We start from the raw sequence: 72,089 nt of genomic DNA, 5'->3' as shown, positions 1-72,089 counted from the left end.
ACTGTACATATAGGTGTTTCATGCTTGCTGTGGTCGATTGATTTTGGCAGTTCATGGAGACTGTACTCGCAATTTTTCTACTTCGGCAGCTCACGATCATCTATGGCTTCTGCACAGATAACTCATCTTTGTGGAAATATAACCAATTCTGATTTACTCCCTTCCCAACAGGAAGAAGTAAGAGAATTCAGTGAGTTGGTTTTCAGGCCAACTTGCATCTATTAGAAGATCTGAAGCCATCCCTCGGCGTGTCACTGCGCTTTCACGTGTAGCTCTTGTATGATATCCCTAGAAGGCATTGAATGCATCTTGACATCGTCTTTGTTGATGAACATGCCTACTAAAAAATTATTAATATAATGTCCTTGTGTTTTATACTGATCTTCTATCGAAACAATATGTATGGAGAGGTAAGTGTGATGAATGAAAAAAATATTCAGGGAAAACTCAAGGAGGGCAATGTTTTCCTCATCAACGAGTCCTTTGTGAAATTAGCAAAGAACATGTATAAGGCTGTGGAAGCAAGTTCCATGAAAATAAATCCATGGTCGAAGGTTTAGGCGCAGCGTTATGTCCCTATCAATTATCCTGATTATGCATGTTCACCTACCAATTTTATACCTCTACCCTCTATGGTTGGAAACATAGATAGGCAAGGAAAATCTACTTTAGTGCACGCACGATTATTCCTTTGTTCCCTCCACTTTGCTACTTTATTATCTTTCTGGTCCATTATCATGCTCATGTTTCAATGTGCAGAGGTCAGAATAGTTTTGGTGATTTCAGAGCTCTTTTAAGGTTTGACTGCCTGCTCGAGCCCAGAATTCTGACAAAAGTAACCACCAGATAACAGATACTGAGTACGCTTTCTCATCTAAATTACGAGACCATCTATTATCTTCTAACTTTCATAAGAGTCACTAGACTATCTATTATCCTCTGAACTCTCACTATAACAGCTGAATCGCGTGTACTTAGTGTTTATAATCACGTCTTAGATTACCAACTATAGAGTCATTATCCTCTGAATTCTCACTATATTAGCTAAATCGCATGTAACTTAGTGTATATAATCATGTCTCAGATTACCGACTACAGAGTCATTATCATAATTGTCGGCGACAAGTTATAACTAAAAGTAACTATATTTGTGATCTCTGAACTTTTCCAATGACAGGTGAACACTAGCTAGCACCAACAGAATTGAGATTATGTTGATCTCTCGTGCACATGGTCACATACTTAGTACACCAGTATAAACGTCTCTCAAATTATAAAGTACTTTATTTCTTCACTGACCAACATATGTCAAAAATTTATGGGCAAAAAACGCCACTGCCAGCCAGCCAACAGACACCGGAAGATCCAAATTGCACTTGCCAATAATGCTTCCAGTAGCACAAACAAGAAAAATGCAAAAAGGTAAATAGCCACATTATTATACTAAACTCCCTGTTCAAGATTCTATTTTTTAACGTACATATATATTAACACCTATCTTCACGATTTATAGTTCTGCAACTGACACAATCACCCTGAGCAAAGATTGGCTCATCTACTTTGGGAGCTATTAAATAAATGGAGATGTTATGATTGTGACCACCCTTTTTGGATGTTTTACTTATGTCGTCTGCCTCCGACAACTATCACCAGGTTACGTGATAAGACTTTGTGTTTGCCAATTCTGGCTTATTTGTACTGTGTCTTCAGAGAACGATTGCTCCTGTCTGAACTGAATTATCCAAGACTTGCATGTCTACAATCACCCTTATTTATCCTCTAAAGTGATGTTTATGTTATTTGCTACATTATGATCCTGTGTCTCTATTTCTATTACTGTGGTAAATCTGGATAGTTGCCCTATTATTAGCCTCTCTCTGTTTTTTACGGGTGAGCAGCTGCTACATCTTTCATCATAAAGGTCTCTTGTATTATACTTTTGAACTATGCGCATCCTGCATTTTCCTCTTCTCTATTTTCATGTTTGACATGCTACAAAAATAATACCACCAAATAGTATTTTAATGGGAATGCTTTCTTGAATTTATCACAAGCTCATGTGGATAGTTATATAGGTGTATATTTCACATATATTATCCCATGCAGATTGGTAATTTCCTACTCAAACTCATTTTATTTCATAAAGAATATCATGTTGAAGTGACTTCAGTAGTTGGCTGTAAAGATGAATGCTGGGTATGAAGCTCACTTGGTGCTTGGTATATATTAAGTTTCTTTTCTTCTACTTAGATGAATGCTGGAATGTAATTCACTATGTGCGCACCCCTCACTGATTTTTTGCTGGAAACTTATTTCGGTTGCACCAAAATTTGCAATGCCTTCTTTCGGTTCTAGAAAAATCTGTAAAACTGTACCATACAACCTTCCAAATAGACGGACGCGGCAATGCGCGTCTTCAATGATCTAGTAATCTATTATTGACACTATAGGGGATGTTGATTCCTGTCAACTACCATATCCTAAAGGCTAAAATAGGTACATAATCATCTTCTCTATTTTGCACAGTGCACTACCAACCCCTATATGATGATGCATAGTAAACTACTGATACGAGTTTTATGTAAACCAGTGGCTTAAATTTGATTTTCATATTGTTTGAAATTGTGTCAATAATGATTTTTTTAAGAATATTGTTTGGTGATGTTGTCGGATGTGTGTATGAAAGATTCTTTTTTCTTCCCGTTGCAGCGCACTGACATGTTTTGCTAGTGTATAAAAAAGGCCAAACAAACCCGGAATAATTCCAAAATTTAACAGGGCACTTATATAGTTCTATGTTGCCTATGTAAAGAAAATCAGGGGGAAGCAGTGTATATCGTTTCGCACACAAAGGTGACATGTCCTCCCTCGGAACCATGAGGCTTGTTGAGAGAATCTCCGGTTTGCAAGAAGCTTATATCAAAACTTGTCTCAATTCGGCCAAGAATTATACATATGAAAACAGGGTTTAGATTACCCCGTACATATCGCTACCTAGACCAATGTATTGTGATTTGAATTCAACATAAAATGGATACAGATATTTGAATTGGAGATCATATGGTACATGTAGTTCATAGTGAAATATGATTACTGCTATGTGCATGTTTTCTGTTATCAAGATAATATTTAAATGATGGTATAACTTGACAACAATCGTATTCATTAGTCCATATGGTAGACGACAATATATATGTTCATAGGGTGGAGTAAAATGTTCATATAAAATGGAAGATCAAAATGTATGACTACATCCATTATAAACCGCAAGGTCACCTAACGATATACTCGAATTCAACATAATATGGATTCAAAAATAGAAATTCGAGATCCTGGCATTTGTAATCATATAAAAAGGGACATGACTCTTTCTTGTGGCGGGAACTGATTTGTTTTTTGTTGTTGTTAAGGGAAGTGCGAATTAATTTGGTACTATAAGGGGTAATCTTGTTCTCCCATTTTTTTACATTTTATTGTAGTTTTTTCAATGGCATTTATAGCAATATGGTAAAAGGGACATGACTCTCTTGTGTCTTGTATGAATTGTTTTTTTGTACACGTTAAGTTTGTTCTGCCGAACATGCATGGAATCCGTGCCTTATTATCCTGAAATTTTCAAGCTTGGCTGCTACAGGCGCACAAAAACCACAACGGCGATTTATCAAGTTTGATGTTTTAACCTTCAACAAGGACCATCCTCAACTAAAGTAGGAGAAACAGACACCGCCAACCACCTTTATGCAAAACTAGTTGCATGTCTGTCGGTGGAACCAGTCTCATGAACGTGGTCATGTAAGGTTGGTCCGGGTCGCTTCATCCAACAATACCGCCGAATCAAAATAAGACATTGGTGTTAAGCAGTATGACAATCACCGCCCACAACTCTCTGTGTTCTACTCATGCATATCATCTGCGCATAGACCTGATTTTGATACCACTGTTGGGGAACATAGCATGAGATTTTTTTAAAATTCCTATGCTCACGCAAGATCTATCTAGAAGATGTATATCAACGAGGGAGAGAGTGTGTCTACGTACCCTCGTAGACCGTAAGCGGAAGCATTTCACAACGCGGTTGATGTAGTTGAACTTTCTTCACGATCCACCGATCGAGTACCGAACGTATGACACCTCCGAGTTCTGCACACGTTCAACTCGGTAACGTCCCTCGCCTTCTTGATCCAGCAAGATGTCAAGGTAGTAGATGAGTTTCGTCAGCACGACGGTGTGGTGACGGTGAAGTGATCTCCGCAGGGCTTCGCCTAAGCACTGACCATAGGCATAAACTGTGGAGAGGGGCGCCACACACGACTAAGATAATGTCTGGGGTGTGCTAGGCGCCTCCCCTCCCACATATATACAGGTGGGGGGGAGCATCCAGGGGGCTCCCCAAGTAGGATCCGAATCTTACTTGGGGTTTCCCCAAGTGGCGCCCCCTGCCTTTTTTCACCGGAGAAGAAAGGGAAGGGGGCAGAGAGAAGGAGGGGGGCGAACCCCCTTTCTTCCTTCTCCCACTTGGCCTCCTGCCATAGGGGGGTGCCACCCCTTGTGGGCTGGTGTGCTCCCCTCTCATGGCCCATGTGGCCCATATATTCCCCCCGAGGGTTCCGATAACCCCTCTGGTACTCCGATAAATACCAGATACACTCCAGAACACTTTCGATGTCTGAATACCATCGTCCTTATATCAACCTTTACCTTTCGACCATTTCAAGGCTCCTCGTCATGTCCGTGATCTCATTCGGGACTCCGAATAACATCCAGTCACCAAATCACATAACTCATATAATATTATATTATATCGTTATCGAACATTAAGCTGCGGACCCTACGGGTTTGAGAACTATGTAGACATGACCGAGACACATCTCTGGTCAATAACCAATACCGGAACCTGGATGCTCATATTGGCTCCCACATATTCTACGAAGATTTCTACCGGCCGAACCATTATGACAATATACGTTATTCCCTTTGTCCATCGGTATGTTACTTGCCCGAGATTTGATCGTCGGTATCTTCATACCTAGTTCAATCTCGTTACCGGCAAGTCTCTTTACTCGCTTCGTAATACATCATCTTGCAACTAACTCATTAGTCACTTTGCTGGCAAGGCTTCTTATGATGTGTATTACCGAGAGGGACCAGAGATACCTCTCCGATACTCAGAGTGACAAATACTAATCTCGATCTATGTCAATCCAACAAACACCTTCGGAGATGCTTGTAGAGCATCTTTATAATCACCCGGTTACGTTGTGACGTTTGATAGCACACAAGGCATTCCTTCGGTATCCAGGAGTTGCATAATCTCATAGTCGAAGGAATATGTATTTGACATGAAGAAAACAATAAAATTGAATGATCAATATGCTAAGCTAACAGATGGGTCTTGTCCATCACATCATTCTCGTAATGATGTGATCCCATTCATCAAATGACAACACTTGTCTATGGTTAGGAAACTTAACCATCTTTGATTAACAAGCTAGTCTAGTAGAGGCTTACTAGGGATACGGTGTTTTGTCTATCCACATGTATCAAGTTTTCGGTTAATACAATTCTAGTATGAATAATAAACATTTATCATGAAATAAGGAAATATAAAATAATAACTTTATTATTGCCTCTAGGGCACATTTCCTTCAGGAGTGCCATTGGAGGGGGTGCGACCCCGAGGATGTAGTAAACCATGGAGTACCTGTCGGGCGGGTGTGGAGGAGGGTGGAGCTGTAGCGCGGCAGAATTCTACCGGCATATTTTTTTCATCTACTGTGTTGATGTCTCCAGACCACCATGGTCTATTGAGTTGATGTGTGCGGGTCATGGCCCTTAGTTGCGTCGGCACTAAAAGGAATAAGAGATCGACGGAGGAGGATACAGTGTTGGCGGCGGCGGAGGTGTGCCTTAGGTTTCACGACAGGGCTAGCACCGTTGCTACCCTTTTCAACAGATCAAATTCGGTTGCACATCTTAGTGGTCTTTGTGTGGCAACCATGTCCAGTTAATAGAGTGCACCGAATTTTCCACCAGAATAGCTGCCCCTTAGGATAATCACCCAGTTAGCAAGACATTAAAATCAGACGGTCAGGATGACCCAAATTCTATCTGACAGCCAAAATCTCCAAATGTGTGAGAGGGTTGGGATTAGGTGTCATTATATTGTCCTAAATGTCTTCTTCTCCCTCTTTAGAATCTTCAATACAATGATCTTTTCTGAGATCAATCCAATGTAATTCTTATGGTGTGTTTGTTGGGAACAGATGATTTGTGGATTTATGATCAGATTGTTCATTGAATATTTGAAAGTTTCTTTGTTGTATGATTGAGTAGATATGTATGCTTTCCAAGTTGTTTGTCTTCTCTGGCTAAGATAGATGTATAATTCTTTAGAGGGAGTGGTGCATAGTAGTGGGTTCCACCGCATAGTTATCTGTATCCCAGTGATAGAATGGGGAGAAGGAACATGATGTGTTGTTGGTACTAAGGATAAAACGACAGAGTTTGATCTTATTGCTAGGTTTCTTTCTGTCTACATCATGTCATCTTGCGTATTGCATTACTCTGTTTTTCATTAAACTTAATACCTTGAGATGCATGCTAGATAGCGGTTTCAGGGTGGAGTAATAGTTGTAGATGCAGCTGGATTACAATCTACTTATCACGGACGTGATGCCTATACAAGATTATGTCATGGATGATGAGTTATGAATGTTGCTTTTCTGTCAACTGCCTGACAACAATTTGTTTATCATGCCATTAAATGCTTCCGAGAGAGTTGCCACTAATGAACCTATGGCCCCGGGGTCCATTCTCCATTAAATATCAATACTTGTGTTCCTCAATTGCCCTTTTATTTACTCTTACTATTTTGTCATTTTGCTATATCACTTCTATCATTGTTTGCTTTTTACCTTGCAACTAACAAGACGAGGGGATTGACAACCCCCTTGCCAAGTTGGGTGCAACCATTTATTTTGTTTGTGTGCATGTGCTGCTTATCTTGTTAGCTGGAGACTCCTACTGGTTTAATTAAACCCTGGTCTTAACTGAGGGAAATACTTTATGCTGCTATGCTACATCACCCTTTCTCTTTGGGGAGATCCAACAACTCCTACGGGGGTGACAGGCCCCAGACCCCCCCCCCCCCCCCCCGCGCGGTCCACCCATCATGGACCTTCCAGCCAGGTCGCCCAGGTGCGTGCCGTCCGAGCAAATCGGATGACGCGGAGCCACCCTGAGAGGTTCCCGACGCAAGCCACCTGACAACTGATGACCAGGAGGCTCTCTTCGCCCGCGAGTAGCCCAGGAAGGCGACTAATCCAATATCCTTTACAGGACTAATATAATTTGTTATCATCTCCTGCCTTGTCTCTAGGAGAGGCTTCTTACCCTCCAAGCCTTGTACTCTATATAAACCCATCGAGAGGTTCAATACAACACGCACCGCATTATGCCAATTATCTCTCCTCTCTAATACTCTTACACAAACACTGTATGAACATAATCATTTGCAAATAGTTGAGAAAAAAATTCATCAAATAGTTTGCTTAGTTTTTGGGATGCAGTTGGTTTGTGCGCTAATGGCGCAACAGGTCATCTTGTTGTTATAAAGAACAATGATAACCACCCTTATGAAACTTGTAATTATGAAGAGAAATACTCCCCCACTAACATACATCTACGCTAACCAAACCCCAACCGCTCATAATGTATACTAAAACCTAATTAGAGGTTAATTTGAGAGAGATCATGTCATACCTTTGATGGGCACGTCGCGGACTTTGAGTTGCTATCATGTATGCTCACCGAAAGTCGCCTACCCTGACGAGCACTCACATTGCCTTGGCTCGCACCACACTCGCCATAGCCAACACCATGCTTACGCCCTGCTTCCACCCATAATAACCTCCTCCATTCGTTGGCGCCGCCCTTGGCAAAGCTTCGCCATCACTGTGTTGGGGAACATAGTCATTTCAAAAATTTCCTCCGTACACGCAAGATCATGGTGATGGCATAGCAACGAGAGGGGAGAGTGTTGTCCACGTACCCTTGTAGACCGTAAGCGGAAGCGTTATGACAACGCGGTTGATGTAGTCGTACGTCTTCACGATCCGACCGATCCAAGTACCGAACGTACGGCACCTCCGAGTTCAGCACACGTTCAGCTCGATGACGTTCCCCGGGCTCCGATCCAGCTAAGCGTCGGGGATGAGTTCCGTTAGCACGACGGCGTGGTGACGATGATGATGTTCTACCGGCGCAGGGCTTCGCCTAAACTCTGCGACGATATGACCGAGGTGGAATATGGTGGAGGGGGGCACCGCACACGGCTAAGGAACGATCCGTAGATCAACTTGTGTTGTCCTAGAGGTGCCCCCCTGCCCCCGTATATAAAGGAGCAAGGGGGGGGGCGGCCGGCCTAGGAGGGGGCGCGCCAAGGGGAGTCCTACTCCCACCGGGAGTAGGACTCCCTCCTTCCTTGTTGGAGTAGGAGAAGGGGAAAGAGGGGGAGAGGAAGAAGGAAAAGGGGGCTGCGCCCCTTGTCCAATTCGGACCAGAGGGGGGGCGCAGGCCTCCTTCCTTTTGGCCTCTCTCTTCTATTCCCGTATGGCCCAATAAGGCCCATATACTCCCCGGCGAATTCCCGTAACTCTCCTGTACTCTGAAAAATACCCGAATCACTCGGAACCTTTCCGAACTCCGAATATAGTCGTCTAGTATATCGATCTTTACGTCTCGACCATTTTGAGACTCCTCGTCATGTCCCCGATCTCATCCGGGACTCCGAACTCCTTCGGTACATCAAAACTCATAAACTCATAATATAACTGTCATCGAAACCTTAAGCGTGCGGACCCTACGGGTTCGAGAACTATGTAAACATGACCTAGAACTATTCTTGGTCAATAACCAATAGCGGAACCTGGATGCCCATATTGGCTCCTCCATATTCTACGAAGATCTTTATCGGTGAAACCGCATAACAACATACTTTGTTCCCTTTGTCATCGGTATGTTACTTGCCCGAGATTCGATCGTCGGTATCCAATACCTAGTTCAATCTCGTTACCGGCAAGTCTCTTTACTCGTTACATAATGCATCATCCCACAACTAACTCATTACTCACATTGCTTGCAAGGCTTATAGTGATGTGCATTACCGAGAGGGCCCAGAGATACCTCTCCGACAATCGGAGTGACAAAACCTAATCTCGAAATACGCCAACCCAACATGTACCTTTGGAGACACCTGTAGTACTCCTTTATAATCACCCAGTTACGTTGTGACGTTTGGTAGCACCCAAAGTGTTCCTCTTGTAAACGGGAGTTGCATAATCTCATAGTTACAGGAACAGTATAAGTCATGAAGAAAGCAATAGCAACATATTAAACGATCAAGTGCTAGGCTGACGGAATGGGTCATGTCAATCACATCATTCTCCTAATGATGTGATCCCATTAATCAAATGACAACACATGTCTATGGTTAGGAAACATAACCATCTATGATTAATGAGCTAGTCAAGTAGAGGCATACTAGTGACTATATGTTTGTCTATGTATGCACACATGTATTATGTTTCCGGTTAATACAATTCTAGCATGAATAATAAACATTTATCATGATATAAGGAAATAAATAATAACTTTATTATTGCCTCTAGGGCATATTTCCTTCACACTGCACCAACCATCGTTGACGCCGCCCATGCTAAGCTTGCCACCGCTACACCAACCATCGCCGGAGCCGCCCCTGCCAAGCTCCGTCAATGGCCATCCGAAGCGTGCAACTCATCCACGTGGTTAGGGATCCTCCACCTCTATCCCATGGCCATACTGGGGTGGTGGATGTCAACAGAAGGGTGGATCTCCGGAACTTGTTGCCTCTCCGGTTAGGAGTCACGAAAGACGGACGAGTAAACGAAACATAAAGAAAGAGAGATATGAGAGAATGACCCGAGGAAGAAGAAAGGCCCACGGGTTGTCCTGTGAATTTTCGTGGACAACGACAATGAAAGCTTCTTTGTTGTTGGCGACAGTGACATTAATAAATGTCGGTTGGTGGGGAGTTGTGGGAGCGGGAGCAGACAACTCGCGATCACTTTTTGTAGTTGGCATCAATGAAAAGACCTTTTCAGGTAGGCGACCACGAAAACCCCCTTTTCATGGGTGGGGGCAACACGTACTTCTTTTCGTTCTCGGCAACACCGAAAACTGCCTTTTCGTTGCTTACTTCAACGACATGGTACTAGATTTGATGTTTCTGAGACAATAATTATAGTTTGAGGATTTCATATCCCCCCCCCCAATGGCCATATGGGCAAACCACTTGCCCGAGGTTCTTGGAGGCACATTCATTGATCCTGCTATCAAATGTATACCATATATCGTCAAACAACAATCGTTGCTATTTTTTCTACTCTCACAATGAGTCGCGTCATTAAGATTACGTGAACCATTGAATTTTGAATTTGCAGCTTGGCCTATTAAAACCATCCGAGATCGGTACGTGTCTCTCTACCATCATACCATCAATATGCATTCATGCATTTCAAGAGTGTTTTAAATCCCATCACATTTAGTCATCACATTTCTTTCTGATGATATCATATTTAACCTATTATTATGTTAAAAAATGCGTTGCTGCATTTTCACATTTTAAATTTTAGAATTATTTATATTATGTACGTACATAATTGTATTAAAAAACAATTCTCCAAATCCACCACAATGCTCGAGGCACCGTCTAGTTTTTGCAGCAGCAAACACCATGCATTCTATTCCCTCGAGCCCGAACTCTTGCCCTGCGCGAACATGAGCCCCGTCGAAATAGGGGGATTTGATAATTTGCTACTTTATTACTTTACACTTTGATAATTTGCAACTGCTTACATTGACTTTGATATTTTACCACATCTTACTTTGGACTTTGATATTTTGCCCTTGCCCACAAGAAAAGATGAGATTGTCCCTGCTCCACCCCATTAACCACGCACAACATCCCCTCCCCATTCCCCAACTCTCTCTCGCCCGTACTTCCAGAGGGACATGGGTGACGACGGTGGATACTCCCGGCAACGCAGGGGTCGTCACAGCAGGACGGGCAAGCAAGCAAGCTGCAACATCACCACCAACAACTAGCAAGGCTAATTAGCACATCAAGAAAGCAGCAGTAGCACGGGCCGCACGAGTGCACGAGCACGAACAAGGGGGATAGTGAATCCATCACCTGGTTGTTGCCATCGCTGTCGTTCGACACGCCCTGGCTCTCGCCCGTACATCGTCGACGCAAACGGGGGAGAGAGAGAAGCATGTCCCGCATACTTCGCCGGCGCGAACGGGGGAGGGGGGGAGAAGCATGTCCCGCGTACGCCTGGAGCTCGAGCAACGATTCCTTGGACGCGACATGCGCATCGGCGAGGAGCAAAAATCGGGAGCGACGGCTAGGCGGCTCGACTTGCCACCCGTGGAGGAGCACCGCGACGTCACGCGAGCCTGCATGTCTTCGGGGTTGGCATCGCTGTTGCTCGTGGCGAGGAACGAGGAGCACGGGGTGGTGACAGGGAGGAGCAAGGGGCAGTGCCAGAGAGCTGCAAGTGCGGCGGCGGGGAGCAGCAAGGGCCAGCGCCAAGGAGCAGCAAGGGCGGCTTCAAGGAGTGCCTAGTCGGCTGGTTCATCGGGCACATTGGGGAATTTCACGTGAATGGCTCGGTCTTCAGTCGAACATGTACAAAGGGACATGCTTCTGGAGACAGACAATAGGATGGCTGTTCTAACCTCCCTCCCCTCTCCCTCCCCTCACGCCGGCCGCCGATCGACGGTGACATGCGCTGATGCAGTCACGCCGGAGACGATGGTTGTGGGGCACGTTCGTGTACGGCTCGGTGCGTCCCATGTACCGCAGCAGACCGCGGACCCAGGGCTTCTCGGGCCTGCGCCCGACACACACGCCATGGCGGGACCGGGAGGTGGGGCGAACCCGGGCCAGGTGGGGCCGACAGCTACAGGGCACGCAGTTAGGGTTGTGGAGGGGATAAATCCCACACCGCCGCCTCCACACCCACCTCAGTCCATTCCAGATCTCGATCTACTCCTTCTCCACTTCTGGGAGGCGCCTAGGGTTTCGGTGCCTAGGGTTTCCCCGTCGTTTGGCTGGTGGGAGGGGAAGGCGGGGGGCGACCGTGAAGGAAATATGCCCTAGAGGCAATAATAAAGTTATTATTTATTTCCTTATATCATGATAAATGTTTATTATTCATGCTAGAATTGTATTAACCGGAAACATAATACATGTGTGAATACATAGACAAACATAGTGCCACTAGTATGCCTCTACTTGACTAGCTCGTTTATCAAAGATGGTTATGTTTCCTAGCCATGGACAAAAGAGTTGTCATTTGATTAACGGGATCACATCATTGGGAGAATGATGTGATTGACTTGACCCATTCCGTTAGCTTAGCACTTGATCGTTTAGTATGTTGCTATTGCTTTCTTCATGACTTATACATGTTCCTGTAACTATGAGATTATGCAACTCCCGTTTACCGGAGGAACACTTTGGGTGCTACCAAACGTCACAACGTAACTGGGTGATTATAAAGGAGTACTACAGGTGTCTCCAAAGGTACATGTTGGGTTGGCGTATTTCGAGATTAGGTTTTGTCACTCTGATTGTCGGAGAGGTATCTCTGGGCCCTCTCGGTAATGCACATCACTATAAGCCTTGCAAGCAATGTGAGTAATGAGTTAGTTGCGGGATGATGCATTATGTAACGAGAAAAGAGACTTGCCGGTAACGAGATTGAACTAGGTATTGGATACCGACGATCGAATCTCGGGCAAGTAACATACCGATGACAAAGGGAACAACGTATGTTGTTATGCGGTTTGACCGATAAAGATCTTCGTAGAATATGTAGGAGCCAATATGAGCATCCAGGTTCCGCTATTGGTTATTGACCAAGAATAGTTCTAGGTCATGTCTACATAGTTCTCGAACCCGTAGGGTCCGCACGCTTAAGGTTTCGATGACAGTTTTGTTATGAGTTTATAAGTTTTGATGTACCGAAGGAGTTCGGAGTCCCGGATGAGATCAGGGACATGACGAGGAGTCTCGAAATGGTCGAGACGTAAAGATCGATATATTGGACGACTATATTCGGAGTTCGGAAAGGTTCCGAGTGATTCGGGTATTTTTCGGAGTACCGGAGAGTTACAGGAATTCGCCGGGGAGTATATGGGCCTTATTGGGCCATACGGGAATAGAGGAGAGAGGCCGAAAGGAAGGAGGCCCGCAGCCCCCCTCTGGTCCGAATTGGACAAAGGGTGCGGCCCCCCTTTCCTTCCTCCTCTCCTCCTCTTTCCCCCCTTCTCGTACTCCAACAAGGAAGGAGGGAGTCCTACTCCCGGTGGGAGTAGGACTCCCCTTGGCGCGCCCCTCCTAGGCCGGCCACCCCCTCCCCCCTTGCTCCTTTATATACGGGGGCAGGGGGCACCTCTAGGCACAACAACACAAGTTGATCTATGGATCGTTCCTTAGCCGTGTGCGGTGCCCCCCTCCACCATATTCCACCTCGGTCATATTGTCGCGGAGTTTAGGCGAAGCCCTGCGCCGGTAGAGCATCATCATCGTCACCACGCCGTCGTGCTGACGGAACTCATCCCCAACACTTTGCTGGATCGGAGTCCGGGGATTGTCATCGAGCTGAACGTGTGCTGAACTCGGAGGTGCCGTACGTTCGGTACTTGGATCGGTCGGATCGTGAAGACGTACGACTACATCAACCGCATTGTCATAACGCTTCCGCTTACGGTCTACGAGGGTACGTGGACAACACTCTCTCCTCTCATTGCTATGCCATCACCATGATCTTGCGTGTACGTAGGAATTTTTTTGAAATTACTACGTTCCCCAACAGTGGCATCCGAGCCTAGGTTTTATGCGTTGATGTTATATGCACGAGTAGAACACAAGTGAGTTGTGGGCGATACAAGTCATACTGCTTACCAGCATGTCATACTTTGGTTCGGCGATATTGTGAGATGAAGCGGCCCGGACCGACATTACGCGTACGCTTACGCGAGACTGGTTTCACCGTTATGAGCACTCGTGCTTAAAGGTGGCTGGCGGGTGTCTGTCTCTCTCACTTTAGCTGAATTGAGTGTGGCTACGCCCGGTCCTTGCGAAGGTTAAAACAGCACCAACTTGACGAACTATCGTTGTGGTTTTTATGCGTAGGTAAGAACGGTTCTTGCTAAAGCCCGTAGCAGCCACGTAAAATTTGCAACAACAAAGTAGAGGACGTCTAACTTGTTTTTGCAGGGCATGTTGTGATGTGATATGGTCAAGACGTGATGCTATATTTTATTGTATGAGATGATCATGTTTTGTAACCGAAGTTATCGGCAACTGGCAGGAGCCATATGGTTGTCGCTTTATTGTATGAAATGCAAACGCCCTGTAATTGCTTACTTTATCTCTAAGCGGTAGCGATAGTCGTAGAAGCAATAGATGGCGTAACGACAACGATGCTACGATGGAGATCAAGGTGTCGCGCCGGTGACGATGGTGATCATGACGGTGCTTCGAAGATGGAGATCACAAGCACAAGATGATGATGGCCATATCATATCACTTATATTGATTGCATGTGATGTTTATCCTTTATGCATCTTATCTTGCTTTGATTGACGGTAGCATTTTAAGATGATCTCTCACTAATAATCAAGAAGTGTTCTCCCTAAGTATGCACCGTTGCGAAAGTTCTTCGTGCTGAGACACCACGTGATGATCGGGTGTGATAGGCTCTACATTCAAATACAACGGGTGCAAAACAGTTGCACACGCGGAATACTCAGGTCATACTTGATGAGCCTAGCATATACAGATATGGCCTCGGAACACGGAGACCGAAAGGTCGAACGTGAATCATATAGTAGATATGATCAACATAGTGATGTTCACCATTGAAACTACTCCATCTCACGTGACGATCGGAGATGGTGTAGTTGATATGGATCACGTAATCACTTAGAGGATTAGAGGGATGTCTATCTAAGTGGGAGTTCTTAAGTAATATGATTAATTGAACTTAAATTTATCATGAACTTAGTCCTGGTAGTTTTTTGCAAATTATGTTGTAGATCAATAGCTTGCGTTATTGCTTTCATATGTTTGTTTTGATATGTTCCTAGAGAAAATTATGTTGAAAGATGTTAGTAGCAATGATGCGGATTGGATCCGTGATATGAGGTTTATCCTCATTGCTGCACAGAAGAATTATGTCCTTAATGCACCGCTAGGTGACAGACCTATTGCAGGAGCAGATGCAGACGTTATGAATGTTTGAGTAGCTCAATATGATGACTACTTGATAGTTTAGCGCATCATGCTTAACAGCTTAGAATCGAGACTTCAAAGACGTTTTGAACGTCATGGACCATATGAGATGTTCCAGGAGTTGAAGTTAATATTTCAAGCAAATACCCGAGTTGAGAGATATGAAGTCCCCAACAAGTTCTATGGCTAAAAGATGGAGGAGAATCTCTCAACTAGTGAGCATGTGCTCAGATTGTCTGGGTATTACAATCGCTTGAATCAAGTGGGAGTTAATCTTCCAGATAAGATAGTGATTGACAGAATTCTCTAGTCACCATCACTAAGTTACTAGAACTTTGTGATGAATTATAGTATGCAAGGGATGACGAAAACGATTCCCGAGCTCTTCGTGATGTTGAAATCAACGAAGGTAGAAATCAAGAAAGAGCATCAAGTGTTGATGGTTGACAAGATCACTAGTTTCAAGAAAAAGGGCAAAGGGAAAGAAAGGGGAACTTCAAGTAGAATGACAAGCAAGTTGTCACTCCCATGAAGAAGCCCAAAGCTGAACCAAAGCCTGAAACTGAGTGCTTACACTGCAAAGGAAATGGTCACTGGAAACAGAAATACCCTGAATATTTGGTGGATAAGAAGGATGGCAAAGTGAACAAGGGTATATTTGATATACAGGTTATTGATGTGTGCCTTACTAGTGTTTATAGTAGCCCCTGAGTATTTGATACTTGTTCGGTTGCTAAAAATTAGTGATTCGAAACAGGAGTTACAGAATAAACAGAGACTAGTTGAAGGGGAAGTGACGATGAGTGTTGGAAGTAGTTCCCAGATTGATATGATCATCATCGCACACTCCCTATACTTTCGGGATTAGTGTTAAACCTAAATAAATGTTATTTGGCGTTTGCGTTGAGCATGAATATGATTTGATCATGTTTATTGCAATACGGTTATTTATTTAAAGTCAGAGAATAATTGTTGTTCTGTTTACATGAATAAGACCTTCGATGGTCATACACCCAATGAACATAGTTTGTTGGATCTCGATCGTAGTGATACACATGTTCATAATATTGATGCCAAAAGATGAAAAGTTAATAATGATAGTGCAACTTGTTTGTGGCACTGCCGTTTGGGTCATATCGGTGTAAAGCGCATGAAGAAACTCCATAAAGATGGATTTTTGGAATCACTTGGTTATGAATCATTTGATGCTTGCGAACCGTGCCTGTTGGGCAAGATGACTAAAACTCCGTTCTCCGGAACAATGGAACGAGCTACTGACTTATTGGAAACAATACATACCGATGTATACGGTCCAATGAGTGTTGATGCTCGTGGCAAGTATCGTTATTTTCTAACCTTTACAGATGATTTGAGCAGATATGGGTATATCTACTTGATGAAACATAAGTCTGAAATAGTTGAAAAGTTCAAAGAATTTCAGAGTAAAGTGGAAAAATCATCGTAACAAGAAAAATAAAGTTTCCACGATCTGATCATGGAGACAAATATTTGAGTTACGAGTTTGGTCTTCAATTAAAACAATGTGGAATAGTTTCACAGCTCACGCCACCTGGAACACCACAACGTTATGGTGTGTCCGAAAGTCGTAACCGCACTTTATTGGATATGGTGCGATCTATGATGTCTCTTATTGATTTACCATTATCGTTTTGGGGTTATGCATTAGAGACAGCTGCATTCACGTTAAAAGGGCACCATCTAAATCCGTTGAGACGACGCCTTATGAACTGTGGTTTGGCAAGAAACCAAAGTTATCGTTTCTTAAAAGTTTGGGGCTGCGATGCTTATGTGAAAAAGTTTCAACCTGATAAGCTCGAACCCAAATCGGAGAAGTGCGTCTTCATAGAATACCCAAAGGAAATTGTTGGGTACACCTTCTATCACAGATTCGAAGGCAAAACATTCGTTGCTAACAATGGATCCTTTCTAGAGAAGGAGTTTCTCTCGAAAGAAGTGAGTGGGAGGAAAGTAGAGCTTGATAAGGTAATTTGTACCTTCTCCCGAATTGGAAAGTAGTTCATCACAGAAATCAGTTCCAGTGATTCCTACACCAATTAGTGAGGAAGCTAATGATGATGATCATGAAACTTCAGATCAAGTTACTACCAAACTTTGTAGATCTTCCAGATTAAGATCCGCACCAGAGTGGTACAGTATTCTTATTCTGGAAGTCATGTTACTAGACCATGATGAACCTACGAACTATGAGGAAGCGATGATGAGCCCAGATTTCACGAAATGGCTTGAGGCCATAAAATCTGAGATATGATCCATGTATGAGAACAAAGTATGGACTTTGATTGACTTGCTCGATGATCAGCAAGCCATGTTAAATAAATGGATCTTCAAGAGGAAGACGGACATTGATAGTAGTGTTACTATCTACTAAGCTCGACTTGTTGCGAAATGTTTTCAACAAGTTCAAGGTGTTGAATACGATGAGATTTTCTCACTCGTATCGAAGCTTAAGTCTATCTGAATCATGTTAGCAATTGCCACATTTTATGAAATCTGGCAAATGGATGTCAAAACTGCATTCCTTAATGGATTTATTAAAGAAGAGTTGTATATGATGCAACCAGAAAGTTTTTGTCAATCCTAAAGATGCTAACAAAGTGTGCAAGGTCCAACAATCCATCAATGGACTGGTGCAAGCATCTCGGAGTTGGAATATACGCTTTGATGAGTTGATCAAAGCATATGGTTTTATACAAACTTTTCAAGAAGCCTGTATTTACAAGAAAGTGAGTGGGAGCTCTGTAGCATTTCTAATATTATATGTGGATGACATATTGTTAATTGGAAATGATATGGAAATTCTGGATAGCATGAAAGGATACTTGAATAAGAGTTTTTCAAAGCAAGACCTCGGTGAAGCTGCTAGCACATTGAGCATCAAGATCTATATAGATAGATCAAGACGCTTGATAAGATTTTTCAATGAGTACATACCTTGATAAATTTTTGAAATAGTTCAAAATGGAACAGTCAAAGAAGGAGTTCTTGCCTGTGTTACAAGGTGTGAAGTTGAGTAAGACTCAAGACCCGATCATTGCAGAAAATAGAAAGAGAATGAAAAGTCATTCTCTATGCCTCAGTCACAGGTTCTATAAAGTATGCTATGCTATGAACCAGACCTATTGTATACCTTGCTCTGTGTTTGGCAAAGGAATACAATTTTGATCTAATAAGTAGATCACTGGACATGAGTCAACAATATCCTTAGTGAGGACTAAGGAGATGTTTCTCGATTATGGAGGTGATAAAAGAGCCCATCGTAAAAGTTACAACGATGCAAGCTTTTACACCAATCCAGATGACTCTAAGTCTCAATCTGGATACATATTGAAAGTGGGAGCAATTAGCTAGAGTAGCTCCGTGCAGAGCATTGTGGACATAGAATATTTGCGAAATACATACGGCTCTGAATATGACAGACCCGTTGACTAAGCTTCTCTCACGAGCAAAACATGATCATACTCTAGTAAACCCTTTGGGTGTTGATCACATGATGATGTGAACTATGGGTATTAATCACATGCAGATGTGAATATTGGTGTTAAATCACATGATGATGTGAACTAGATTATTGACTCTAGTGCAAGTGAGAGACTGAAGGAAATATGCCCTAGAGGCAATAATAAAGTTATTATTTATTTCCTTATATCATGATAAATGTTTATTATTCATGCTAGAATTGTATTAACCGGAAACATAATACATGTGTGAATACATAGACAAACATAGTGTCACTAGTATGCCTCTACTTGACTAGCTCGTTTATCAAAGATGGTTATGTTTCCTAGCCATGGACAAAAGAGTTGTCATTTGATTAACGAGATCACATCATTGGGAGAATGATGTGATTGACTTGACCCATTCCGTTAGCTTAGCACTTGATCGTTTAGTATGTTGCTATTGCTTTCTTCACGACTTATACATGTTCCTGTAACTATGAGATTATGCAACTCCCGTTTACCGGAGGAACACTTTGGGTGCTACCAAACGTCACAACGTAACTGGGTGATTATAAAGGAGTACTACAGGTGTCTCCAAAGGTACATGTTGGGTTGGCGTATTTCGAGATTAGGTTTTGTCACTCCGATTGTCGGAGAGGTATCTTTGGGCCCTCTCGGTAATGCACATCACTATAAGCCTTGCAAGCAATGTGACTAATGAGTTAGTTGCGGGATGATGCATTATGTAACGAGAAAAGAGACTTGCCGGTAACGAGATTGAACTAGGTATTGGATACCGACGATCGAATCTCGGGCAAGTAACATACCGATGACAAAGGGAACAACGTATGTTGTTATGCGGTTTGACCGATAAAGATCTTCGTAGAATATGTAGGAGCCAATATGAGCATCCAGGTTCCGCTATTGGTTATTGACCAAGAATAGTTCTAGGTCATGTCTACATAGTTCTCGAACCCGTAGGGTCCGCACGCTTAAGGTTTCGATGACAGTTTTGTTATGAGTTTATGAGTTTTGATGTACCGAAGGAGTTCGGAGTCCCGGATGAGATCAGGGACATGACGAGGAGTCTCGAAATGGTCGAGACGTAAAGATCAATATATTGGACGACTATATTCGGAATTCGGAAAGGTTCCGAGTGATTCGGGTATTTTTCGGAGTACCGGAGAGTTACGGGAATTCGCCGGGGAGTATATGGGCCTTATTGGGCCATACGGGAATAGAGGAGAGAGGCCGAAAGGAAGGAGGCGCGCAACCCCCCTCTGGTCCGAATTGGACAAGGGGTGCGACCCCCCTTTCCTTCCTCCTCTCCCCCTCTTTCCCCCCTTCTCGTACTCCAACAAGGAAGGAGGGAGTCCTACTCCCGGTGGGAGTAGGACTCCCCTTGGCGCGCCCCTCCTAGGCCGCCCGGCCCCTCCCCCCTTGCTCCTTTATATACGGGGGCAGGGGGGCACCTCTAGGCACAACAACACAAGTTGATCTACGGATCGTTCCTTAGCCGTGTGCGGTGCCCCCCTCCACCATATTCCACCTTGGTCATATCGTCGCGGAGTTTAGGCGAAGCCCTGTGCCGGTAGAGCATCATCATCGTCACCACGCCGTCGTGCCGACGGAACTCATCCCCGACACTTTGCTGGATTGGAGTCCGGGGATCGTCATCGAGCTGAACGTGTGCTGAACTCGGAGGTGCCGTACGTTCGGTACTTGGATCGGTCGGATCGTGAAGACGTATGACTACATCAACCGCGTTGTCATAACGCTTCCGCTTACGGTCTACGAGGGTACGTGGACAACACTCTCTCCTCTCGTTGCTATGCCTTCACCATGATCTTGCGTGTACGTAGGAATTTTTTTGAAATTACTACGTTCCCCAACAGACCGCAGATCCTTCGCCCAGGTCGCCGCATCTCGACCAAGATCCATGGCGGATTGGGGCGCGGAGAATCACGGACACCGGCTCGATGGCTTCGGAGCGGGCCGGGCCGGACGCGGTGCTGGTCGCTTCGGTCGGGGAGTCGGGCGTGGGGCGGCGGTGGCGGCCGCAACATGGTATGGACGCGCGACATCGAGGAGGGCGGCCAGGTCTCCACCAACATGGAGCAGGGCGCGCGGGCGACAGATCGTGCAAGGTGGGAGGCGGCGGCCATGGAGACGCAGAGCGACGGCCGCCGGACTGAGAGATGGGGGGACATCAACCAAGGAAAGGCGGCCACGGGAGATCCAGGACAGCGCGACCCTCATCCCCAACAAGATGCACGTCTGCAACAAGATCGTCGTCAAGAAACTCCAGGAAGAAGGAATGCTGCCCCACTAGTGGGCGACGCTGAGGTTTGCTTTAGCTGCAAAGAATCAGGGCATGTTCCTATGTGCTGTCCTCGGGCTGTGTGTGGTAGATGCGGTACTAGCGGTCATCTTGCTCCGATCTGCAATACTGTTCTTCCTTGGGAATGTGTGGCCCCTATGTGTGGATTCCAAGCCAAAGGGAATGGGTTTTTCTATATTCATGATGCTAGCACACCTAAACAGAACACTGATAGGAACAGATTCATTGTGATCACTGTTGTTGAGGGGCAGGCTAGTGGTAGACAGTTGGAGGAATTTTTCAATGCTTACATTAACACAAACTGGAAATGTTCGGCCAGATCGATTGGGCTCAATACTTTTGTTATGAGATTTCCCTCGCCCAGGGATGTGGACAAAGCATGTTTCGCTGAAACCATGAATATAAAAAGTTGTGGAGCTGTGGTAAGTCTTAAGAAGTGGTCTGAATCTGTTGGTGCCAAGGGCGTACTTAACATTGCTTGGGTCAATGTTAGCAACATCCCTTTGGACAAAAGGCATGAAATGAACATTGCATATGTTGGATCTTTGGTGGGTGTGACCTTGGAAATTGATAAATCCACTGTGCACAGACCTGAATCGGTCAGAATTAAGTTGGGTTGCAGAGATGCTGAAAATATCCCAGGAAAAGCTGAGGGAGTGCTAGGTGATCACTTCTATGATTTCTTCTACTCTGTTGACAAGATTCTGGTTAAAAATCCTCCAAAAGAAAGTGTTACTATGGCCCAGGAATCTGACAAAGGTGTGTCGCCAAAAAGAGCTAGGATTAATGAAAATATTCGAAATGCTGGGCAGGGGGACTCCTATTCTACTATGGGGAACCTCTCTGTCCCACCAAACTCTGTTGGAAATGGAGGCAATATGACTACTGTAAATGAAAGAGTGGAAGAAGAGGAAGAGGATGGGGTGAAACAAAAAGAGAGTGAGGAAAATTTCTCTGAGGAAGAAAGTGATGAGGTGGATAATGAACTTCTTATTGATACCCTTGCTGCTGAGAACATGAAGGAGCAGGCGGAAGGAGTGGAATCACATGGGGGCCAGTACTATGATAATATTGTGGTTAATTCCCTGCAAATTATACCCAGTGTTCCATTGATAAGGAAGTCTCTATCCTATCTGGATGCTGTGCTTGGACAACCTGTGGTTACTGAAGTTTCTTTTGATGAGGTGACATGCCAGCAAGCCCCTGCGTTATACTCTGTACAATCTCCTGCTGATTCAGGGGAAGAAAATATGGAGGTTATTCCTACCCCACCTGTGATGAATGAGACCCAAACCAGAATGAGCCAGAGGACAGCTGGCGGCAATCTTGAGCATATGGGGGTTCGAGCAGAGAAAATGACCAGGAAGAGAAACCTCCAAGGTAATGAAAAAAACCCAAACTCCAACTCCTTTGAGATTCTTACAAATCTAGAGATTGTTGATACTGCTGCTAAAATGGGAGTGGATATCCCTGACAGCAATTTTATTGTTGTTGATGTGATTAGGGAATTGGAAAAATCTAGAGCTAATTTAGCTGAGAAAACTGAAACTAATGCCCAACAACAGGAAAAAGTGTTGTTTATAACTAATGGTGCTGGAGATGTATCTCCTTTAAATACTGAATGGTTGAAAGATGGGGAGATTGAGGAGGATGATTTTACTATGGTTAGATCTAGACGGAAAGAAAAAAAGAAAGTCAATGTAGTCATATCTAAACCTGTGACTAGAAGTCAAAAGAATAAAGTGTGTTCTGATGCTGGTTCGACCATGGCTCCTGGTAAACCTAGCAACAAGAACCACTCCCCCAAATACAAGAAAAAATGATTAATTTGTTTTGGAACTATAGAGGTGTGGGGAAGAGAGGTATGGCAACCTGTATTCTAGACTTGATTAGAGATCACGGTTTGGACTTTGTTGGTATTTAGGAAACTATGAAAAAGGATTTTTCCTCTAAATTCTTGAGGAAAATTGATCCTGGGGAATGTTTTGAGTGGAAATGGACTCCCTCAGTGGGCAAATCTGGGGGGATTTTATGTGGTACTAAGAAAGACACTTTTGATGTTAAAAACTGTGAGGTAGGTAAATACATCATGAAAATAGAGGTGTGGGATAAGAGTAAGAAGCTGAACTATTGTGTTCTAGTGGTCTATGGATCTGCTCATGAGGAGCATAAGGTGGAATTCCTGACTGAATTGTCTGACATGTGCGGTAATATTACTTACCCTTACATTGTGGGTGGGGATTTCAATATTTTAAGATACGCCGGGGAGAAGAATAAGAGAACCAGAACTAGCCATGCTTCTGATTTGTTTAATTACATCATCAATACCTTCTGTCTTAGGGAGGTAGATATGAATGGAGGCTTATATACGTGGTCGAATAAGCAGCAAAACCCTACCCTAGAAAAGTTGGACCGAGTACTTATGTCCAGTTCTTGGGAGAGGCAGTTTCCTTTAACGTTTGTTAGAAAGCTAGTCAAAGAGATTTCGGATCACAGCCCCTTGATCCTGAATACTGATGACTTTTTGCCTAATCCAGTCCGTAAGAGAGACTTCAAATTCGATCTTAACTGGCTCAAAAACCCGGAATTTATAACCTTAGTTGCTAAGGTGTGGTTGAAACCGGTCAATTCTAAAAATCCCATTGATGTACTAAACATTAAGTTGAAGAGATTCAAAAAATTCTTTAAAGGATGGGGTGCAAATCTTTTTGGCAAGTCAAGAAAGAGGAGAAAGGACCTCAGGGAGGAGTTAGAGCATCTGGAAAAATTGGAAGAAACGGATGTGTTGTCTCCTGACTTATATGAGAGGAAAGTTGAGATTTCGGCAGAATTATATAATCTGTTGGTGGAGGAGGAGGTGGCTTGGATGCAAAAAGCACACGAAAATTGGCTCTTGAAAGGGGATAGATATACTGACTACTTTCACAGAATTGTGAATGGGAGGAGGCGGAGAAATACTATTTTTTCTCTTAGTTGTGGAGATGTGATTATTGAAGGGAATAATAATCTCTTGGAACATGCCACAAAATTCTATAAGGACCTTTTTGGGCCAGCAGTTGGAAACTTATGTAAAATGAAGGAAGATATGTGGGGATCACAAGAGAAATTGTCAGACATTGACAACTTTATCCTTACTAGACCCTTTTCTGAAACAGAAGTCAAGAATGCGCTATTCTCTATGAAACCAAATAAAGCTCCTGGTCCAGATAATATTCCTATTGAGTTTTTCCAACATTGTTGGGAGATAGTGAAAAATGAGGTGATGATGCTATTTGACTGGTTCCATGATAACAAACTGGATGTGCAACGTCTCAATTATGGGATCATAACTCTACTGCCTAAGGTTGTGGGGGCAAACAAGATCCAGCAATTTAGGCCTATATGCTTGCTTAGATGCATATACAAGCTGATCACCAAAGTACTGACTATTCGGCTGGAACCTTTTGTGGATATTCTTTTCAGTAGACATCAGAATGCTTTCATTAAGAAGCGTGACATCATGGATGGGATCATGTCCCTGCATGAAATCTTGCACCACACTTACAATAGGAAGAAAACTGGTATTGTGTTGAAACTTGACTTCGAAAAGGCTTACGATAAAGTCAACTGGGACTTCCTATTAGATTGCCACAGAATGAGAGAATTCCACCCGAAATCGGTCGAGTGGGTCAGTAAAATTTTAGTGGGGGGTACAGTTAGTGTGAAGTTGAATGACGAGGTGGGCCCATACTTTCAAAGCTCGAAAGGGGTGCGCCAAGGGGACCCTTTCTCACCGTTTCTTTTCAATTTAGCTGCTGATTGTTTGACAAAGATGATTCTTAAAGCCCAACAAAATGGCTTGTTCAAAGGTCTGGCCTCGGACTTAATTCCAAATGGGGTAGCTATTCTCCAGCACGCGGATGACACAATCTTATGCTTCGAGGATGATATCAGGAATGCTTTGAACATTAAGTTGCTTTTATACCTCTTTGAGGTCATGTCAGGTTTAAAAATTAACTTCCTGAAGAGCGAGATCTTCTCTGTCCGTGCGGACGATGAGACTGCATAAGTATGCTGAGATGTTTAACTGCCAGATAGGTGATTTCCCTATGAAATACCTAGGCATGCATGTCAGTTATGCTGGTTTGAAATGTGGTGATTGGAGTTTTGTGAAGGACAAATTCACCGTGCATGGTGAAAACTGGATTAGTGAAGTACTATCTATGGGAGGGAGGCTTATTAAAGTAAATGCGGTACTGTCCCATATACCGACGTTTTACATGTCCATGTTCCTTTTAAACAAGACTACTCTAGAAAGGTGGGATAAGCCGAGAAGGAAATTCTTCTGGCATAGGAAGGGAAAGAAAAGAGGATATCATATGGTCAAATGGGACCGCGTTTGTCGGTCTAAAAAGAAAGGAGGCCTAGGGGTTAAGGACCTGAGAAAACAAAATATAAGCTTGCTGGTGAAATGGTGGTGGAAGTTAGATAAAAATAAGGGCCTCTGGCAGGATATAATTAAGGCTAAGTACCTCAAAAAAACCTCAGTGGCCATGGTGGAGGCAAGGAACAATGATTCCCCGTGTTGGAAATCCCTCTTGAAAGTGAAAAATTTATATATGAAGGGCAGAGGTGTCAAACTGAATAAAGGGGATGTGGCCAGACTATGGTTCGATGAACTGAAAGGAAGGATACCATTTAAAGAAAAGTTTCCACTACTTTTTGAGATATGTGTTGAACAAAACTGTTCTGTTGATAGAATAAAATATCTAAATCATATCACCTCCTTTAGGAGGAGGATGTCTCTTGAGATGAGGAATCAATGGGATGAAATGAACAGGGAGGTTTTGGCTCTCAAACAAAATGATTTACCTGATGAAATTTACTGGAAGTTTGATAGTTCTGGTATATATTCAACCAAATCAATGTACAGATGGTTGGAAAACGATATTGCTGGTTCCAATTTCAAATGGATTTGGGATGCTAAACTCCCTTTGAAAATTCAAATCTTCTTATGGCAAGTGGGGCAAAATGCCATTTTGACTAGAGATAATATGAAAAAAAGAGCTTGGCCCGGAAACCCCTGTTGCTCCTTTTGCAACCAGTTGGAAACAACCTCGCACTTGTTGTTCCTGTGTCCGGTGTCTAGAGTAATCTGGAGAACCGTAGGGGCTCTTCTTGGGACGGATTGCTGTCCTAATTCCATCTGGCAGTATTACACCTGGATGTACAGCTTCCTACCTGGTTTTGAAAAAAATTTATACTGTGGGCTTGGCAGCGATATGCTGGGCCATATGGCTAGCCCGGAACAGAGCTACCTTTGAACGCAAATGGATTAATTCTCCTTTCGAGATCATGTTCACAGCTTGCGCCTTTCTTATATATTGGGCAGGTCTTCAGAAACCTGGGGTGGAAGAGATGGTGAAGAAGGGAGCGGAGATGCTGAAAGCGAATACTACTCAGATGCTGCTGCTGTGTGGACCTCCTCCGGCGCCAAACATGGACGGACGCAACTGAAGCTGAAGATGGGTGGCATGTTGGGCTCGGTATCGTCTGCGGAGGACGTACTGCTGGGTCTTTGCTGGCGAAGGGTGTTGTAGTTTATTTTGGTGATTGGTGGTACTTTGGCCTTGTCCTGGTGATGTGCGGCTGTAATGTGTACGATACTTCTCTAGTTCCATGTAGGCAGTTTCGGGTGATAGCAGGTTTTCGCCCCATGATCTGTTGTTCCTGATGACAGGCGCAGATAGTGGGTTTCCTGTTATTGCCCGGAACTCGCTTTTCTTCTTTCCCTAGCCCTTCTAGTTTCAGTTTCATGAGACAATGTATTTCCGTTATGAAAAGTAATGGAAAGGGGAAAAGCCCGGTTCGAAAATGTACAAAGGGCAATATGGTCACTAGTTTTGGGTATATATCAAACATATACCATCAAATACATTTGAAAGGATTGTTTTTACGGGGGAAAGGGCAAACAATCATAGTCCAAAGTAAGATGTGGCAAAATATCAAACATATACCATCAAATACATTTGAAAGGATTGTTTTTACGGGGGAAAGGGCAAACAATCAAAGTCCAAAGTAAGATGTGGCAAAATATCAAATCCAATGTAAGGAGTGGCATTTTCTCAAAGTGCAAAGTAATAAGTGGCAAATAACCAATTCCCCCGTCGAAATATCAAACCGACCCTCGATTAAAGCCGCGGCCCCGCGTTCTTTAGAAAACCGCAAAGAGCACGCGCCCTCGCATCCCTTTTTTTACCCCCTTCCCCCCTTCGTCTTCGTCTCCTCCCCGCTTTGTCCCCCCCGCCCGCCTCTCCCCTAAACCCTAGCACGCGAGCCCCGAATCCCCACACTCTCCGCGGCGATCGCCGACGCAACCCAACCCCGCGGCCGCCCGTAGCGGCCGCCGCCGCCGCACATGACCATGGTGACTCCTCGCGCCCCCGAGGTAAAAGCCCCGAGCGACCTCGCCATTCTCGCCACGCCGCCCGGAGTCCGCTCGCTTCGGCTCGGAGTGCGCCGCTGTTTCCTCTAGGGTTTCTGCGATTAGGGGGTTGTTTCGACCTGATTCGATTTGGCGTGGTTTTGTGGGCGGTCTTTAGTGGTGGCGATTTGTTCGGTTCTAGTATTGTTTAGCTCCCCGTGCTGAACTGTTCGGCTGCCTGTTGTCTGCAGCCGCCGCCGCAGGACCAGGACGAGGAGATGCTTGTGCCACAACAGGAAGTGGAGGTCTTCGAGGGGCCGCAGCCGATGGAAGGTGAGGGTTTTCGGTGCCCCCTGTTTGGTTAATTTCGACTGAAAGTTTGATCTGCTATGCATTATCTGTGGCTTCATGGTAAAATGTGTTATCTTTTCTGCGTGCTACCATTCCGTCCTTTCCCATTGTCTGTTTGAATATTAAATGATTTATGGGCACTCCTTTCAGTCTTAGCTTGATGCCCACTTTTTCTTGGTTTGTACTAATATTAGTTTAAGGGTGATTTTACTGCAGGTTATATAGGTCTACCTATGTTTGGTCCATGTACCGCTATCGGTGACATGTTCGTTTCGAAGTTGAATTGCCTGTCTGTTACACCCTACAATATCTGTATTACCAGATGAGTTGATATAACCTACATGTTGCATCAATGAACGTTCGAGAAAACAAGAAAATGTTGCATCACAAAATCAAAGGAAACTGATTGAGCATCCAGGTTATAACCAAAGAAAAATGTTGCATCAATGAACATGATTTTGATTTTGATTGATGTGTACATCGTCCTCAATCGTAGCATGCCAGTGCTTTATGGGAGGGCATCGCCACATTTTATGCATTCATTCTGTATGGCTTTAATAGTTTTTGTAGTGCTGGTGTCTGATGTGAAGGCAAAAAGCACTAATGTTAAAAGATGAATCCTGAACTTACATTCCGAAACATGTTCGATTTTGTGGTATCCCTTACGGCTGTACATGTTTTTCCTTTTTCGGTGGGTGACTAGGTGGTAGATGGCTACTGTTATTAGGTCATGGCGGTGATGGCTTTTCTGTTGTAAGTGCATGTTGATTAGCTAAAATATGCTAAACCTTAGTTGGATGCGTAGCCAATTCCACAAAGGCAACTTTTAACATTATTATTGGTGCGTGCTATGTTTTGCTAAATAGTAACACAACTGTCAACGGTGGAGAACAAAAAAGTCAGGTTAGGTGTTAATTTCTTCTTCTCTTGTTTACTCTTATTTGGTCTGCAGAATCCATGCCAGCTGTTGACAATGAAAGTTTGCCTGATGCATCAACTTCCAGATTTACATGGAAGATCGAAAGTATATCCAAGCACAGTGGTAGAAAAACCCACTCTGATATTTTTATGGTTGGGGGTTACAGCTGGTCAGTAAACACAGCCTCTTATTGCTATCTTGTACATCCATTACTTCTGTGGCTTACTTCTTTTCCTATTACCTCTTTGCAGGCGAGTGTTGATTTTCCCCACAGGAAACAATGTAAATCACCTTTCGATGTATCTGGATGTTGCTGATGCCAAGTCTTTACCTATTGGCTGGAGTAGGAGTGCCCAATTTAGCCTTGCTGTGATCAACCAATTAGACAGCAAGCACTCAGTAAGAAAAGGTACCTCCTGTTGTTTCTCAACTGACCTTATTGCGTACCTACGTATCTTGGAAGTATTAACTTTAGTTTGATTTCGCTAGCAACACAACTGGTATCTGAATTTTTACTACCTCAAATGTTTGTTCATATAGCTATTGTGAAGTAGATATTGCGTACTCCGTCTTTTCAGAAATGTAGTCCTCTGTGGGAATCCTGGCGTCAACGTTTAGAACTTTGACCAAATTATGTGTGCAAGTATGTAAGTTGACCACGAAAATAATGTCATTGAATTTGTTGCAAAGTCTTACATATTGTAGTGTGACACTGTTTTTTGCTGGCATAGTACGATAAAAAATTGCATTGGAGACTGAAAAGTAATAAGCAACTTAGATTTGTCGACAGAGGGAGTATTTATTAAGCTACATGTTCACTTGCCCTTACTTTTTATTGTTGAACAGTATCTATTTGTTCTATGGCATTTTTCACTATTTTTAGCTTGACGCCTTTGAAGTAAAAGCATGACATATTGCCTTGACAATCGACTCATTTCATGCAGTCTATATGTGCCTGTTATGTACTAGGGTCAAAGTTCAGAAAAAGCACTAGGCGTTAATATGCGTTTGGCCACCTACTTGTGCTTTTCTAGCTTAGGCGCGATTAGGTGTTTTCTACACAATTGTACGGAGAGGGCTACAAGCAGGCAAGCAGCAGACCAACAAAATCAATAGCTAGCAGACCAAGTGGCCAACACAGGCAGCAACTACCAACTAGCAGACCAACAGCACACATTAGTAGCATTACAAGTGCACAGATAGGAGCAGCAGCTTGCTGGAGCACACGACAGTAGCAACAGGCGAGCATCGACAGTACCAGAGGAACTAGCATCAGCAACTCGCGAGCAACTCCACTCCACCAGTCCATCTTGCACCAGCAATGAGAGAAACAGAGAGGGAGAGAGGCAGAGAGCTCACAAGGAGGTGGCAGGAGCTCACAAGAAGTCTTTGACCTGCCCCTGCTTGCAGTTTCGCGCCAAATCAGCACGCATCACGCCTTTCCGAGCGCGTAGGGCCTAGGCGAGGTGTTAGGCCAGCGCCCGTGTGTAGGCGCGCATAAGCGCACAATTAAGCGCGCTTTTTTGAACTTTGACTAGGGTTAGGTAGAGGCCCCTGCCTTTGGTGGCAAGATATATAAAGTTATAAACTATTCTAATTCTTGCTTGATTAATTCCTCATAGAGGGTCCTATTTATACAAATGCCCTAATCTAATTAACAAATTGTATATCGTCTCTCTTGTTGGTGTAAGACCCAGTCTAAAAGATACATTCTGATTTGAAAGATAAACTTCCTAACTAAGTGCTTGGTGCTGGGTGGGCCATGTACTATGTGAAACTTCCTAACTGAGATCACGGGGATCCTCTCTGTATCTTGGTGCTGGGTGGGCCATGTACTATATGTTCACAACACTTGCATAATTCTTATTCCACAGCAAAGTGCGCCATACTTTTTAAATTTTCCCCAACCTTAAAAGGAGAATCTCCTGCTGTTTAAAGTTTGCACTGATATTTTTTCTTCACAATTTTCTCTCAGTTGAAAAACATTTTCTTTTGCTCAACTTTTTAGATTTGAAATGAACTCACATGTTTAGGATATAGTAACTGACACATTATGCTAGTCATTATTTGATGATTTTCCTTCCCCCTGCAGAAGTAACACATACATTTAATTCTCGAGAAAGTGATTGGGGTTTTACATCCTTTATGCCTTTAATTGATCTATATGATCCTAGTAAAGGTTATATTGTGAACGATCAATGCATCATTGAAGCTGAGGTTGCTGTGCGTAAAATTGTGGATTACTGGAACTACGACTCAAAAAAGGAGACTGGTTATGTTGGTCTCAAGAATCAAGGTGCCACTTGTTACATGAATTCGCTGCTCCAGACACTCTACCATATTCCCTACTTTAGGAAGGTAAGTTGTACTTCTGATTTTTGTTTCCTTTGAAAGTCAAGGCTGTATTTCTAGTTTTTTTTGTCGACAATCCATCTGTGGTTCTGATACAAAGAATGATACTGTAGGCTGTGTACCATATGCCTACTGTCGATACACCTTCAGGGAGCATTCCTTTAGCTTTGCAAAGTCTTTTCTACAGACTTCAGCATGGTGACAATAGTATTTCCACAAAAGAGCTGACTAAATCTTTTGGATGGGATTCCTATGAGTCGTTTATGCAGCATGATGTCCAAGAGTTAAATCGGGTTCTATGTGAAAAGCTGGAAGATAAAATGAAGGTTAGGCATTTGCATGCTGATTTTTATATTGAGCAATAACACCAGTCATTGATGTGCAACTATTCCTTTGTCCAGGGAACTATTGTGGAAGGAACAATACAAAAATTATTTGAAGGTCACCATATGAATTATATTGAGTGCATTGGTGTTGACTACAAATCTACTAGAAAAGAGTCATTCTATGGTAAGTAATAAGTAACAAGGTTAAATCTGGACCTTATTTCTCTAGTGCTCTCTTTGTGGCCATAAGTTCATGCCATATTTATCAAAATTTCCAGATCTTGCACTTGATGTCAAGGGCTGCTCGGATGTTTATGCATCTTTTGATAAGTATGTAGCTGTAGAGATGTTGGATGGTGATAATAAGTATCAGTCTGAAAAATACGGCCTGCAGGTTAGTTTGACTTGGCATTTGCTATCCAGAATCTAGAAGACTGTTTAATAAGTTTTTTCTTTTTACTAAATATCAAGGAGCCATGACAATTTGGATGAAGTTGTCACAAAATCACAGTTCTTTGGATGTTCTCTTAACCACAACTCCTAGGGCAAATGGTCAGAAACCATCCAAATACCGCATTTAAATGCAGTTGATAGGGTTCCTGACCTGTGAGGCCCACATGTCAGTTCTGATAGGGCAAAAAAACTCAGCAGGAGATGCCATGTCACGCATGCTGAAGTTTACATGTCTGAACCTGGAACGTCCTGGCCACATCATGGGATAGCGAAATGCCCTAATCAGATTCGGGCATGCCCATATCCGCTAGTGACAAAGGCACCTCCCGATGAGTTTTTGCCCTGTCAGATCTGACCAGTGGGTCCCATAGGTCAGAAATGTCATCAACTGTGTTGAAATGCTGGATTTTGACAAGCTGTGATTGTTTGCCCCAAAAGTTGTTGTTAAATGAAGAAAATGGCAGAAGTTGTGGTTCTCTGAAACTTTCATCTTGTTGTTTTTGTATAAATTAAAATCTCTTTGTGCAGTTCAATGGATTTTTTGAAGTAGAACTATAATATTCCTTTATCGTGCTAGGAAATTCCTGAGATTCATATTGCCCAACAGCTTGGCAAAACCCATCTCAGATTGTCTCAATCTGAATAGTAATAAGTAAACAAACGCATGATTGCCTGTTCAGGTCCTCCTTAATGCTGTTGTACATGGTTAAATCTTGATTTTGACCGGCGGACCTGTATTCTTTTATTTCTCCTTGGCTGATGATTGGGGCATAAGAGATTGTATATGCATATTTAAGTTCAATATATGGCTGTACTTACTGCTTGATTCTCCAGTATTATTAGGGAAATGCGCTTTGATAATGTTCGTTTTACAGGAAATTGTTTTTACATTATACTTCATGATTGTTTGAGATATTTTAATTTAATACATTTCTTCCCTTTTTTCAGGATGCCAAAAAAGGGATGCTTTTTATTGATTTCCCTCCAGTTCTGCAACTTCAACTGAAGCGGTTTGAATATGATCATGCACGGGATATAATGGTTAAGGTGTGGATTCATTTCTTATGCATTCTCACCATCTTTCTAGGTTTTCTCTGACTTCATTTTCAGTGTGGTGGTTAGTATCACACAAAAAAGGGCACAATAAGTCTCTACGTAGGCTCTGCACTTAGTAATGTACTATGTTCAATATTCTTTCAAAAAAATCAGGGGGAGGGTAACAAGAAATACATTATTCGGTTGTTAGTCTGGTCTATGTGAATTGATCTTTTTTGTAATTTATCCCTCTGGTGGAATTTTTTTATCTGTTACTCATACCATCTAGATCATTTTTGTTTGTGGAATATGGTGAGCTATAACGCTTAACTGCTTGCCCGAGCATTTTGTTTAGTTGCAGTTTAGGTAAGTTTTAAAACACTTATTTATTGTCAATGTTGGAATGGATACCAAGTCAAGTTGCATATAAGCTATTGACATGCCCATTCCCCACAATTGTTTGTTTCACTCATTTCAGTAATACACCAACTGAACATGCAAAAGGTATTAGTTATGTGTGTGTATTTTACTTTTAATATTTCCCTTCTGTATTCATACTATCAAGAGGTCCCCACTTGGCCTGGTGCAGTGGTGAAGTACTCCCCACTTGTGCCAATAGGTTCGACGCGGCCTCTCTGCATGCTTGCCCCATATTCCTTCCCCAGACCCCACCTGGTGGGAGCTTCTAGCACTGGGTCTGTCCTTAGTGTTATTCAAGCATTTGGAAGGTTAGGTACCACATCGTTAGAATCTAAAGCATCAATCAGAGTCAACAAAAGATATTCTGCCATCGGCAAATTGTTTCGATCACCTATTAGTCTACATATCTACTAATGTGCTTGCCGTAGAGATAGTTTTTGATATCTCGAACAATTTAAGGTGGGTAATTCTTATATTCAGTTCAGTATTAGTGATCAATAGTCTGCCGGTGATTTGAATGTTCTTTGATTAGTATTTGAAAAACCAGGGTTGCTGAAGGCTGGGTGTGTTTATTTTTTGCCAAGTACTTTCTCATGCATATGTTATTGGTTTTGTTTTAACGTTTACATTAAGTCTATTCTGACAATGTAGATAAACGACCGTTATGAGTTCCCACTTCAGTTGGATCTTGACAGAGATGACGGGAAATATCTCTCTCCAGAAGCTGATAGGAGTGTGCGCAACCTCTATACTCTTCACAGGTAATAGTTTAGTAGGTTTTTTGTGCATTTCTGTTATGCCATATTTAGTGTCGTATAGGTGGTTAATTATTTAACAGTTAATATTTACGTGCTGCAAATGTTAATTTTGCCCAGTTAATTTCTTAGCAATTACATTGTTCACACACTATGCATGTGTTGTTACTTCATTATTCATCCCTGTCTGTTTGTACTACCTCCTTTCTGGTTTAAAAGGCCCACACGTGTACCTAGATTGATAATTTGATCAACGTAACCCGAGTCTTATCACAAAAATTATACTGAAACTTCAAATGTTATATTTTCTAATGTTTTAACTTTTATGACATAAAATTTGTATTATATTGGTTGAATTGCTGCTCTAGGGATATGTGGGCCTTTTAAACCGGAAAGGATGTAGTAGCAGTGAATGAACTAACGTGGTGCAAATACAGTCTATTTATTTTAGAATATTATTAGCACACACTGCCATTGTCCTCCATTTTATCTTAGTTTGCTGTCTTGAGGGCATAAACTTTTCATGATGCATATTGGATTGCACTTTTCCAGTGACAACCTTTTGGATTATTATGTATATAAATATTGCAATTTCAGCCTGTACTAGTGTACTGGGACATGATCTGAAGTTTGTCTTGTTGACTTTGAACCTATGTCTTCCTTGAATGCAGTGTGCTAGTTCACAGTGGTGGAGTTAGTGGTGGACACTACTATGCCTTCATCCGCCCTACCCTTTCTAATCAATGGTATGGTTTGATTGTAAATAGTAGATGCTTTCTTATGGGCAGACTTATTGGATATGGTTATTTGGTACTCAATTAATTGTTTGATTTAATCCTCATGTGAGAAAATGATTTGAGTGAAAACATTATGATCAAAATTGTGTACCTAGTATGTGCTTTTGATCTTCTTTGGGGGGCTGTATGCTAATCTATTACCTACTAATAAAGGGAGGTAATATTCTTGGTCTGTCATAAAGTTTTGCAAAAAAAAACCTGACCTTAGTATTCAATCCGCAATCCGCACGCGGCCCATTGAGAGCAGCGGAAAAAATATTGCCATGATTGAGGTTTGAACGCACGACCTACACAGTCGTAGCGAGGGCCACAGCCAACTCACCTAGCTTCTTCTGCTAGAAAATGTGATCCGTTACCCAATAAAATAGTCCCACCTTGCTCTTTTGCTTAAAATCTCACCGGTTTATATACGCATGCAAGTTGTCGTAAAATCAACCAGCTGCCCCAAGAATTAACAAACGAAGGTTGAGGTGTTGGCCCTACATATCCTGGGGAAAGGAAGAAATTAGAACTCTACAAATAAGTTGGTGAGCGGTTGCATGTGACAAATAAGAAAGGGAGTTAAGCCAAGCATGCTCCTGGGAACAGGAGCGGCTAATTAAGTCAAGTATGCGGCATGGCCAATCAAAGAGGCACATGCATTAAGAAGCAACACCTAACAGTACAAAGGAAGGAACGTAACTGCTACCCCTTGACCCAATAAATTCGAAATAAGGGATTATGTTGTTCCGCTCTCAAATTGATGGTTAAAGAAAGTGCACAAAAATTAATCCTTCCGGAGTCGGACTCCAACTGTTTCTATTAATCAAATTTTGCAAGAGAAAAGCTAAAGGGTTAATTGAGCAGTTTTTGTTCATTTGCAACTTTTCTAGACCTTAGCATACGACTTTGCTGTCGTTAGTTGACCGTTCGGATGTTGTCGTGCCATATTGGTAGACGTTTATATGGACACACTATGTGCTAGTAGCTTTAAAAGTTGATATGGGCCTTAGTTCATCTTTGGAAATTAGTTGCGAGGACGTTGGTTCTTGTCCTTCTGTGTAGGGGCCATTTCCAGGCTGTGGGTGACAATTACATCAGCGAAGTTTGATAGTTATAAAATGAGAGATGGAGAATCACTCCATCTTATAAAAGGAGTTCCCACCTTGGATTACGAGTCAGGACTAGTCAAGACTAGTCTATAGACTAGGCTATGAGTCTCAACTCCAGGGCTGACTTCACTTCAGTGTCAACTAGTCTATGAGTTGCAACTTCAGTGTCGACTAGTGTCAATTAGTCACGCTTAGTCTATGAGTCTCAACCTCGGAACGACTCGTCTTGTAAACCTTCCCACTAATATAGACTACCTGTAGTAACTACCATGGAAGCCTTATAGATAAATGTTTTGATATTAGCTTAATGATCAACCTCTTTAGTTCTAACTGCTCCCGTGGTTGCTTGATGTTGCTCCACCATCACCCTGTGTTGTACTGATGTAGTCACAAGCTCATTGTTGCCTGGAACCACACTGGCCATTGGACTTGTGGCAACAAGGCTCCGTAGTGCTGATTTCTATGAGAAAAAGCATTGTTCTTCTTCCTTTTCATCAAGATATAAACCTTCTCCCACATTATTTATCCTAAAAAGAACTTAATGTTTGCTATGGTCTTAAAGTCGTTGCTGTAATTTGAACTACTTTTGATCAATTGTTATGTGTCTTTAAGGCGTTGCCTCACACCACACCTTACGCCCTTGAAAGGTGAAAATGGGTGGGCTGACTCGCATTGCCTTACCAGCGCCACGCTGTTGGCTTTTGTAGGTTTACTCAATTTGTTTGGAAGAATTGAAATAGAGTATTAAAAAAATATGGACCTTCAAATCGCCTTGACTTGCCACCTGCAACATCATGGTGTTAGCTTTTGCGTTTTGCATTTGTAAGGCAAACGGATTTGATTTGTGTACTACTAACACTGACCTTTGTCTGTTGCATGCCACCACAATCCTTCTGTTGTATCATCTGTCGCAGTGCATTTCTAATTAATATGTAAATAGCCACATACCTACTAAAACTGACCTTTGTCTTATCATCTGTCACATTGCATTTGTAGTTAATAATATCTAAATAGTCACATAGTCACCCTCTTTTATATATTCTTAGCAGTAGTCACTATGTATTGCCATCACTGAATGCTATTTGATAAGGACCATGTTTGCTGACATTTTTGGATACCCAGAACCTCAGAATGGGGAACTTTGGATTAGTTAACTTACTGCAAAGATGTGCTTGTTGGCTGATTGCTTTGTTGCTATAAACCCTCTTTCCCTATAGTCTCTTTATATGTTTCAGCACTACATTGGACAATCACAAGTGGACTGTGTGCAATTCATTGACTTTACAAATTTGCAATATAGGTACAAGTTCGATGATGAACGAGTGACAAAAGAAGACCTGAAACGGGCGTTGGAGGAGCAGTATGGTGGCGAGGAAGAGGTAATATCCATTCGGAAATATTGAAACGTTTCATGTTGGCCATTGCTAAATTTTCTTACTGCAAATGCTGTTTGTTTCTTGGTTACAGCTCCCCCATACTAATCCTGGACTGAATATGAACCCACTTAAATTTACTAAGTATTCAAATGCTTACATGCTGGTGTACATACGTGAAAGTGACAAAGAGAAAATTGTTTGTGATTTGGAAGAGACAGACATCAATGAAGACCTTAAGGTAGTATTCTCATTATTTTTCGTTTTTGCCTTTTGATATCATAGAGTTCATTTCAACATCGTGTAAATTCTTCTCAGACTAGGCTAAGAAAGGAAGACGAAGACAAGGAGAACAAGAAAAAAGAGAAAGCTGAGGCTCACATGTTCACCACATTTAAGGTTTGTCTTTATATCGTTATCTGACTGGGATTGTCATTCTGATTGCTGTTCTCACTTGATTCTTCATTTGACCCAGGTGGCCAGAGATCATGATTTGGCAGCACAAATTGGACGAGACATGTTTTTTGATCTTGTGGATTATGAAAAAATTCATCCTATCCGTGTACTTAAAGACATGCCATTCAACCAGGTTAAGGTAATTATTCTCACTGAATAGCCATGTTGCTCTGGATATGAAGATATTTTGTAAATTAAAAATGCGTGCTCTTTGCATATGATAGTGTTGCTATAGTCATGGCTCCCAACTGCAGAATTTCTGATGCCCTTTTAAGTTGTACTCGCGTGCTGTTTTTCTTCCTTTTGTTTCAAGCATTTGTAATAGTTAGACTGGTGTCATTGAATATAATTATTCACTTTTGGCATTATAGGAATGGTACAGTAATTGCTGCTACTTTGCTGACTGGGTACCTAAAACAGTTTTTTCCTTTCCTTCCTTCTGTTTCAAGCATTTGTAATAGTTAGACTGGCGTCATTGAATATAATTCTTCACTTTTGGCATTATAGGAATGGTACAGTAATTTTTGCTGCTACTTTGTTGATTGGGTAACTAAAACAGTTATTTATTTGATTTGGTTAACTAAATAAAATTTGTATCCACTGCTTGTTACCAACTTACCATAGTAAATGCTTTCGATGAATGTGTGTGCAGTGAGTTTACTAAAATGAAAATTTGTGTGTGCATACATAGGTCGCATATTACTCCCTCCGGACCGGTTTACAAGTCTCCCCTTTATTTTGAGCTTAACTTTGACCATCGATTTAGAAAAAGTATAATTTATTTGCCACAAAAAAGTATATAGTTGATAACTTTTTTTTTTGAATGTGAATCCTGTGGTATCGTTTTTCTAGTGTTTCTTCTTCTCTGTATGTATGTGTACAGTTGAAATTTGTGCTTCCGTTTACTGTTTTGTGTGTGGGATTGGAATAAAGCTGTAATATATTAAACACTGCTTATTGTGCAAGTCTCCCCTTATTTTGAGCTTAACTTTGACCATCGATTTAGAAAAAGTATAATTTATTTGCCACAAAGAGTATATAGTTGGAAACTTTTTTTTTGAATGTGAATCCCGTGGTATCGTTTTCCTAGTGTTTCTTCTTCTCTGTATGTATGTGTATAATTGAAATTTCCGTTTACTGTTTTGTGGGTGGGATTGGAATAAAGCTGTAATATATTAAACAGCTTATTGGGAATTGAATAAAATGGTTTAGTTGACTTTGGTTGCAACAATCATATTGTTGGGCATCCACTTTTTAACCATTCTTAGTTTTTCTTGTTTGCATTTAACTACAATGCCAAAGGATGTGTGTTTTGGTTTAATGAATATTACTTGACAGGAGGAGTTCTCGAAAGAATTTGGTATCCCCGTTCACTCCCAGAGATTTTGGTGGTGGTCTAAGCGGCAGAACCATACTTACAGGCCCACTCGGCCATTAACACAACAGGAGGAATCATATACTGTAAGTGAATATTGACATATATTAATTGTTTGCTTAAACTTTGCTTGACAGTGGTTGTATTTGGTTCCTGCACTTTTGGTAACATGACGTTGAAATCTATCTGTCATTGTGAGTTTTTTTAATGTACTGGGATTTGTTTAATACATAAGGAAAAATTCTCATTGGTTTGTGACTAGGGACTGGTCTTTGGTACTTCGTTTAGGTGACTGCTGTTAGATTTTTCTGCATGAAATATACTCCAGGTGACTGATGTTGGATTTTTCTGCACAAAGTATGCTCCGGGGTTCAGTTCAGTGTCATGTAGTAACGCATCGGTATACTTGTACAAGTATGGCAATACAACATTTCTCAAATGTATAAAAGAATAATAATACTCCCTCCGATCCATATTAATTGTCGCTGATAATCAGGATCGGAGGGAGTAACTATTTTATGCTTCACAACTTGTCCAAATTATAAAAGATGGACATCTCGTTTTCTCCTGTTGTCGTGTCTTTTCCTTCTATTCTTCCGAATATCTTACCTCAGACACTTAGACCAAATGATCTTCTTCACGCACATTCCTTTTGGTTTCTCATTGGTTCCGGTGCAATAAAGCATGTAGGCAGCAGGCGAGGAGGGGACAACATGCAACTTCTAGTCCCTCTGATCTATTATTTAAAAAATTGGCTGCAGAATCTCCTCCATCTCTCTTATCAATTTCACAGTGCCAACTGGGTAACCATACCAATATACAGTCGCGTTGGGGTGTAGCCTTTTGTCTTTTCCTGTAAATAAAAATGTTATTCCTGCACTCCGAGGTACGTGCTGGAGCTGCACTGGTACGAGTTATCCTATGTGTTCCTTGCTACTGCTATACAGCTTGACAAAATTACCAGCACATCAGAGGTGCCATGTAATTGTCCTTGTTAGCTTTGTACCATTATCTCCATTGTTCAAGGAAGCGTTTTTAAGCGACGCTTAAGCGCTGAGCAATGGCAAAACGCTTCTGTACCATTATCTCCGAATTACTTCTGTAGTTCTGCTTGGCTGCTTGCGCAATAATGGCAATATGCCATTATACCTCATTACTTTATTAGGGTCTGTTTGGGAAGCATTTACTTCAGATTCTGGGCACATGATCTCTATTAGACTGTCTATTTGAACTGAACTGCATTTTAGTTGTTATTTTGCTTGCTGTGTGAACCTGATGTATACTCCCCCCGTCCCAAATTACTTGTCTTAGAATTGTTTACATACATCCATATCTAAGACAATTCTAAGACAAGTAATTTGGGACGGACGTAATATTTGGTATGGTGTGAACTGCATTTTAGATGATATATTTCAATACGTATGTGCTATGCTTCCCATTTTCCTGTGCATATTATTCAAAAACAGTCAAATTCTGGCCAATTTTAAAAAATGATTAAGCTGTGCTCAAGCGCTCATTGCTCTAAGCTGTGGCCTTCAGCTTTGCTTATGCTTTTCGTTTTTTTGAACATTAATCATCTCACCCCCAGTCAACAGTATTAGCTAAGTGCAAAGTTGAAATGATTAAGTGAGCCCAAGTAAATCTCTGAGTTTAGGTACAGACACTTAGACATGAGCTTTTCAAACAATTTACATGTGGCCACCACATTAAATGTTTGTCTCCTAGTTGTGTGTCTCTTGAGTTCCCATTTATTCCTATGAAGCCATGTGTTTCCTGCCTTGGTCTGCCTAATTGGTGATCGAGCGCTGCGGTGCTAATTTTGCTGCCTGACTGGCGCCTTCATGGACATTGGCATCCATTTATTATATGCATCACTATTAGTTTTCTTGATTCACACTCTTAATAATTTGATTACCTTTTTCAGGTTGGACAGCTTAAAGATGCAGCAATTCGAATGAACAGTTCTGAATTGAGGTTGTACTTGGAGGTTGTACAGGTTAATATTATGAACAGCTTTTTATACTCAGTTTAGCTTTTTTATATAGTTCATGTACCCAACTGCAGTGTGCCATCTGTAGCTAATGTGCATTGGTCTTGTTTACTGGTGTGCCATCTAATATTTGCTTGTAACACTTGCAGGAGAATCATTTGACTCTTGCTTCGAGGACAAATGATGATATTTTGCTTTTCTTCAAGCTCTATGACCCTGAAAAAGAAGAACTAAGGTTGCTTCTTTCTTCAGCTTGACATTTTATTATTATGTAATCGTCTGGCAACACTGAATGTGTCTAATATTATCCCCTGCGATTATGAAACAGATATGTTGGGAATCTTCTCTTGAAAGCATCAAGTACGCCATCTGATATAGTGCCAAAATTGAATGAGATAGCAGGATTTCAGCCTGATGAAGACATTGAGTTGTACGAGGTTTGTTTTGACGTCATTCGAATTGGGGTTGATTTTTTCTTTAAAAAAAGTTTTGGCAGCACAATGACATTTTACTTATACCTCTGTAGGAAATAAAATTTGAGCCAAATATTATGTGTGAACCAGTTGACTGTGATGTTTCCTTCAGTTTAAACCAGGTTTGTGCCATTAAAGTTATGCTTAATATTTATTATTGTCTGTATTACTTATGGCATGTTTTTTGCTGCTTTCAGATTGCAGATGGAGACATATTGTGCTACCAAAAACGTTGTTCTCTGGACCAACACCGACATCCCAATGTATCTTCTTTCTTTGAATATGTCCATAATAGACAGGTAAATTTGTACCTGGCTCTTGGACCCCTTTTTTCCCCTTGCAATACCTTGCCGTGTTTTAATATTTCCGTTTTGGCCACGTGCCTTTATCAATCATTAAAGCCTCTGTATCTGTTTGAGCACCTAATCTGTTACATGTTACGGCCTCTGTATCTGTTTGAGCACCTAATCTGCTAGCAATGATTGGTCCATGATTTGTCCTAACTATTTTTCTATGGTTGGTTAGATTGTTGGCATGATTGAGTTGCCAAAAAATGATTGTTAACATGGTGTTTTTGTTTGCGTAAAACTGCTTGAAGGCCGAAGTATGTGTTGCTTCATGGAGCTAGTGTTTCAATTGTAGCATTATGCTATGTCTTAATCTATGTGTGAAAGAAGTTACCGACCATGCCCTGTGCAAAGTGATGTTTTCTTGGGTTGGCATGCATGCATTTGTTTGGGTTTGACTGCTAATTTAATATATTTTACCTGCTTGTCAAACGAAAGTAGAGCATTATGCTTCCAATTGCATGCTGGTTCTCAGGAGTAAAACCAGATTGTAAAATCACTCTCAATTATGAATGCTAGATATATCATTTGATGAAAGTACATAAACTCTATTGACTTAAGCCTACTGCTGAGCTCAAATTTGGTGATATGTTGTCGAAGTAGAGTGCTTAATTCATAATAGGAGAATATTTTGTATATGCCATAATTTCATGAAAGCCGTATGATCCGATATGGGTTATAGTTTGAGGTTAATCTTGATTTGAAATTGTCTGTTTGTGTTAATACATTTCTGATGTCCTGACAGAAACCGTCAGTACACCAATGTTTGACTCTACATCAGTTTAGCTTGTTAATATTTGATGCCATGTTGAATTTGAGCTCTTTTGCTATTATAAATTTTAATGCATATGTTTTTTTTATAAAAGATCATTAGCATGATAGCTTTTTTTGTGCAGTACCTATATTAGGTAGGAAGTAGACATTGTTCCCCACATTGCAAAACAGATGGTGCTTTTCTGTGCAGGGTGATACTGTAGAATAAGTTGTCACAAAATATATGACATTTTGTTTTATCAAGCTAGTCTTTCAAACTTCTCCCTTCATTAATATTAATCATATTATTTATTATGATTCGTAGTAGAGCAGACGAGATGAAAATTAAGTTTTTAATCTAGTTGTTCAGGGAAGATATGTGATTCGTAATTCTGTGTGGAAATTTGTGTGCCACTTTTAGTTGTGTGCCAGAAGGGGAGCCTTGGCGCAGTGGTAGAAGAGGTTGCCTTGTGACCATGAGGTCACTGATTCAAGTCCTTGAAACAGCCACTTACAGAAATGTAGGGAAAGGCTGTGTACAATAGATCCAAAGTGGCCGGACCCTGGGCAAGCGGGAGCTACATGCACCGGGCTGCCCTTTTAGTTGTGTGCTAGTCTGGTGTTTGATGTTCCTTCAATAGTCATCGTCATATATACGCGAGGCAGTTTTACTTTTTTTCAAAAGCTTATTATTACAGTTGTTGTCTAACGGTTATTTTTACTGAAGTTTTTTGATTGCTGCTATCTATAGGTTGTGCACTTCAGATTGCTTGAAAAGCCAAAACAAGATGACTTCTCTCTAGAACTGTATGTGTCAGGAATCTCTGAACCTTCATAACACATTGACCGTTTTCTTTCATAAATAAGCACTGATAACTGCTTTTACTTTCATACTTGTAGATCAAAACGTTCCACATATGATGATGTTGTTGAGAAAGTTGCACAACATCTTGGTATGGATGATCCTTCAAAACTCCGCCTTACTCAGCACATCCCTCATTTACAGCAACCGAAACATCAATACATCAAGTATAGAAGTATTGATCATCTTTCGGACATGTTACTTTTACGTAACCCCAATCAGGTCAGGCACTTTTTTTTTTCATGTTTTCCTATTTATTTACTACATTGCATGGGATTACTTGAGCTTCCTTTTTTCTTGCAGATGTCTGACATTTTATATTATGAAATACTGGACATTCCTTTGCCAGAACTTCAAGGTCTGATAACATTGAGAGTTGCTTTTCACCAAGCTACACCTAATGAGGTAGTTTGCACCAAATTTTGTGCTTGCAGCCGCTTTTATGTGTCTAAACATGTCCTGCAATAACCTTTGTTTATCAGGTGCTGTTTCACATTATACGATTGCCAAAGGGTAGCACTTATTCTGATTTGATCGACGACTTAAAATCAAGGGTGAATTTACTGTAAATACTGTTAGTTGCTTGAAAGGGTTTTAATGTTCTGCCAAAGTGATCTTAAATTTTTCTATTTTTCCTTTTCTTAGGTTCAGCTATCTCGAAGTGATGCTGAGCTTAGGCTATTTCAGGTCAACAATAACAAGATATGGAAGGTACTTGTTATCTCTGTTGCGCCATGGAAGTTATCATTCCTCCAGACTAGATTTTTATAATGTATGGTCATATTCAGTTGTTTATTTACTATTGAAATGTTGGTTCGGAAACAGTAGAGTTGTATTATCACGAAAGTCAACTTGTACCATGATGCATGTCTTCAGTTTAGTAGGTTGCAATGGCTGAAATATGGTACACCCTTATAGACGAATGCGCTGACTGTGACAGTATGTTGGTAGGAATTAGGAAGGCAGTGCACTAGTCCTTGCCTGGGTGGTCCTACACCATGATGGGGCTACAAACCCCACTTCTTTTGCAGTCCGTGCAATAAAAAAAATTAAATATAAATTGTAACCATGGATATCCATCTGTAAAAAATGTGGTTTTGGCTATCTGCAAGGAAAGTACAAATCTTGTCATGGTTTGTGATTTCATTTTACTTCTTTAAAGTTCCGTCTCTCTTTTATGAATCCAGTCTCATTAAGATGATGCACATACTTCACAAATAATCAGGTTGACCTTTGTATGCATTATCAGTCATTTGCCTTATTTTTCAGGTGTACCAGCCTACTGAGAAAATAGATGCAGTTCATGATCCAAATGTACCTCTTCATGTTGAGGAGGTATGCACCATAAACACAAATACTGTTTACAGTCTCCTAGAAGCTGTAAAGGCTTAACCTCAGGCCATTTACTCCTATTACAGATCCATTGTTTTGTTGCTTTGGTTTGATTACGGAGTGACATGGTCCATGTTCATCTCATTTATTATAAGTTCTTCATGTAATTACCTGGTGTCTTTTCTCTCCAGTTTCCTAATTTTTTTATTGTCAGATTCCTGAAGTAGAGAAAAGTGCCGGTCCGCGAGACCGTTTGGTTCATGTCGTCCACTTCTTCAAAGATAACCAGGTATTATCGTTTTTATGCATCTATATGTAGTCCTAAACCGTTGATGTTTCATGTATGGATATGGATTCCCTATATAGTTTTGAATCCTCAGGATGCTTCAAGCTCCCGTTGAAGCTAGTGTAGAGAACATAGTGATCTCTAAAAGTACTGGTAATTAGTAGTTGCCATGATTGAGGAGATGTGCTCTGACTGATTTACTTGAGCAAACCTATGCTGAAAAAGTTTATGTACTGAGGAGCAACATTATCATGGCTGCTCTGCAATTGTCACTCGCTCAGGCATGTTAATGTGCTAGCTTCAACTTGCATGCCTTTGCCTCTTCAGAGCTTTGGGCTTAGAAAAATCTGTTAAAAGTCATCGTCTTGTATATGCCTAAGAAACTGGTTGGCTCTGTGCAGTATTGTTATGTCATACAGATTTAAAATTTTGATGTAAAAAATATCAGTGTGTTAGATTCAACTTATTCAGAATAGGCTTGGTCTGTCCAAATAGCTAGCTTTGGGCTTGTACGAATAATCCATCAAAACTTGTCTTGTGTAGGCACAAAAAGTTGTTGGGCTGTTGTTGTGTCATACAGGGTTTATAACTCATTTCGTTTGATATTTGAATTTTTTGCTGAGTTTCGTCGATTTGAAATTAAACAGCTGGATATCATAGTTTGGAGTGTTGTGCAGTCTTAACACATGAATACCGAAACAGTCACATCAGCTTGACCGTCCTAGTGGTGTGTACCTGTCATCCCTTTGTGCGGATGTTGTGGAACTTCCGTTTCATTGCACACCAATAAATTGTTTTATTTCCATGTGCTTGCAAATTTGCGGCTGGGTTCCACTAGAGCATGACCCTAACAGGTTCTCAAAGCAAAAACAAGAAACAATGACAGCTCAAACATCTATTTGCCCTTATCATAGCATTTCTGGCCTTTTCTATTGTTTGGTATCTTGGTCTTCTACTCTTTTTGCACACTGTCAGAGAGAAACAATAATACTTTGTATGTTATTGTTGCTGAATCAGTTACTTCATCTTTGCAGCACATTCAATACTATGGAGTGCCATTCTTCTTCCTTATTCGTGAGGGCGAGGCTTTGTCAGATATCAAAGTGCGCATTCAGAAGAAATTTGAGGTTCCAGACGAGCAGTTTATTAAGGTGCGGTTTTGACCTTCTATTTTTTGTATAATGTAATTTTCTGCAAAAAAATCTATCCTTTTCACTGCTATTATAAACAGTCCCTGGGCATAGCTAATGTACTGACTGCCATTTACTAGGTCTATTTCTTTATTCTGTCGAATATATCATCTGAAAATCAGTGTTGAAATAGGCTTTGTCATTATAGGTGTGCGATCTACTCCCTCCGTCCCAAAATATAAGATCATTTTTGACATTATCAGTGTAAAAATGATCTTATATTTTGGGACAGAGGGAGTAAATTGTAAAAATAGGTATATCTTGGTTCAGTTAGAGGAATATTGGATGCGCTTTTGTTAGTGTTTTCCAGTTTATGTTGCATCTTGTTGGCTAGTATCTGATTTTATGTTGTTTTGTCTCAGTGGAAATTTGCTTATGTTGCCTACAATCGCCCGGATTACCTCCAAGATTCAGATATTGTGTTGAGCCGATTCCAGGTGGAGTAGATTTTGTTTTTTGGATGTTTGACAGAAAATATGCCTTTATTCAAACTTTTCTTGCTGGTATTTCTTTCAGCAGAAAAACATTTATGGACCATGGGAACAATCCCTAGGACTGGAGCACTCAGACATGCCCACCAAAAGGGCCAATCAGGTATTTAACTATAAAGACTGCCAACACATAACAGATATGTTAGTTTCTTTATTATTCTCAAAGTAGGTCTAAACAACTGCAGAATCGCCATTCTTTTGAAAAGCCGGTGAAGATCTACAACTAAAGATGGCGATATTTTCAGTTCTGACCTGACGGTTTCTCTAAACGAATGGGCAAGAACACCAATGTTATTTACGCACACCCTGCAGATGAAGTGGCGGCAAAATCCATGACCATGATGTGCTTTTGACCCGGTAGTTATACAGATGTAGAACCGGCTGTTGAGAGGGTGCTGTGCTGAGTTATTATTTGTTTGGAGGGGACGTTGCATACAGCGGATGTATTGTAGCTTGTCGAAAGGAAAGTAACACTTGGTTTGTTGTACAGGGATTTATAGAACTTTTTTGCTTAGATCAATTTCACTTTGTAAGCTGTATATTTTGCAGTGAATTTCTGCATCTCGGTTGATTCTGTGGTCGTTGCCTTAGCTATAAAATATTCTGTGCGACTCGTCCGAATCTTCTTTAAACCCAAGGTTTAATCTTTTCATTGCTTTGTTGCCAGATCTGAGCTATTGCTTATATTATTAAAGTGCATGCAGCCAAAAACAAAATAAACCCTCTTTGCTTACCGCCATCCATCCCACGTGGTGGTGGTTTGAGCTCCTATTGGTTCCGTTGCCGCGCTTCGTTGCCTTTGCATGAAAGAGTGCCGGCTGTCACTGCATGAGATGGCGACACATGAGAATGTTGAGCTGCCCCTTTTGTTGTGTGGCGTGTTTTGTTTGTGCGTGTCTGTTTGGGTCCTGGTGGATAGAAAAGTCAGCCGCGTTCAATTTTGTGTTTGGGTCTTGGTGGATAGAAAAGTCAGCCGCGTTCAATTTTGAGCCTGATTTGCGTTTGCGCGGACATGAAATGGACATGCGTCAACTACTTCCCTTGGCTTGCAGTCGGTGGCAAATCACACACCATTTTCCTCCACTTCTCCAGAAACCTGCCCGCCTGTGTGCACTCTTGGCCGCCGCCCTTATGCCGCCGCCATCCTTGCCTCCCTCGCCTCGTCCGGCATCACCTTCGCCCTCTTTGGCAAAGGCAAGCCCCGCACCCCCCGCAAGACCGCCGCGGCGCCCAAGAAAAGGAAACACCTGACGCCTGAGGAGCAGGCCGCGGAGTCGGTGAAGAGGAAGGGCCGGAGGCCACGCTGTGCAGCAGGAGGACACCAACGCCTGCGTTGCGGCGGCCACGAGGGAGGCCCTGATCTACCTAGGGTTAAACCTTGGCCGGGCTCGTCAACGCCGCTGTGGCCGCGACCAACACCGGCTCGTCCGCGTTTCCTCGAATGGTGCTGTCAGAGTCGCCCCGCGCGTCGGCGACGCACCCGATTCCCGGCTTTCATGTCTACCCGCAAGCCTCCCAACTCTCCGGGGAACGCTCGCCGGAGGTGAGCGTGGTGGCGCCTTACACGCCCGTGCCCATCGACCTCAACCCCACGCCGGTGGCTGGTGCCTCGTCATCTGGAGCGGCGAGGAAATGGGCGCGGGAGATACCAACTGACGTGCTCTCCGGCGCCCGCAACCTGTTCGACAGAATGCCGGTGGCCGGTGATGACGAGACGACCAACCGTTTCATGCAGAGCATCATTTTCGAGGGTGGTGCAGCAGCTGCTGGCGGTGCCGCCGCGGCTGGCTACGATCCGATGAGGCCCAAAGGCAAGACGGCCGAGGGTCGTTCACGCCGGCGACCGATGATCAAGCTGGCATGCACAACGCCTTCATGCAAGATCAAGTCGACCTAGACCTGGACGGCTTCCCTCTCGACCACGAGTTTCCGGAGGACTACGACCTCAAGGAAGAGGATGAATTGGACATCGACGGAGAGCCTTTGTTCGAGGATGAGCTCGCTAACCAAGCCGCCGGGGCAGAGCCGAAGCGCAGGAGTAAGCGGATGAAGGCATACACGGCGGCCGAGGACAAGCTTCTTTGTGAGTGTTGGAGGGACATTGGGCAAGACCCTGAGGTTGGCGCCGAACAAAAGGCATCAACCTTTTGGATTCATGTCCATCGTGAGTTCCATGAATGGAAGAAGTTTGTGCCGTACCAAATGCATAACACGCGCGAGTGGGTGTCCATTTCGAAGCGATGGAGGGTGATACAACAAGAGTGCAACAAGTTTTGTGCCACTTTTGAGAGCATCAAGGCACGTCCCGTGAGCGGCATCGGCATGCAAGACATGGTATGCATGTGCCCCTCTTTGTTTTCATTCCATTTATGCTTGCATGTCCATTTGCATATCCATTTGTCAATATGCTTGCATGCTATTACTTTGTAGGCATTCCAAGATTTGGAGACATTCAAGGTCCAACATGTAAGGCAAGTCCTTCAACCTCTCCCATTGTTGGAGAGTCATCAACGGGGAGGAGAATTTCAAGGCGCAATATGCCGCCCTCATGGTGTGTGTGTGTGGGGGGGGGGGGAAGAAAGCTGTGGAGGAGGTTGGGGAGGAAGAATGCCACGATCTCGGGGGAAGACCAACTCCAAGAAGGAGGACAAGCGGGATGCGGCGTCGATCGCCTTGAACGCAACCGTGGAGGGCATGATGACCAAGAAGGACTCAAGGGAGGAGTAGCGCCGACAAGACAAGGAAGAACAAATGAACGCCTTCATGGAGATCCAAAGGAGGAGGATTGACATGGAGGCGGAGAAGCAAGCCAAGATGCTAGAGATCAAGACCGCCAATGCCAAGACCAAGGCGAAAGAAGTGGCTCTTGCTAGCATGATGATGGGGTGGAGATCATGAAGGTGGACCTCAACACCGTGTCACCGAGGAAGAGGCCGTGGTTCGAGAAGATGCAGGCTGACATACTCAAGTCCGACGACGAGTGATCTACGGCAGCAATTGCCATCCTTTTTTGTATGCCGGGCAAGTGTGCTGGCATGACCACGGCCTAGATGGCGTGGTTGAATTTCCCGCCCTTTTTTGTGAGCTGGCATGTGTGTCAGCATGAACTGTGTGGTGTTTTTTAGAGCTGGCATTGTATGCCGGCCGTTGGCATGGTGCCGGCATGAACTCGTCGTAGGCATGGCGGGCCTTTTCAAATTTGTGCGAGAACGTGAAATGGGTCGCGGGTGTTGGACGCATTGCCGACCCAAATCATAAACAAGGCGGACGCTGAGCGAGCGGCCGGTCAAAAAGGCAAAAAGCAGACAAAATTGCCATCCGTTTGGGTCGGCGCGTTGGAATTGCTCTCAGCACATCCAGAAATAAGAATAGAAGCTCTCCTTCCGGCTCCTCAGCGATTTGGGCTTCCTGGCCGTTGGATCGGGTGGCTTGATCGGATTTGGACCGTTGGATCGACCCCTGGAACGACCTCGTCCGTCGGATCAAAAAAAGTTACTGCTGGAATGAATAGTTACTCCCTGACCGTGCCATCGCGCGTAAATAGCCTGCCCCGCCGGGGGCATTTTTGTAATTTCACTCGCTCGGGGTATAAAAGGGCCGGCTCCCGTGGAGACAGCCCTAGACGGCTCCCCCCCTGCCGCGCGCCTCCTCTCCCCCCTCTCTTGTTCCCCTCCGTCCCGCGCACCTCCTCTCCTCACGCCTCGCCGCCGCCTCCTCTCCCCTCCCGCGCCTGCCTCCCTGCCCTGCCCCTCTCCTCCCGCCTCGCCGCCACCTCCTCTCCCCTCCCGCGCCCGCCTTCCTGCCCTGCCACCGGCGCCGCCGCCGCCGCTCTCCCGGGTAGGCCCGTGGCTGGATGAGACGAGGGAGGGAGCCTATCTCGCCTCTTCGTCCTCCCATTCGCCACACCCATCTTCCCCACACTCGCCGCCGCCACCACCCTTCGTCCCTCGTGCTCCGCCTCCTCCCCTCCCGTCCCCTCCCGTCGCTTCGTCCCTGGTGCTCCGCCTCCTCCCATCCCCTCCCGTTGCCCGAATCACCCTGAGGAATGACGGGGCAAGAATAGAGATGGCGACGGCGGCCGGATCCGAAGATGGCGGGGCAGCGACCACTCCCGTGAGGCCCGACGGCGAGCAGCTCCTCCTACTGAGCGCCGAGGGGGTGGGGAGAAGCACTGTACCCTCCTCCCCCGACGACCCGGCCCCCAAACCACTCCACTACGGCGTCCCGACCCGCGCCTCGACGCCCTTCTCGGCGCCTACACCTGGTTCTCCGTCCAACTCCATGGCTGGCAGCAAGGGGCTGCCCGACGTGGTGCTCGGTGAGGTCGAGGACGCCGCGTACTGCCTTCCACCTCGCGTCTACCCCGCCACCACCCACTGGCAAGAGGCCCCAGCCACTCCTCTTGATCTCCACCACGTTGCCGTCACCGGGAGGAGGTGCTCATTGCCTTCGGGAACCACCACGGCCAACGGATCTATTGCTGCGTTCGTCAATCTGTACGTGATTGTTTTGAACTGTCTCAGTTCTGGTTAACTGCAGCTCATCCATGGTTGTACCCAATTATCCCTTTTCTCCCTTGCAGGTTGGTCCGCTGTCTATAGGTGCTTGTTGTTCTGCCCAGTTCGTCGTGTTCGGTCTTCGGCTACCTCTTTGCAGGTTGACCCTTTCTCTCCCTCTCATCTTTGCTTTTCAGGCCTAGGCTTGCATTTTTTGCGGTCATGTATTTACCTTCAATTCCTGTATGAAGCTGCTGTTAGATTGTGTTTGGACAATGGATGTATGTGCTTTTTGTCCTCTTATTCGTAGAAGCCTAGCACCTAAATTATTGTTCCCTGCTTGTATTATTGTGCTTGCTTGGCATTCGGAAATGGGGATTTTTGTCACTTCTCTAGATCCTGGTAGGACCTATGCTTTCTTGTACCTTTCCGCTGTGTCCTAGAAGTAGCCTAATGATTTGGTTGTTGGAAGTGATCGCATGTGTCGCGCTGGTGGGGCTACCAAACTAACCAATATCGTTCTAGATATGATTTATAGAAAATGTTCATTGGCCTGTAGCTGAAGTAGTATGCTGTCAGGAAGATATTCACTTGCCTTAAGCACCTAATGTTACTGAAAGCTATATATATTCACAGCTATATATATTGTCATCACCTAGCTATACATAGGTGCTGAAAGCTATATATATTGCTATCTACAGACTATGTATCATAAATTTTTGTTTTACATAGATTTTTCGTTTCCTGATGTTAGGTCAGATGGTTCAATTGATATTTCAGTTTTAGGAGCAATTTCTCTCAGCTTCTTCCAAGTTGAATTTGTCTAAAAAGCGAGTGCCATGTTTCTCAGATGGCCACTAGAAAATGTTTTCTCTGCAATCCCAATTGTTGTTGGTTTTATTCTTCCTGATTCTTTCAGAATTTATTCTTAAGGTAGTTAATTGTTTTCTTTTGCTATGTTTTGGTCAGGACGGCCTGCCACCTCTCTTACTGTCTAGGTCACCGCGACGCTCAGTGGTGCCAAGCTCTAGTTGGGGATGGTAGTCCGTGGGCAAGGCAGGGCATCAATGCCGTCGACCCCTCCGCCCCACGCCACGTGAGAGGTATTTGGATCCTTACCTCACGAGGATGTGGTGTCCTTTAACTTGTGGTTGCCTCTGAGACGCTAAGAGATGATGCAGCTAATTAAACTAATCAAGGCACCAAAATTTTGACCATAGATCATCTCTGTTTCTAAATTACAGAGTACCTCGCCTGGATCCGGAGGTGAAGTTACAGTGAACTCATGTAGTCAAGGTACGAACCCTACCCCTCTCCCTCCCGACGGAGCTCTCCTCACGCCTTTTGTGTTTCCCTTGCTCGGACATCGCTTGATTTTTGGAGCATCAAGGAACTTGTGTGATTCTTGGCAGAGACCTAAGTCTGTAAGGAATATCAGTGATGATGATTTCTCTTGCCTTATGTAAATATATTCAGTTAGTTCATCTGAGACCATTACAATTTGCAAATTACAATTTGCAAATTGTGGGAGTGAAATTGACGGCTTCAATCTTTAATTAGTTTGCATTTCCCCTTAATTAAATCTTAGATACATTGCTTTGGATCTACCATGTTTACTTTGATTATATGAGATGCGTCTTTGCTGTTTTTTTATCTATTCCCAGGTAAAAAATGTGACAATACATGAAAGTGCATCTTGATTCTAGAATAGAAGAAAATAGGTGTATGTGTGTAGTCCTACTGAATACTTACGGTTGTTGGCTTGCCCTTTATCTGTGTATGTTTGCAGCGCTAGAACAAGTTTGTTCAGTGACCATTTAGAACATATTTTTAAAATATTATGTAATTACTCCTTCAAATTATTGTGATATTGTATTGCTCTTTAGTCTAATATAAATTATGTAATGTGGTGCTCCACCTCCTTTTCTCTTCTTGCCAGGACATATACTCTGTCGGATTGCTCAGGCAGGCAACGCGCGCCACATCTATTCACAGACTTGCTCTGCTGCTTTGTAGCCTGGATGATTCTGTACTCTTGATCGTCCTCATGGCACCTGTCAACTCTATTGTGAATCTTCTCTTTATCTTAAGGTTGTACTCGCTGTGCTAGAGTGATCAGATGATATAGTAAATACATCTTTCCTTTTTACAAGGTTCAGATCATAAGGAATGTCATGTCCTGTGAACCAAGTTCAGTATGTTGTCTATCAAATATATTCTTGTTTCTTGTGATGCTCCAGTTCAGATAATCATTAGTGCATATTTTGGCTGATATTTCTACTACAGGGCACTTGGTGGCGATGTAAAAGTGTTGGATGGGTTGGGTTTCTTGTTGTTGACTATTATAGGCTTTTTTCTGTGTAACTTAAGAAGTGTTAACATATTTTTAAAATATTACTGTAATTTTGAAATCTGTTCACATGTGTCTGCACATCTGTATCTCGCTCCTATTATATTCTCACTGCATGTTATCCTGTATGATTGCATATGCTAAATCTGGGTTAATACTGACTTAGCATTACCCGTTTGATTAAAACATTAGGACCGGCACCCTCGCGTCAAGGCGCGAACCCGATAGATATGCCCATTGCTTGCATGATGATATATAGGCCCATTGCTTGCATGATGATAAATTTTGCCCACAAGAATGTCCTAACGGATGTGTTCCACGTTTCCTAGTTGAAGAGGTGCCACGCAGAGATGGCTAACATTCCTCTAAGAGATACAGTGCCACTGGAAATGATTCAGTTGGATAGCGATTTGACCTACGAGGAGAAACCAGTCAAGATCCTCGAGTTTGCCAGCCGAGTCACACGCAGCAAGGTCATCAAGTTCTCCAAAGTTCAGTGGAGCCACCATACTGAAGAAGAAGCCACCTGGGAACGAGAGGAAGACCTACGGAAGGACCACCCTCACCTATTTTCCAGCCAACCCAAATCTCGAGGGCGAGATTCATCTTAAGGGGGGTAGGTTTCTAACATCCCAAATTTTCAATTTGGCATGTTATATATTAGATCATCATTGCATATCATATTTTCTTGCATTTTAGTTGATCCTCGAAATTCTACGCAACTCAAGGACCCGAGGAGAGAGTTGGGGATTTCGTTATTGTCATATTTGAGTTTTCTCAAATTTTGAAAAGAGGATCGTTTGGTTTTAATTATTTTTCTCTCCGTATATTTCGTTTACAAAATAAAAGAGAGGGTATAAAATGACTTTCCAAAAATAAATGAAACACTAGAGGAAAAATATTAAAATCACATAAGTATTTTATTTGGTAGTTTTATTGCGATTTTATTTGAATTAGAAAAATTGCACATTTTCAAAATTGCATTTTAGGGCAAGAAAATGTTCATCTCGTTCTAAATATTTTATTTAGACGATGAAAATTTGTTTTGACATTTTTAGTTTTTTATTTACTTTTATAGGATTTATTTAAGTTTCGATGGAATTGTTTAAAAAAAAACTATTCAGCTCCCGACCGGCCGAAGCCCAGCCGAGTCGGCCGGCCCAACCCCGCGCCGCCACCGACCTCGCCGGGCGAGTCCGAGCTGGACACGCCTCGCCGCCGCCGTGCCCCCTCCCCCAAGCCGCCAGCCCCCTCCTTAAATAGCGTCGCCGCCGCCCCCACCACCTCACCAGCCTGCGCCGCTAGTCCCGCCGCCTAGCACCGCTGCCGCAGAGAGCCGCCGCCGCTGCGAGCCGCCTCACCTCGCCTCGCTTCACCGCCGCCGCGCGCAGCACCGCCGCCTCGTCCCGCCGCCGCCGCATGCCGCCGGAGCCACCACCCGCTGCCCGCCACCGAAATCCGACCCCGCTGGAGGTATAGCCGCCCGCCGTCGCCGGTTTTCGAGAGAAAACTGATTTGTTTTTTTAGAAAACCCTAGGTCTTTTTAGATCGGTTTAGTTTTTTTGGTTTAGTTTATTTAGCGAGCGTCCGCTCGTTCGTTCGTTTTACCTAACGCTGTTTACTCGTTAGCTACAGACAACGAACGTTCGTTCGTTAGCCTGTTCGCCAGTTTTTCTTTTTCCAGGGTTTTACGCGATTATTTTCGATCGTGATTTCAGCCCGAATCTTAGTTTTAGTTTATCTTTTCGCTCGTTTATCGGAATCAGGCGATTCAAGCGCCTAGTTCTTTGTTTCGAAGCCCTCTTTCTGTTTAACCAACTTGAACAAGATTTTGGTACTGTAAAATTTGACCTAGGCCCAGATTAGTAATCGGATCTTGTTTCTTTCGCAGTTTGAGTTTCGTTGCTTCGTTTGATTTGATTCTTTTTGCAAACCGGAGTTTTTAAGTGGAACTTTCTGGTTAGATCTTTTATTTGAGTTTTACCCGTTCTTCTAGTTGGTTGCTTATTGTATGCTTGTTTGTTTGTGATAGAGTACTCGGAGTGCGAAGCGTGCTACTATGAGTCTCTAGGTTTTGCGGATCATCAGCAAGGCAAGTAACATTTTGATCATACCTCTTTACTACCCAGTTTTATTGCATTAGATCAATCCTCACACATTGCATGATTAGGATCTGATTAAAATGTGGGTTTTGGGAAGTAGATGAGGTAATACCTATTCACCTGTTTATTTATCAAACATTTGGGAGTTACTTCTACGTACTTCTTATATTGCTATGCTATGCTAGTAGAAGTGGATTGGGTAAGTGTATCCATGACAGATGTGAGTACTATTAATTAATGGTTAACTTAAGGTGGCAACTTTAATACACATCTTGGTAGATTGAGGCACCTGGGGAACCCAGTGTTGTCTATTTTTCTGGAAATCCCGGGGTACCGTGTGATTCTCCTATGGACCGCCACCCAGGCTCAAAGGGATCATAAGATTTTTCATGCTAGAAACTTCCGTGTGCAGCCACAAGCTATTACGGGCTCTAGCATAGTTGATTAAGTCGTGTGAACTCTTACAGTGGTAGAATAGCAGATGTAGGGGAAAGTAGGTGTAACTGTCTACCCACCGTAAGGTGCTAACGATTCTGAAAGACTGTGTCTCAGTCATCCGTTTCTCAAACATCATGTAGTGCGAGAAATCCAACGGAGGCGATCGAGTCTTGTGGGGAAAAGTGCGCAAACCTCTGCAGAGTGTACAAACTAATCATGGTTAGCCGTGTCCCCGGTTATGGACATCTTGAGTATCTGGTTCTCGGATTATCATGTGGATCTCATCATTCTTAATATAATTTGTTTGGGCTTAATGATGATGCTTAATTGGGATTGAGTTGGGTGAACCTTCTCAATGTTTAAACAACCACCATGATAGTTAAATGAAATTTATTTCTTTGTTGTAGGAAAAAATTGGCTTTATGCAAAACTGTAACTATAGAGCTTTCCACCAGCCATATTGCATGTAGTGATAGCAATTATTCCGTTCATTACTCTATGTGTTACTTTGCCAGCTTATTCCATGTGCTGACCCGTTTTCAGGCTGCAACGTTCATGTTGCAAACTTTTCAGACGACGAGTAAGGTTCCTTAGGTCGTGATCTTTCACTCAGCTATGTTGTTGGAGTTGATGGACTCACTTTATCTTCCAAGCCTTCCGTTGTTATCGATGTTAGATGGCCTTAAGCCATATTATTGTAATAAGTTCTCTTTTGAGACATTCGATGTAATAAGTGTGTGATTGCTACTCTGTTATAAATCTTCAAGTACTGTGTGTGTCAGCATTATCGATCCAGGGATGACACTGATGCACAGAGATCAGACTGTTTGAGGTGTGGTCGCTACATGAGTGCACCCACTGGGTGTAGTCCCTGATATTGATGTCGACTGATAGCAGTCAGCAAGAGTCTTAGAACTTAGGTTTTATTTGATTTTTTTACTTGGGCTCACCAGAGCTAATTCGAGTGAGTTTATTCCAGCGGGAGCACGCTGAGTGCACCCATTGGGTGTAGTCCCCGAGACTGCCGTCGACTGATAGCAGTCGGTGGGAGTCTTAGAACATAGCATTTAAACTAGGCACGATCGCCAACCGTTTTTTGAACTGTCTGAGTGGACGCTTTCTATTGGGGGCATGCTAAGTGCACCCACTGGGTGTAGTACCCGAGACTGCCGTCGACTGAGAGCAGTCGGCGGGAGTGAAGGAGTCCTGGACTAAGGGGTCCTCGGGCGTTCGGTCTATTCGATATGGGCCGGTCTGATGGGCCGTGAAGAGAAAGGCAGAAGACCATCCCCCGTGTCCAGGCAAGATTGGTGTCTGGATATGTTATTTCCTTTCCCTATGAACCGACTCTGCCCTAGGCCCCTCCGATGTCTATATAAACCGGAGGGTTTAGTCCGTAGAGGAAATCACAATATTCATAGGCTAGACAAGCTAGGGTTTAGCCACTACGATCTCGAGGTAGATCAACTCTTGTAACCCCTATACTCATCAAATATAATCAAGCAGGACGTAGGGTTTTACCTCCTTAAAGAGGGACCGAACCTGGGTAAACATTGTGTCTCTTTGTCCATTGTTACCATTGATCCTTAGACGCACAGCTTGGGCCCCCCTACCCGAGATCTGCCGGTTTTTACGCTGACATTGGTGCTTTCATTGAGAGCTCCAATGTGTTGTCAACAGAGAGATTGATGGCGCGCCTCTTCATCAACGATGATGCTGTGTCCGGGGAGACCTTTCTCCCTGGATAAGTCTTTGTGTTCGGCGGCTTCGTGCTACGTGCCGACTCGACCGGCCACCTTGAGCAGGTCGACAGTTACGCCCCTGGTCACTAGACCAGGTTTGGAAACCTGAACTACGTCGTTGATATCCGAGGAGATCTGATCTTCAAGGGGTTCACGGACTCGGCTGACGCTCTCTACCCTTAAGAAGGCCCTTCGGATCCGCTATTATATCCCGTCAAGGGGTCAACACTCACACCTGCCTCGGCCTTAGATACGGGGCAGATCATATTGTCCGAAGATGGAAGGATCGACCCCGCTGGACTCTTTCCTATCATGGAGCTCCCAACCAGAGACCCAGATGTGATCGCGCCGTTGGTGAACCTGGAGTCAAACAGGACTCTCCCAGTCATCAGGGAGCCGGACTCGCCTCTGGACGATAACTCCGAACTATCGAAGTATGCGTCCATCGGGCTCGACCAAGTGTCTATCATCGAGCCTGGCCTCGCAGATCCGCATGCTCCTATCCAGCTTTTGCTCTTAGATGAAGCACTGGGCTTAATACAATCTCTCACCATCACGGAAGCTTTGTCTCCATACTACACCCATCTCAGGTTGGGGGCTGAGAGCGGAGAATTTTACACCCCACCCACCACCCACTTAATAGCCACTGTCGAGGATTTAACCGACATGCTAGACTACGCCTTTGAAGACATCGATGGCATGGATAACGATGTCGAGGCAGGACCAGGTCAAATCCCGCCTGTTACTGGGTGTTGGACGACCACTTCTACCTATGATGTATACATGGTGGATATGCCTGAGAAGAAGGACGACAACAACACTCAAGATCTAGGCAAGGAGAAACCCGTCGATGAACCACCAAAGCGCCGGCGTCAGCGGCGCCGCGCATGACCGCATCGGGCAAAGTCTAGAAATACCGGCACTGGAGATAATGACATTCTGGATAATGCCAAAGACCCCAACCACCCCGTCGAACCTACATTTGAACTGGACGAAAGGGAGGAGGGTCAATACATCCCTGAACACGCTGATCACAAAGATTCAGAAGACAATAACTATTTACCTGCCTCTGAAGAGGATGTGAGCCTCGGTGACAAAAATTTTATCGTCCCAGAGGACCCCTCGAACAAGAACACTTCAAGCGACAACTCATTGCCACCGCGTGGAGCCTAAAAAAGAAACAACAACAGCTTCAAGCCGAACAGGACACACTAAATGACAGATGGACTAGGGTCCTAGCCACCGAAGAATACGACCTTGAGCGACCAGTAAAGAGTTACCCCAAGCGCAGGCTGCCGCCACAATCCGACGACGAAGCCCTTGATCCAATACCGTCAAAATACAATTATGCTGTTGTCCACCTTCTGATGAAGACTTAGGAGCAGCTCACGATCAGCCATCACACGCGGAGCAGTTGCCTGAGGATATTGCTTTGAAGCATTTGCAGTAGTGTCATGAGTGGCAGAGTCATCATTTGTTGAGTAGGATGCTGCCTTTTGAAATTGACCATCCAAAAGACGAGTGCCTTCATCAATAATTGCAGCCTTGCCCTTCTCATCAGTTGAGGAAATAGTCCGTTTGAGGACTTCAATTGGGGGCAAATAGCTGAGATGATTCTGAAAGTCAGCCTTGTAATGAATTGAAGTCCTTGATCTGATGAATTTCATGATCCAGGGAGCGTAAGGCTTCAACTCAAAAGGTGACAAAGCAGCATTGGCCAAAGTCCTCATGAAGAAATCATGATAGTTGATTGGAATACCATGCATGATGTTAAAAAGCAAGTTCTTCATGATGCCAACAACTTCTTCTTCTTCGTAGTTGTGGCCCTGAGGGTTTTGGCCAGAATGCGATAGACAGTCCTTATCACATACAAGAAATCCTTGACGAGGAAATTTGTCCTTGGAGCTTGGACAACCTTCAGAGGCTTCATCAGCACTTGCATCAGATGATTTTGCAGTTCAGGTTCTTCATATAGTTTCAGAGCGCCTTTAATGGGTGGACTGACTGGGACGGCATGAAGCAATTCAGAGGTCGGAGCTTTTGATGAGTATTTTCAGTCAACCAGTCCAAAACCCATGAATTCACATCGTCAACATTTCCTATCAGATGCAAAGTGGCATAGAACTGAAGAATAAGCTCTTCATTCTAGTCACAGATGTTGGTGCAGAAGTTGAGTAGCCTTGGGTCGTGAAAAACACTAAGGACTGGAGTGAAATATGGAAGAGACTCCATATCCACATGAGGAATTTGCATATGGTCAAACACTTTATCCTTGTCAAACAACAGTGTTGAATAAAAGTTCATCTGAGAAGCAGTCCTGAAACGCTTGCGGCGAAGGCGAGCAGAGTCATAAGGATTGAAATCAGAGAAGAAATGACGTTCAACAAATAAGTCATCAGGCTTGAACTTCTACTTTTTGGAGTGCGGATTCTGTGGCTTGGGCTGAAGATTTGTAGTGGAAGTCTTCACATCTGCTTGAAGCACAACCTATGGAGCCTCAGGCTGAGGAATCTCAGGAGCAGTTTCTTCTGCTGTTTTCTTCTCCATTTCATCAGCACTAGTGGCTGGAATTTCTTTAGGGATTGAATGAAGTGAAGCTTGACCTTGATCAGAACCCGTATGAATTTCTTCAGTTTGCACGACGGACCAAGGAATTTTTTGCAGAGGAGTGGTCAGAGGAGAATTGAGATGATGACTTTCCCAATAATTATCACTCATCACTGGAGTCGTAGACCCAATGTCCACATCCTCTTCTTCAGCTTCAATATCTTTGACATCGGCCTTTTCAGGAGTGACTTGAGGCAACGGCGATGATACCTGTAGTGGTGAAGGAATAACACCCACTTCAATTTCATCATCCAACTGCTCTAACATAGCAGCAGATGGATTTTCTTCATCAATGTCATCAGCGATGCCATATTCTTCACCAAAAGGAACAATCTCGTTTGATGGCATGACAATCAGAGGAACAACATCAATTGGATTCTGGAATGAGCTCGTCAAATTCTTCACTTTCTTCGGAGCTGAAGACTCTGAGGCGTCTGATGCTTTCCTCTTCTTCACAGTTGCCCTTTCGATAGCCTTAGTTTTCTTCGCTTCTGATGCAGAAGGAAGATGAGTGCTTTTCATCTGTGAAGACTTTGCAGGGAGGGCAGATGAAAGAGGCACAATTTCTTCAGGCACAACTATTGCAGTTGCCCTGGTAGGTTCAGTTTCTTTAGGCGCATCAGTAGATTCTTCAGCTGGCCTGGGTTGATCATCAGGTGCAACATTGGTGGTTGCCCTGGCAGTTTCATCAGGAGCTGGAATATCTTCATCAGCCCTGGCAGTCTCAGTGTCATCAGCAGCTTGATTATCATCAGCTATGCTGGCATGTTCTTCAGAGGGCTGAGCAGATGCTCCACCCTAAGGAATTTCTTGTTGCGCTTCAGCAACAATGTTGGGCTTGAGGCCTTTTGCCAGCTTGATGAATCTGACTTTTGCACCTAGCCAATCAGCAGGATATGTGTCAAATTCATCATTGAGAGCTTTGATTTCAGACTGAATAGTCACAAGTTCTTCAGTGGTCATTTTCAAGACATTTTTCTTCAGAATATACTCCTTCTTGTACTGAGCTTTCTTCACTGATCTTGCCTTATCGAATTTCCACTTTTCTTCAGCGATGAAGGTAGTAAACATGTAACTTTGTCCAGGTGTGAGGTTCAGATCAGGCAGAGGTGTGTTGGGATCTTTATGCCAAAGATCAATGAAATCAAGGATCTTCTTCGGATCCAAAAAAGTGGCACATCACTGCCTTTGGCACTAGCGGCCCGTTCTTGTCGGTCTCTGATGATTTCTGCAAGTTCTTCATCATCACCTTCATCTTCAGACGATGGAACTTCAAAGGCGACTTGCTTCTTGTGAGGACTTGGCCTTGTGCCGCGTCCAACAGTGGCCTTTTTCTTCAACAACTAAGGTTGAGCTAAGGAACTTGCCGAAGCTCTTGAAGCAATTGAGAAGCCTGTAGTCCTTTGACACATGGAAAGATGCACAGGTGCTGAGGACTTTGCAGGTGCAGCTGAGGGCTTTGCATGAGCAGGTGGCCCTGTGGGCTTTGAGGAGCTGGGCCGTGAGGGCATTGCAGAAGAAGATGGCTTCACAACAGATTTCTTCTTCATGGCCTTTTTGGGATGACTAGCAGAGGCTTCAGCAGCAGCATCATAATCTTCATTGAATTTTTTCACTGCTTCTTTTGCTACCTTAGCCAATTTCCTTTGGCGCTTGGTCCATTCCTTGGGAAATTCCTCATCTCTTCGGATGCTAGAGGGATCAGCTTCTTGGCCTAGAGCCAATGGAGGCCTTGGGCATGGAAGATTTACAGCAAATTTCTTCATGTACTTAGGAGTCACATAGTGGTAATCCCTCCACTCCTGTGCCCATCTGCGTTCAATCCGCTGAATGCGCACCTTGCGCTGATTTTTGTTCTTCTTGCCATGAGTGGCCTCATTAGGAGTACAATATTCTTCATAGATATCTTCGGGGATCTCAAAGGCAGTGTTAGTTTCAGGCCTTTTGCCTCCCTTTCGAGGACGCTTTTCTTCAGCCATATTCTTCAACTGAGGATTCTGAACAATGGATGTCTCTAAAGAAGTGTGCAATTTTTCTTTGAGGAACGCTGCAAATGAGTTAAGTTGATGAGAACCTAGTGATTCAACAGCAGACATGTGTACCTGTGAACATAGTATAGGTGCGAAGAATTTTAAGAGGTCATATGCGTTCTCCGAATTTGTTTTTAAAAGGAATCAACTTTGAGGAATTTGACCAGTGGAGTCTTGAGAAATTTCACTAAGAGTTCTTGTCTTAGGTTCCAGAGTTGTATAGATTGGAAATCCACACAATTGAGGAATCTTGAAGAAAAATACATCTTAGAGAAATAGATCAAGAACAAAAGCACAGTGGTGTTTAAGGATATGGAAGTTGAAGAATAAATACCTTTTGAAGATTTTGTGTAAATCATCAGAATCAACAAGGGCAGTAAAGGTGAGTTTTATTTACCCTTGACGAAGAACACGGCGAACTGTGAAAGTTCATCCGTTCAGATCTTCCACGCCCTAACTTGGCAGAGGAAGACAACTACAGTGGCGACGGAGGTGGAGATTTCCGTGACTGGCGCGAGTACGACGGCAACGAGGTCGAGGCAGCTAAGCTCTTCCTCGCCGGCGACGCTGGAGATTAGCGGTGTCGCTAGGTCAGAGAGGTCGAGCGGAGTAAATGAGCTCAGGTGAAAGGGGAGGGGTATTTATAACCTAGGTGAAAAACCGTTCATCCGAGGAAATTGGACGAGCGTGCCCTTGACCCTTGTTATTCTAGCGAGATGTTTCACCCACATAATGAGAGGTGGAGATCGTGGGTGAGTTGTTTAATCCTGTCGTGGGATGCGGAAGGATTGAGCGGCAAAAGCCAAAAAAATTAGATATGAAAATTTTAAAGTTTCGTTCGCAAATTCTTCAGCTGTCAAGGACATAGTGAAGATTTTGTACGGGTTTCAAATAGAACGCACATGAAGAATTTGTGAACATACTGGGTTGAGTTTAGCATAGAGGGGGAACGGGTCCAATCACATTCACTTAGATGAAAAAGAAACTTGAAGAATTAGCTATAAGTGAATGCTGTAGAGGACATGAAAAACTCAAATATATATATAGCAATGAATAAAATAGTTGGAAAGACTGAGGAAATTGCAAAGTTGAAGAATTTTAAAATATGAAGAAATTGCAAAACTTAAATTGAAGATATTCAACTTTGGTTGGTGGCGTAACCCACCGTATAAGAATGATGATTTCAGACACCGCGTACAATTGTTGTAGGGTTCTGAGAATCAAATTCTTCATTAATTTCTTCACACTTAGAGGGTTAGTCTTCACTGATTGAAGAAAAATGTTACTTCGTGTGTTGCACATATAAGTCATCAATTTTGCATAAGTGTTAGGATGTGTGTCCTTTTCAAAGAACATTGGAAGATTCTAAGATATTTAGCTCACACCGCAACTTGTTAAATCTATTCTCATTCAAGGGCTTTGTGAAGATATCTGCCAACCGATCTACAGTATTCGCATGATCGATGGAGATGTTTCCCTTCAACACATGGTCACGAAGAAAATGATGACGAATCTAGGTGTGCTTTGTCTTCGAGTGCTGAAATGGGTTGTGAGCAATCTTGATAGCACTCTCATTGTCGCAGTAGAGTGGCACATTCTTCACATTGATGCCATAGTCCTTGAGGGTTTGCTTCATCCATAGCAATTGAGCACAGCAAGATCCAGCAGCAATGCTCAGCTTCAGCAGTAGAGAGTGATATGCAGTTCTGCTTCTTCGAGGACCAACATACCAAGGATCGTCCGAGGAAATGACATGTGCCTGATTTTGACTTGCGGTCCACCCGATCACCAGCATAGTTAGAGTCGGAATATCCAATGAGATCAAAAGACGAGCCCTTGGGATACCATAATCCAAGTGTTGGAGTGTGAGCTAGATATCGAAGAATATGCTTCACAGCCTTATGGTGTGATTCCTTCGGTGTAGCTTTAAATCGGGCACACATACAAACACTACGCATCATATCTGGCCTAGATGCACATAGATACAATAAAGAGCCAATCATGGAGCGGTATACCTTTTGATCGAAGTCTTTACCATTTTCATCGGTGCATAGATGGCCATTTGTGGGCATAGGGATTTTGACGCCTTTGCAATCTTGCATGCTGAATTTCCTCAACACATCCTTGAGGTATTTCTCCTGGGATATGAATATTCCAGTGTGTTGTTGACGAATTTGAAGACCTAAGAAGAATTTCAACTCTCCCATCATAAACATTTGATATTCCTCACTCATCATATAGGCAAATTCGTCACTATAACGTTGGTTAGTACAACCAATGATAATATCAGCAACATATATTTGGCACACGAATAATTCATCATCATATGCTTTGGTGAAAAGAGTTGGGTCAAGTGAACCGGGTTTGAAGCCTTTGTTCATGAGGAATTCCTTCAATGTATCATACCACACCCAAGGTGCTTTCTTGAGGCCATAAAGGGCCTTGTTGAGTCTGTAGATGTGATCTGGAAGTTTTGGATCCTCAAAACCTGGTGGTTGAGCAACATATACTTCTTCCTCAAGCTTACCATTGAGGAATGCACTTTTCACATGTTGTGGAACGCAGTAATTTCAAAATTTTCCTACGATCACGCAAGATCTATCTAGGTGATGCATAGAAACGAGAGGGGAGAGTGTGTCCACGTACCCTCGTAGACCAAAAGCGGAAGCGTTATGACAACGCGGTTGGTGTAGTCGTACGTCTTCACGATCCGACCGATCAAGTACCAAATGCATGACACCTCCGCGATCTGCACACGTTCAGCTCGGTGACGTCCCTCGAACTCTAGATCCAGCTGAGGCTGAGGGAGAGTTCCATCAGCACGACGGAGTGGTGACGGTGATGATGAAGTTACCAGTGCAGGGCTTCGCCTAAGCACTACGGCGATATGACCGAGGTGTAAAACTGTGGAGGGGGCACCGCACACGGCTAAGAGATTGTCTGTTGTGCCTTTAGGGTGCCCCCTGCCCCTGTATATAAAGGAGGGAGGAGGAGGACGGCCAACAAGGGGGGCGCCAAGGAGAGGGGAGTCCTACTAGGACTCCTGCCCTAGTAGGATTCGGCCCCACCCTTTTTTCCTTCTACCGGAGGGGGAAAAGGGGAAGGAGAGGGAGTAGGAGAAGGAAAGGGGGGTGGCGTCCCCTTCCCAAGTCCAATTAGGCCTCCTGCCCAAAGGGGGGCGCACCAGCCCCTTGTGGGCTGGTGTGCTTCCCTCTTATGGCCCATAAGGCCCATAACTTCTCCCGGGGGGTTCCGGTAACCTCCCAGTACTCCAGAAAAATGCCCGAACTACTCGGAACCATTCCGATGTCCAAATGCAACGTTCCAATATATGAATCTTTATGTCTCGACCATTTTGAGACTCCTCGTCATGTCTGTGATCTCATCCGGGACTCCGAACAAACTTCGGTACATCATATCACATAAACTCATAATACCAATCGCCATCGAATGTTAAGCGTGCTGACCCTACGGGTTCGAGAACTATGTAGACATGACCGACACGTCTCCGGTCAATAACCAATAGCAGAACCTTTATACTCATATTGGTTCCTATATACTCTACGAGGATCTTTATCGATCAAACCGCATAACAACATACGTTGTTCCCTTTGTCATCGGTATGTTATTTGCCCGAGATTCGATCGTCGGTATCATTATACCTAGTTCAATATTGTTACCGGCAAGTCTTTTTACTCGTACCATAATACTTCATCCCGCAACTAACTCATTAGTCACAATGCTTGCAAGGCTTATAGTGATGAGTATTACCGAGAGGGCCCAGAGATACCTCTCCGAAACACGGAGTGACAAATCCTAATCTCGATCTATGCCAACCCAACAAACACCTTCAGAGACACCTGTAGAGCACCTTTATAATCACCCATTTAAGTTGTGACATTTGGTAGCACACAAAGTGTTCCTCCGGTATTCAGGAGTTGCATAATCTCATAGTTTGAGGAACATGTATAAGTCATGAAGAGAGCAGTAGCAATGAAACTATAACGATAATAATGCTAAGCTAACGGATGGGTCATGTCCATCACATCATTCTCCTAATGATGTGATCCCGTTCATCAAATGACAACACATGTCTATGGTTAGGAAACATAACCATCTTTGATTAACGAGCTAGTCAAGTAGAGGCATACTAGGGACACTATGTTTTGTTTATGTATTCACGCATGTACTAAGTTTCCAGTTAATACAATTCTAGCATGAATAATAAACATTTATCATGAAATAAGGAAATAAATAATAGCTTTATTATTGCCTCTAGGGCATATTTCCTTCATCACATCCATTTGATGTAAGATGATATTATGATGGTTAGCATAAGCAAGCAATATGCGAATAGCCTCAAGTCTAGCAACAGGTGCAAAAGTTTCATCGAAATCAATTCCTTCAACCTGTGTGTAGCCTTAAGCTACAAGATGAGCCTTATTCCTCACCACAAGGCCATTTTCATCTTGCTTGTTGCGGTAGATCCATTTGGTGCCGATGATATTGTGCTTACGTGGGTCTGGTCGCTTGACAAGCTCCCACACATTGTTGAGCTCGAATTGATGCAATTCATCTTGCATAGCTTGAATCCACTCAGGCTCCATGAATGCTTCATCAACTTTGGTGGGCTCTGTGATAGAGACAAACACAAAATGCCCACAAAAGTTAGACAAATGTGAAGCTTTTTAGCGTGTGAGACGACCTGGTGCGTTGATGTCGTTGATGATTCTTTCATCTGTACTTCATTTGCAACGCGAGGATGAGCAGGTTGACGACTTCGATTTGGCCCAACAATTTCTTCGGGGCCATTTTCTTCAGTAGCACCAGCGTGATTTTCTTCACGATCCGGAATGACTTCTTCAACAGATTCTTCGGTAGGGATGACATCCTCAGTAGCCTTAAACTTGATGGATTCCTCGGGTGACATTTCATCTAGCACAGGAGGTAGGTGCTCTCTGTGCGAGCCATTAGTCTCATCGAACTGCACATCTACAGTTTCAACAACCTCGTGATGATAGGTGTTGAAGACTCTGTAATTGTGCGAGTCCTTTTCGTAACCAAGCATAAAACCCTCATGTGCTTTCAGTGCAAATTTAGAGTGGTGGTGAGGATCTCTAATCCAGCATTTAGCACCGAAGACTTTGAAATAACTTACATTGGGTTTCTTGTCAGTGAGGAGTTCATATGAGGTCTTTTTGAAGAATCTGTGAAGATATACCGTGTTGATGATGTGGCATGCAGTATCAATAGCATCTGGCCAAAAACGCTGTGGAGTCTTGTATTCATCAAGCATAGTGCGAGCCATCTCAACAAGAGTCCTGTTCTTGCGCTCCACGATGCCGTTTTACTGAGGAGTATAGGGAGCAGATAACTCGTGAGTAATACCAAATATATCAAGATATTCATTGAGACCAGTAACTCGGTTCCATTATCAGTCCTGGTATGCTTGATCTTCACACTGAAGTTTGTAGATGCTCTTGAGGAAAATCGTTTGAAGACTTCCTGCACTTCATTTTTTTAAGTGATGATATGCACCCAAGTGTAACGAGAATAATCATCAACAATGACAAAGCCATATAATGATGCAGAATTAGTGAACGTGGCATAATGAGTAGGGCCAAAGAGATACATGTGAAGTAATTCAAAGGGACAAGAAGTGTTCATGATAGTCTTTGCGGGATGCTTGGCTCTGGTGATCTTTCCAGCCTCACAAGCCCCACAAAGATGATCTTTGAGGAATTTGACACCCTCGATGCTAATGACATGCTTCTTCTTCACGGGTGTATGCAAGTTCCTCATCCCAGCATGACCAAGTCGTCGATGCCATAACCAGCCTTCTGAAGCTTTTGCAAGTAGACACGTGACAGGCTATGGTCCTGTAGAGAAATCAACAATATACAAGTCTCCTCTCCTAAAGCCTTCGAAGACTTTGGAATTGTCAGATTCCATAAGCATAATGCATCGATATTTGCCAAAGACGACAACCATATCAAGATCACAAAGCATTGAGACAGACATGAGATTGAATCCTAAGGACTCGACAAGCATGATTTTGTCCATGTGTCTATCCTTTGAGATTGCAACCCTACCTAGACCCAATACCTTGCTTTTGCCTTTGTCAGCATAGGTGATATGCTTCAGATGAGATGGAGATAAAGTAGTGTCCATCAATAAGTTCTTGTCACCAGTCATGTGATTTGTACATCCACTGTCGAGGACCCACTCAGTAGCTTTGGGTTGTTCATCCTACAGATGAGTTAGTGCAACTTACGGACCCATATACTTCATCAGTGAAGAATATGATATAAATTTCATCAACAGTATAACATATATAGCAGTATGAGCACGTGAGAAATAAATGATGCATTTCTTCATGATTAGCTTGCGTCCATTCAAGCATATTCAAGTCTCTAGCAAATTCTTCAGACGATTAAGTTTGTCTGGAGACATGACCCTGCATAAGAGATTAGTTCTTTTTCTTCACCCCACATTTGGAGGGGTGGCAAAGAGTTCATCATTCTGCAAGAAAAAGATGGCATTGAAGCCAGTGCACTTTGTTTCACAGAAGAGGGGTTAGGATAAGCATATGAATAAGCAGAGAAATTCTTTGAGGACTTATGAATTTGAAGAATAATGCACATATTCATAGCCTTTAGAGTTCCCTGCAAAACAGAAGTGTTAGCACGATGATGTTCATATGAGGATTTGGATACACATGAGGAATTTGATCCAGATGAAGAATTTGGTCCATAAGAGGACTTGAGTCCATATGAAGATTTTGAATCATACGAAGAATTTGATCTGGGGTTCCTATTCTTCATGGGTGGTGTCATGACGACATTCACCTGAAGATTTTCAAGGCACCTTTTAGGAACCCGGATTTTCTTCATAGGGGGACCGTTCCCGTAGTTAGTTCCAACATATCGAGCAAATACTTCACCATTATGATTCTTGAACAGTTTATAGGTGGAGTCAAATGACTCATCAGAGGAATATGAAGATTCACAGGTAAAGCCAGATAAAGTGCATGGATCTACAGGAGGTCCTTTCATAGCAACCCATGAGGTTTTGGGGTACTGCTCAGGTTTCCAGGAGGTCCCATCAGCATTGAGTTTCCTCTCAAAGGCAATACCCTCTTTCCTAGGGTTCTTGTTCAAGATCTGCTTTTTGAGCACATCACAAAGAGTCTGATGCCCTTTGAGGCTTTTGTATATGCCTGTCACATACAATTCCTTCAACCCTGCATTATCGTCAGTGATACTTGTGGTATCCTCATATGAGGAATTTGTGACCACATAGATAGTTGAAGAATTTGCAGCAATAGAAGCATTTGAACATTCAGGTGAAGAATTAGCAGATTCATGCTCAATGCATTTCAGACATGGTAGAATATATTCTTCCTGAGCGGAACTGATCTGTTGAGCAAGCAATGAATCGTTTTCCTTCTGAAGATCTTCGTAACTCACTTTTAACTTCTCAAGATCTTGCTTTCTTTGAAGAAATTCATAAGAAAGCTTCTCATGAACAGATAATAGAGTGTTATGATGACTTTGAAGATTGTCAAACTTAGACTGTAGTCTCTGAAGATTATCAGTCAAAGTCTTAGTTCGATTTAGTTCCTCACCCAACAGGTCATCGCTTTTGTCTGGCAGATTTTGACTCCTCAGATTCCTCTTCTTCCACATTTTCCTCAGATTCAGCTTCAGAGTCCATTTCCTTGCCAATAAATGCCCATGCCTTCTTGGAACTGCTCTTCTTGTGAGATGAAGACTTTGAAGATTTTAACGATGAGGACTTTGAAGATTTCTTCTTCTTCTTTGAGTCATCAGAATCGTCATCTTTGTACTTCTTCTTCTTTGATTCCTTTTCCCACTGAGGACAATCAGACATGTAGTGACCAGGTTTCTTGCATTTGTGGCAAGTCCTATTTTTGTAGTCACGAGATGAGTAATCATCACTTCTTGAAGACTTTCCAAAGCGACTACGGTGAGAGAACTTCTGGAATTTCTTCATGAGCATTGCTAGCTCCTGGCTCAGTTGTTCAAGATCACCAAGGCTGCTACCAGAATCTTCACCTTCAGATTCAGAGACTGCCTTGGCCTTCAGTGCACGTGATCTTCCAAAGCTCGGTCCATAGAGGTCTCTCTTCTCAGCAAGCTGGAACTCATGAGTATTTAGCCTCTCGAGGATATCAGCAGGATCTAGTGACTTGTAATCTGCTCGTTCTTGAATCAAGAGTGCAAGAGTATCGAATGAGGAATCAAGTGATCTCAGCAATTTCTTCACCACCTCATGGTCGGTGATGTCAGTGGAACCAAGTGCTTGAAGCTCATTCGAGATGTCAGTGAGGCGATCGAAGGTTTGTTGAACATTTTCATTGTTGAGTCTTTTGAAGCGGTTGAAGAGATTACGTAGAACATCAACTCGGGAGTCACGTTGGGTGGAGACTCCTTCGTGGACCTTAGACAACCTGTCCCAAATCAGCTTTCTTGTTTCCAAAGCACTCACTCTACTGTACTGTCCTTTGCTCAGATGGCCACATATGATATTCTTCTCTTGAGAGTCGAGTTGCTTGAATCTGTTCACATCAACAACATTCACAAACAGAGTGACTAAGGGAACGCCATTTTCTACAACATACCAGAGATCGTTATCAATTGCCTCAAGATGCATGCGCATCTTGTTCTTCCAGTAGGGGTAGTCCGTCCCATCGAAGGTAGGACACCCAGCCAAGACCTTGATCATTCCTGTAGTCGACATAACTTAAACTCTAGGTGGTTAAACCAAAATCACAAAGAACAAGGGAGCACCTTGCTCTGATACCAATTGAAAGTGCGTTATATTGACTAGAGGGGGGTGAATAGGCGATTTTTACAAATTCATCACTAAGGAATTTTTACGTGAAGAAATTCCTAAGCAACGACACACTAGCAGCGGAATAAGTACTCAGGTATAAGCATAACAGAACAACAACATAGTCATCATGATGAAATGAAAACAAGCACAGAGTACAGAAAACATGAAAACAGGATAAGCAGGCTGAAGACTATGAGACTGAAGAATTAGGATTGAGGAATTAGAGAAAGTCTTCAGTCAAAGTCTTCAAACAGTAATGATCAGGTTCATCAACACATGAATGAGGAAATGGAAGGGTTGAGGAAATAGAATCAGTTGGCTTGGTGAAGACAATGATTTGATAGACCAGTTCCAACTGCTATGACAATTGTGCGTTTGGTTGGAGCGGCTGAGTATTTAAACTCAAGGACACACAGTCCCGGACACACAGTCCTCACCGTATTCTCCTTGAGCTAAAGTCACACGGACC

The 72,089-nt window shown here is 43.1% G+C and overlaps 2 protein-coding genes across 6 annotated transcripts; both read left to right on the top strand.

Annotated features, from left to right (window-relative positions):
- Positions 1 to 27,369: 27,369 nt before the first annotated feature.
- LOC123070930 (ubiquitin C-terminal hydrolase 13) lies at positions 27,370 to 47,613 on the top strand. 5 transcript variants are annotated; one of them, XM_044494342.1, is made up of 32 exons: positions 27,370 to 27,593; positions 27,821 to 27,902; positions 28,873 to 29,008; positions 29,091 to 29,248; positions 30,932 to 31,197; positions 31,305 to 31,517; positions 31,593 to 31,701; positions 31,796 to 31,911; positions 32,919 to 33,017; positions 34,077 to 34,186; positions 34,852 to 34,926; positions 37,369 to 37,447; positions 37,536 to 37,682; positions 37,760 to 37,840; positions 37,917 to 38,036; positions 39,236 to 39,358; positions 41,197 to 41,268; positions 41,412 to 41,497; positions 41,591 to 41,699; positions 41,789 to 41,857; positions 41,933 to 42,034; positions 43,587 to 43,642; positions 43,736 to 43,919; positions 44,001 to 44,102; positions 44,180 to 44,251; positions 44,343 to 44,408; positions 44,967 to 45,032; positions 45,244 to 45,318; positions 46,350 to 46,466; positions 46,868 to 46,942; positions 47,022 to 47,099; positions 47,182 to 47,613. In XM_044494342.1, the coding sequence occupies exons 1-32, from the start codon at positions 27,564 to 27,566 to the stop codon at positions 47,221 to 47,223; spliced, it is 3,315 nt and encodes a 1,104-aa protein (XP_044350277.1). In that variant the 5' UTR covers positions 27,370 to 27,563; the 3' UTR covers positions 47,224 to 47,613. The 5 variants fall into 5 exon arrangements, with proteins under 5 accessions (XP_044350277.1, XP_044350279.1, XP_044350278.1 ...); XM_044494344.1 differs by having other exon boundaries at positions 27,397 to 27,593; positions 41,197 to 41,259; XM_044494343.1 differs by having other exon boundaries at positions 27,397 to 27,593; positions 47,025 to 47,099.
- Positions 47,614 to 50,716: 3,103 nt separating this feature from the next.
- On the top strand, positions 50,717 to 52,996 carry LOC123065734 (uncharacterized). The gene is made up of 4 exons (XM_044488960.1): positions 50,717 to 51,492; positions 51,579 to 51,652; positions 52,462 to 52,595; positions 52,737 to 52,996. Exons 1-2 carry the CDS (start codon positions 51,062 to 51,064, stop codon positions 51,595 to 51,597), a joined length of 450 nt encoding a protein of 149 aa, XP_044344895.1. The 5' UTR covers positions 50,717 to 51,061; the 3' UTR covers positions 51,598 to 51,652; positions 52,462 to 52,595; positions 52,737 to 52,996.
- Positions 52,997 to 72,089: the final 19,093 nt, after the last annotated feature.

Source organism: Triticum aestivum, chromosome 3B (genome assembly GCF_018294505.1).
Source record: "Triticum aestivum cultivar Chinese Spring chromosome 3B, IWGSC CS RefSeq v2.1, whole genome shotgun sequence".
In the NCBI taxonomy this organism is placed as follows: Eukaryota; Viridiplantae; Streptophyta; class Magnoliopsida; order Poales; family Poaceae; genus Triticum; species Triticum aestivum.
Note: the sequence above shows the minus strand (reverse complement) of the source record. Positions and strands in the feature narration are given on the sequence as shown.

Bases quoted from the DNA above. Each gene is read 5' to 3' on its own strand.
- LOC123070930 (XM_044494342.1), top strand. From the start codon at position 27,564: ATGACCATGGTGACTCCTCGCGCCCCCGAG. The intron at 27,903-28,872 runs GTGAGGGTTTTC...TTTGGTCTGCAG, and splicing joins GGGGCCGCAGCCGATGGAAG to AATCCATGCCAGCTGTTGAC. The intron at 37,683-37,759 runs GTAGTATTCTCA...AATTCTTCTCAG, and splicing joins ACATCAATGAAGACCTTAAG to ACTAGGCTAAGAAAGGAAGA.
- LOC123065734 (XM_044488960.1), top strand. From the start codon at position 51,062: ATGGCGACGGCGGCCGGATCCGAAGATGGCGGGGCAGCGACCACTCCC.